General features: G+C 46.0%; 2 protein-coding genes across 2 annotated transcripts; one reads left to right on the forward strand and one right to left on the reverse strand.

Annotated features, from left to right (window-relative positions):
- The first annotated feature begins 20441 nt into the window (after positions 1–20441).
- Positions 20442–23298, forward strand: LOC109772396 (probable methyltransferase PMT21). The gene is made up of 4 exons (XM_040403960.3): positions 20442–20769; positions 20915–22472; positions 22558–22635; positions 22712–23298. The coding sequence occupies exons 2-4, from the start codon at positions 20941–20943 to the stop codon at positions 22926–22928; spliced, it is 1827 nt and encodes a 608-aa protein (XP_040259894.1). The 5' UTR covers positions 20442–20769; positions 20915–20940; the 3' UTR covers positions 22929–23298.
- Positions 23299–23387: 89 nt separating this feature from the next.
- Positions 23388–35606, reverse strand: LOC109772395 (uncharacterized). Its single transcript, XM_020331081.4, has 23 exons — positions 35023–35606; positions 34883–34933; positions 34684–34784; positions 34444–34534; positions 33015–33149; positions 32655–32921; positions 32477–32555; positions 31945–32039; positions 31779–31862; positions 31617–31691; positions 31492–31539; positions 30985–31080; positions 30671–30900; positions 26563–29948; positions 26371–26444; positions 26174–26254; positions 25601–25672; positions 25417–25522; positions 25276–25339; positions 24583–24711; positions 24329–24446; positions 24073–24149; positions 23388–24008 (listed from the first exon to the last, which is right to left on the reverse strand). Exons 1-23 carry the CDS (start codon positions 35557–35559, stop codon positions 23645–23647), a joined length of 6360 nt encoding a protein of 2119 aa, XP_020186670.1. The 5' UTR covers positions 35560–35606; the 3' UTR covers positions 23388–23644.
- Positions 35607–72089: the final 36483 nt, after the last annotated feature.

Genomic DNA, 72089 nt, shown 5'->3' on the forward strand with positions numbered 1-72089 from the left:
AACGTTAAGCGTGCATAGAGTTGTATCGGTGGTCGATAGAACTTGAGGTATTTGTTCTACCTTTAGCTCCTTGTTGGGTTCGACACTCTTACTTATCGAAAGAGGCTACAATTGATCCCCTATACTTGTGGGTTATCAGAGCACTTTTGCCCTCCGGCGGAGCGATTTCGCCAGGGGAACTTCCCTCCCGGAGGGGGAAATCATCGTCATCATCATCACCAACAACTCTCCCATCTTGGGGAGGGCTATCTCCATCAACTTCTTCAATAGCACCATCTCATCTCAAACCCTATTTCATCTCTTGTGTTCAATCTTGTTACCAGAACTATAGATTGGTGCTTGTGGGTGACTAGTAGTGTTGATTACATCTTGTAGTTGATTACTATATGGTTTATTTGGTGGAAGATTATATGTTAAGATCCAATATGCTATTTAATACCCCTCTGATCATGAGCATGATTATCATTTATGAGTAGTTACTTTTGTTCTTGAGGTCACGGGAGAAATCATGTTGCAAGTAATCATGTGAACTTGATATGTGTTCGATATTTTGATACTATGTATGTTGTGATTCCCTTAGTGGTGTCATGTGAACGTCGACTACATGACACTTCACCATATTTGGGCCTAAGGGAATGCATTGTGGAGTAGCAATTAGATGATGGGTTGCGAGAGTGACAGAAGCTTAAACCCCAGTTTATGCGCTATTCCGTAAGGGACCGATTGGATCCAAAAGTTTAATGCTATGGTTAGAATTTATTCTTAATACTTTTCTCGTAGTTGCGGATGCTTGCGGGAGGGTTAATCATAAGTAGGAGGTTTGTTCAAGTAAGAACAACACCTAAGCACCGGTCCACCCACATATCAAACTATCAAAGTAGCGAACACAAATCGAACCAACATGGTGAAAGTGACTAGATGAAGTTCCCGTGTACCCTCAAGAACGCTTTGCTTATTATAAGAGACCGTTTTGGCCTGTACTTTGCCTCAAAAGGATTGGGCTACCTTGCTGCACTTTTGTTACTACTATTGTTACTTGCTCGTTACAAATTATCTTGCTATCAAACTACTCTGCTACTTACAATTTCAGCACTTGCTGACATTACCTTGCTGAAAACCACTTGTCATTTCCTTCTGCTCCTCGTTGGGTTCGACACTCTTACTTATCGAGAAGAGCTACAATTGATCCCCTATACTTGTGGGTCATCATTGGACAGAGAGCACCTTCCCTTGAGGCCTGATTTTTAGGATAACAGTGTTGTGATGGATGCTTCACATCCAACTTCTGTAGAGGCTCAAGAGAAGAGAGAGAAGGCACAGGCTGAAAAAGCTTCAAAGATCCCAGACCCTTGTGCAGTCAATCTCAAAACCAAGCAGGACCAGCTCAGCTATCTGCTTGAGGCCACTGTGAGAATAGAGAAAGGACTAGCTACCCTAACTCGAAATCAAGAGAGCCTTGAGAGGATCTTTGAGGCAAAGCTACATGACTTGGATGTCAAAGTGACTGAGATTCAGACTTCAGTGAGAAGATACAAGAAGAGCTTGAGGACAGGAGTGACAGGACAACCACAGATGCTTATCAGAGGGTGCCTAGAAGACAGAGGTCTACAACAGTGCCACTAACAGACACTAGGGCTACAACCTCAGCTCCTGCAGCCACAGCCTCAGTTGCCCCTCCAGTGGCAATCCCTCCATCTTCGCAGACGTCAACCGAAGTCTTCGCAGATGTTGTTATCTCCATGCCATCTTTGCACTCCGGAGCTCTCGGAGATCATGCTTAGAGTGTCGTATAGCACTATGCATTTTCGAGCTTTTTGGTAACTTGTTGCCAAAGGGGGAGAAAGTGTATGGATCATAGGCTTCGAGAGAGTGTGTGTGTTTTGCTTTCTTTTTGCCTCTCTTGCTACTTTATTTGCTTGCTTGTTTGGTTGATACTCTACTTATGTGTGTGTGTGATACTTGTATGGTCATGTGCTTGATCATATCATACTTAATGTTTGTGTTTGAAGGATGATATTCTATCTCTCATGTATGATCGTTCACACTTTGTCTTGGTAATGAGTGCATATTTCACATTCTATCATTTTGAGCGCTCCACCAAGATGTATATGACATGGAAGAGTGACCCATCATCCTAATCGATTGTGCATTTGCATTCAAAAGCAAATTTTAAATAATGCACAAATTTAGGGCGAGCTCTTTCTTATCACATACTTTTCAAAGCGACGATGTATTTCATTCTTATTATCATTTGTCGAAGCTTTGATCTATATGTTGTCATCAATTACCAAAAAGGGGGAGATTGAAAGTGCAACTAATCCCTGGGTGGTTTTGGAAATTCTTAGCAACATATAGCTCATTGAACTAATATTCTTTTAAGATAATCATTTTTGAAAGTTCAATGATTGGCATGGCATGGACTAAGAGATGTGGACCCCTCAAAATGCTAAGGACACATATTGGCAAAAGCTCAAGACTCTACATTTTCATTTTAGTGATCCAAGATCACATTGAGTCCATAGGAAAAGCCAATACTATTAAAAGGGGATGAGGTGTTGCTTAATGGCTTGCTTGCTCAAAATGCTTAGTGATATGCTCCAAAAGCCCTCAACCACTTTCTCATTTCCACATATGTCCTGAACCTAAAGTCAAACTCGGCCCTACCGATTTGATCTATCCGGCGCCACCGAGTTCACTTGACATAGCCATAGCCAGAAACCCTAATCAGTTCGATCTCACCGATAGGGATCTCGGTCTCACCGAGATGGGATTGCAAACTCTTTGTTTCCCTTCGTAACATTTTGGTCTAACTGAGATGAGCGATCGGTCCCACCGAGTTGGCAATGCAAACTCTCTGTTTCCTCTTCGTAATGTTTCAGTCTCACCAAGATGAGCGATCGGTCCCACCGAGTTTGCCTGACCAAGTCTCTGTTTGCTTATTACTGAAATCAGCCTCACCGAGTTCATGTGATCGGTCTCACCGAGATGAAGTTTTGCCCTAACCCTAGCACATCGGTCCCACCGAGTTGATCATGTCGGTCCCATCAAAAAGCCTAACGTTCACATTTTGAACCAGGTCGGTCTCACCGAGTTTCATTATTCGGACCCACCGAGTTTGGTAAATTGTGTGTAACCGTTAGATTTTGTGTGGAGGCTATAAACACCCCTCCACCCCCTTCTCCATTCAGGAGAGAGCTATCAGAACGTGCCTACACTTCCACTACTCATTTTCTGAGAGAGAACCACCTACTCATGTGTTGAGACCAAGACATTCCAATCCAACCACAAGAATCTTGATCTCTAGCCTTCCCCAAGTTGCTTTCCACTCAAATCATCTTTCCACCATATCCAAATCTGTGAGAGAGAGTTGAGTGTTGGGGAGACTATCATTTGAAGCACAAGAGCAAGGAGTTCATCATCAACACATCATCTATTACCTTTTGGAGAGTGGTGTCTCCTAGAATGGTTAGGTGTCACTTGGGAGCATCCGTCAAGATTGTGGAGTTGAACCAAGGAGTTTGTAAGGGCAAGGAGATCGCCTACTTCATGAAGATCTACCCAAGTGAGGCAAGTCCTTCGTGGGCGATGGCCATGGTGGGATAGACAAGGTTGCTTCTTCGTGGACCCTTCGTGGGTGGAGCCCTCCGTGGACTCGCGCAACCGTTACCCTTCATGGGTTGAAGTATCCATCAACGTGGATGTACGATAGCACCACCTATTGGAACCACGCCAAAAATCTTCGTGTCTACATTGCGTTTGCTCCCTCCAAACTCCTCCCCTTTACCTTCATATGCAATGATTTATATTCTGCTGCTATACTCTTAGAATTGCATGTGTAGGTTGATTGCTTGACTTGTGTTAAGTTGCTAAAATCTGCCAAGATATAAAATTGGGAAAAGGCTAGATTTTTATTTGGTCAAGTAGTCTAATCACCCCCCCTCCAGACATACTTTCGATCCTACAGACGTCTTGATCTATCTCTATAGATCTTTATGCCCAATATATAAGCTTCTTCGCCTAAGTCTTTCATTGAATACACACTCTTTAAATAGTCTTTTATTGTGCTAAGAACTTTGTATCATTTCCAATCAACAATATGTCATCGACATATAAAGATTAGAAATGCTATAGATCTCCCACCAAACTTCTTGTATACACAAGCTTCTTCAACATTTTTAATGAAGCCAAACTCTTTAACCACTTCATCAAAATGTTGATTCCAGCTCCTTGATTCTTGCTTCAAACCATAGATAGACCTTTGAAGCTTGCACACCTTTCTGGCATCTTTAGGATCGACAAAACCTTCTGGATGCATCATATATACATCCTCTTTGAGATATCCATTTAGGAAAGCAGTTTTGACATCCATTTGCCATATCTCGTAGTCAAAATATGCGGCAATAGCCATCATAATCCACACAAACTTTAGCATAGCTATTGGTGAGAAAGTTTCATCATAATCAACTCCTTCAACCTGTGAAAACCCTTTCGCAACTAGCCTTGCTTTATAGATAGTAGGATTACCATCCGCGTCAGTTTTTCTCTTGAAGATCCATTTACATTGTATGAGTTTCACACCCTCTAGCGGATCAACCAAGTTCCAAACTTGATTCTCGTACATGGACTCCATTTCGGATTGCATGGCCTTAAGCCATTCTTTAGAGCTGGGCGCCGCCATCGCTTCTCTGTAGTGCTTAGGTTCATCTTCCTCTAAGATGAATATTTCATTGTGAAACCATTCAGGAGGTTCTATAACTCTTCCTGGCCTACACGGTTCAATTAAAGGCTTAACTTGAGTTTCTACAGCTAGTGTAGTAACTTCCGAATCAATTGTGCGCACAACTTTCGGTTCATAGTCTCGCTTACTTTTGCTAGAGATTCAGTAATTTCGTCAAGCTATACTATCCTCCCACTTACTTCTTTAGCGAGAAACTCCTTCTCGAGAAAGTGTCCATTCTTTGCAACAAACACTTTGTCTTCAGACTTTTGGTAGAATGAATACCCGGCTGTCTCTTTGGGATAACCTACAAAGTAACATTTGTCTGCTTTGGGATCGAGCTTATTTGGTTGTAAATGCTTAACATAGGCTTCACAACCCCAAATCTTGAGGTGCGACAAATTGGGTTTCTTCCCATTCCATAACTCATATGGTGTCGTCTCAACATACTTAGACGGTGCTATGTTTAGTGTATCTGTTGTTGTATCAAGTGCATATCCCCAAAATGATAAAGGTAGATCGGTACATGACATCATTAACCTTACCATGTCTAACAGGGTTCGGTTACACCTCTCAGATACTCCATTTCTTTGTGGAGTTCCGGGAGGAGTAAGTTGTGAAACAATTCCATGATCACTTAGATGTTTGCTAGACTCATGACTTAGATATTCTCCACCACGATCTGATCATAGAAACTTTATCTTTTTGCCAAGATGATTCTCTACTTCGTTCTAAAATTCTTAGAACTTTTAAAATGTTTCAGACTTATGTTTCATCAAGTTAATATAGCCATATCTACTTAAATCATCAGTGAATGTTATGAAGTATAAATATCCGTCGCGCGCCAGTATGCTCATTGGACCACATACATCACTATGTATTATTTCCAATAATTCATGCGCCCGTTCAAGATGACCAGTGAACAGTGTTTTAGCCATTTCCCCCATCATACAAGCTTCACATGTGTCAAACGATTCAAAATCAAATGATGTTAACACTCCATCTTTATGAAGGTTATTCATATGTTTCTTCCCAATGTGACCAAGACGGCAGTGCCACATGTAAGTGGTATTATCAGTCTTCTTAAGACGTTTAGCATTATTGTTGTAGATATCTTTTCACGTTCAAGATCCAATAAGAATAAGCCACCAACCTTGGGTGCAAATCCATAAAACATATTCTTATAATATATTTAACAACCATTGTTCTTAGATTTATAAGAATAATCGTCATTTATCCAACATGATCCAGAGATAATGTTCTTACATAACTTCGGAACAAAATAAAAATTACTTAGTTCCAAGATAAATCCCAAGGGTAAACATAAAAACATGACACCGACGGCTTCAACAACAATCCCATCACCATTCCTGACATGCATCACGACTTTGTTTCTACTCAGCTTGCGAATCTTCCGTAGTCCCAGCGTCGTGTTGCAAACATGAGCAACAGATCCGGTATCAAATACCCATGACTTGGAATTTTCACCAAGTAGAATATCGATAACTTGTATAACTTCTATACCTTTACTAGAAGACATGTTCTTTTTATCCGTCAAATACTTCAGGCAATTTCTCTTTGCAGTAGAAACATATACTCTCACAAGATGCTCCACCCTTGTTCCTCTTGGTGTTGCGTTTCTTCTTGAAACTTTTTGTTTTGTTCACTAGCAACTTTTGCTCGTTCTGCATCTCGAATTCATTGGTTTTGATCATCGCTTCATAAAGTGAAGTAAGGATCAAATCATTTTCCCGTGTGGAAAATCAATACCCATTGTAGTAATACTATCATAATAGTCTACAAGCCACCCACCTTGCTCACCAACTTTAGATATTTTGCATTCTTCCATTGCTTCAGTCATCTCATAAACTTCAGATGTTTCTTTGTGATACAAAACTTCCAGTGACTCGACCATTTTGATGGTACTGGATTGTTCAAAACGTTTCTGTAGCACTAAATCCATGCAAGATAGCATAATACTCTTGACAACACTGAAATCATTCTTGTGAGATATAAACATGTTTGACATCCTGGGACGCTCCTGGCACCGGAGGATCACCAAGTTGTTGATCCAGCACATATTCTTTCTTAGCACTTCTGAGAACACATCTCAGAGTGTTGATCCAATCCTCATAGTTTCCACCATTTGTAGCTACATTTTCTTTCCCAGACAGAGGTGCTAAACTGAAATTATTGTGAGCCATTGATCTACAACAATAAACACAATATTCACTTAGACAATGTTCATAATTAATTTGCACTAGTGTTTATGACGAAGGCTATACCACATCATATGCAACCTACAAAACCAAGTTAGATGGCCTCTAATCGGTTTGGCAAATTTTAATTACGTGGCTTCTAGGGTTTCCGAATAACACTAGCTATCTACGTCCACCATCAAGGCAATAATTCTTGTTGCTAGATTAACTTTCAGGGTGTGTGAGGGAAGAGACTTAATTAAAGATCTCTAGCCCCACACTAAACTTTGTCAATATGCATGACCCCCTAGAAGATCGAACATCTTCATTGCCCTCTCGTGCTTGCGATAGTTCACTATTATTCTTGGCTATGATGAAGCCCAAGAACTATTAGTAGATCGTCGACAGCCAGAGCTGATCGATTGTCAGAACTTTGTACAAAGCTACATCATGTCGTCAATGAACTAAACCTAAGCAACACTTGAGGGAAGCATAGCAAGAACATCAAACCGTCAAATCCACATGTGATCTAGATCGAAACCTGCATCTACTCATAGAATCACTCTTGATGCCACTATTGGGAAACATAGTAGAAAAACAAAAAAATCGTCCTACGTTCACCCAGGAACACTATGAAGATGCGATGAACGGTTTGGATCAGATCGTTACTGACTCCGAGTTGCAGTGGAAGAAGACGAGTCGGTGTAGATGGTACTTGGAGTCCCTTGAACCGTACATGAACGATCTTGCGAACCGTGCATGAACAGTCCCTCGAATGGAAGACCGAAAGCATGGCCTCTCTACGAGTTGCAGGCGTACGGTCTCCATGATCCGGCAACGATTCCCCATCCAGAGCTAATCATCGCCGGAGAATTGGAGGGAGGAGATTATAACCACACCAGGCTTCTAATTATAAGGATTAGAGAACCTAGGTCAAGATCTAATTGATCAACTAGGAACAACTAGAACTAGAACTAGAGAACTAGAGGACGCTCCAAAACTTGTGTAGAGAAAAGGTGCAAAAGCCTCTAGTATATATAGATTGAGGGGGAAGGAGGGGGCGCCACACAAGGGGAAGGACTCCCCTCCCCTTGCACTTGTCCAATTCGGCCTCCCAAAGTGGGGAAAGGGGGTGCCTCCCCTATTGGGCCCCTATGGCCGAATTCTCCTTCCACCTTTTGGGCTTTTAAGGCCCGTTGATATTTAATTAAATACAAAAGCCTCCTAAATATTATTAGAGCCTTTTATTATTAATTTAACATCTCCGGAAACATTTTCCACCTATATCTATACCTACTAATAAAGCAAGGTGCGTTTCTCCAATTTTTTCATCCGTTCACCGTCGAAAAGATTTTTTTTCTATCCGAGGTGGTACTAAACTTTTGTGCGTTCATCCGCTAGAAAAGAAAAAAGGTTTGTCTAGAATTCTGTAATTGGGCCACGCGCGCTCCGGCCCAATGAAGCCAGCCCACTTATTATTGCCCACACAGTTGGGAAGACCTTATTTGTCGCATGGAGCGATAAATAGTTGAAGCTGCCCACAGGGCGCTGATACGTCTCCAACGTATCTATAATTTTTGATTGCTCCATGCTATATTATCTACTGTTTTGGACATTATTGGGCTTTATTATTCACTTTTATATTATTTTTGGGACTACCTATTAATCGGAGGCCCAGCCCAGAATTGCTGTTTTTTGCCTATTTCAGAGTTTCACAGAAAAGGAATATCAAACGGAGTCCAAACGGAATGAAACCTTCGGGAACGTGATTTTTAGGAAGAATATGATCCAGGAGACTTGGACCCTATGTCAAGAAACAAAGGAGGAGGCCACGAGGTAGGGGGCGCGCCCTCCACCCTCGTGGGCCCCCTATTGCTCCACCGACGTACTCCTTCCTCCTATATATACCTACGTACCCCCAGACGATCAGATACGGAGCCAAAAACCTAATTCCACCGCCGCAACCTTCTGTACCCACGAGATCCCATCTTGGGGCCTGTTCCAGAGCTCCGCCGGAGGGGGCATCCATCACGGAGGGCTTCTACATCAACACCATAGCCTCTCCGATGAAGTGTGAGTAGTTTACTTCAGACCTTCGGGTCCATAGTTAGTAGCTAGATGGCTTCTTCTCTCTTTTTGGATCTCAATACAATGTTCTCCCCCTCTCTCGTGGAGATCTATTCGATGTAATCTTCTTTTGCGGTGTGTTTGTTGAGACCAATGAATTGTGGGTTTATGATCAAGTTAATCTATGAACAATATTTGAATCGTCTGAATTCTTTTATGTATGATTGGTTATCTTTGCAAGTCTCTTCAAATTATCAGTTTGGTTTGGCCTACTAGATTGATCTTTCTTGCAATGGGAGAAGTGCTTAGCTTTGGGTTCAATCTTGCGGTGTCCTTTCCCAGTGACAGTAGGGGCAGCAAGGCACGTATTGTATTGTTGCCATCGAGGATAACAAGATGGGGGTTTTATCATATTGCATGAATTTATCCCTCTACATCATGTCATCTTGCTTAAGGCGTTACTCTGTTTTCATGAACTTAATACTCTAGATGCATGCTGGATAGCGGTCGATGAGTGGAGTAATAGTAGTAGATGCAGGCAGGAGTCGGTCTACTTGTCTCGGACGTGATGCCTATATACATGATCATACCTAGATATTCTCATAACTATGCTCAATTCTGTCAATTGCTCAACAGTAATTCGTTCACCCACCGTAAAATACTTATGCTCTTGAGAGAAGCCACTAGTGAAACCTATGGCCCCCGGGTATATCTTCATCATATTAATCTTCCAACACTTATTTATTTCTTTTGCTTTTACTTTGCTTTTATTTTACTTTGCATCTTTATCACAAAAATACCAAAAATATTATCCTATCATATCTATCAGATCTCACTCTCGTAAGTGACCGTGAAGGGATTGACAACCCCTTATCACGTTGGTTGCGAGGATTTATTTGTTTTGTGTAGGTGCGAGGGACTCGCGCGTAGCCTCCTACTGGATTGATACCTTGGTTCTCAAAAACTGAGGGAAATACTTACGCTACTTTGCTGCATCACCCTTTCCTCTTCAAGGGAAAACCAACGCAGTGCTCAAGAGGTAGCAAGAAGGATTTCTAGCGCCGTTGCCGGGGAGGCTTACGCAAGGTCAAGTCAAGATTTGGACTCCCATCAATGAGCCATTTCTGGCGTCGTTGCCGTGGAGGTCTACGCAAAAGTCAACATACCAAGTACCCATCACAATCCCTTATCTCCCGCATCACATTATTTTCCATTTGCCTCTCGTTTTCCTCTCCCCCACTTCACCCTTGCCGTTTTATTCGCCCTCTCTTTTCCGTTCGCCTTCTTCTTTTTTGCCCCTCGCTCTCTCTGTCGTTATGTCTGAAATTGGGGAAATTATTGCCGATATGGACAATAATAATATCATTGAAAATTCTGATGCTCCTGCTGAAGAACCCCCTACCTTGCATACAAAAAGATTTCGAATTGGTAGTGGTAATATTATTGGAAAAGGAGTTATTCAAGATTTCTTTACTTGTGCCGGTGCTTTGCCTTCTATGGGCGGTTCTATTCTTCATAGAACTAGTAGTCTTGTGGACGCTATTGCCATGCTTATAGTTGAACTTGAAAGGCAATTTATGCACATGCATCCTTGCATAAAAAGAATTTTCCTAGAATTCTCTAATATTGAGCATTCTTCTGTTAAGCGTGCCGCCACTATCTTTTTGGCTCATGAGTTTAGATTCATAATAAAAGAGGCCAAAGAAATCTTTGCGCATTATAGGGTAGATGCTAGTCATCCTCCTATTGAAGCTATCCTTTTTAATCAAGAAGACATGATGCGTTTACAATCTTTGGATCATATTGATTATAATGAAAATCTTAGGAAAAAGGTTCCAACTGATATTCTAGTTGATAGAATTTCCGAGCTTAATGATGATTTTGCTATTCAGAATAATGGATTAGGTTTTCCTCTTGAACAAAGGCTTGTGACCTTTTGCCAAAAGAATGCTTGTAATGATGAATTGGTTGTGCAATACAAAGGGCCTAGGGAGGAACCCATACCTCCCGAGATTGATCTTGGGGACTTTTGTCCCATTAAATTTAGCTCTTTTGATTATTTTTGCTTGCCTCAAAGAAAACTTGCTGCTGAACGTAGAGAATATGAGAAAAGTTTTCATGACTTGCCATACCACTATTATGGCAATACCTAGATCTATCCTTGCTTTTATGCCTAGCTAGGGGCGTTAAGCGATAGCGCTTGTTGGGAGGCAACCCAATTTTATTTTTAGTTTTTTTCTTTTTGCTTCTGTTTAGGAATAAATATTTGTTCTAGCCTCTGGTTAGATGTGTTTTTATGTTTTAATTAGTGTTTGTGCCAAGTTAAACCTATAGGATCTTCTTGCAATGGGAGAAGTGCTTAGCTTTGGGTTCAATCTTGCGGTGTCCTTTCCCAGTGACAGTAGGGGCAGCAAGGCACGTATTGTATTGTTGCCATCGAGGATAACAAGATGGGGTTTTTATCATATTGCATGAGTTTATCCCTCTACATCAAAGCGTTACTCTGTTCTTTTGAACTTAATACTCTAGATGCATGCTGGATAGCGGTCGATGAGTGGAGTAATAGTAGTAGATGCAGGCAGGAGTCGGTCTACTTGTCTCGGACGTGATGCCTATATACATGATCATACCTAGATATTCTCATAACTATGCTCAGTTCTGTCAATTGCTCAATAGTAATTTGTTCACCCACCGTAATACTTATGCTCTTGAGAGAAGCCACTAGTGAAACCTATGGCCCCCGGGTCTATCTTCATCATATTAATCTTCCAACACTTATTTATTTCCTTTGCTTTTACTTTGCTTTCATTTTACTTTGCATCTTTATCACAAAAATATTATCCTATCATATCTATCAGATCTCACTCTCGTAAGTGACCGTGAAGGGATTGACAACCCCTTATCGCGTTGGTTGCGAGGATTTATTTGTTTTGTGTAGGTGCGAGGGACTCGCGCGTAGCCTCCTACTGGATTGATACCTTGGTTCTCAAAAACTGAGGGAAATACTTACGCTACTTTGTTGCATCACCCTTTCCTCTTCAAGGGAAAACCAACGCAGTGCTCAAGAGGTAGCAGGCGCCTAAGACTAGGTCGGCCCGTTTCCCCCTTTTTTGATGTTCTATTTCTATTTTTCTTTTTCTGTTTTTTCTCTTTCTCATTTATATTTCCTTTTCCTTTTTTCATTCTTTATTTTTATTTTTCTGTCAAGTTAAAATTTACAAAAATATTCAGAATTTCAATTTTTGTTCAAATATTCAAAAAATGGTTAGAATTCAAAAAATTTGTTCCTGATTTGAAAAATGTCCGAAACTTTTTTAAAATTCTTGTTTCAAAAGTTTCTCATTTTTTCTTTTTTTGTGTTTCCAAAATTCTTCAAGATTTCTTTATAAAATTTACATTTTATAAATGTTCCATATTATAAAATATTCTAGTTTTAGTGAAATGTTCACAAATCAAAAATAATATTTTCCTCTAAGAAAATATTTTCTAAAATTATTTTGAATGTTCCCCTTTTAAAAAATAAAAAATTGAAAAATATTTGTGTTTTTATAGAATTTTCATGTTTTCAGAATATTGTTTGTGAATTTCAAAAACTATTAATGTTTCTAATTTTGTTGGTGTTTTGCCAAATATGGGAATTTTCAAAAAATAATTGTTCACTTTTTTTGAAAATTGTTCGGGATTTGAAAAATTGTTCAGGTTTCCAAAAATATTCACCAATTCATATTTTTTGAATGTTCAAAAAATTATATTTCTAACCTAACGATGTACTATTCTCTTAAATATTTGCGCTGACCATTGCTTAGCGGTGCATGTTCGTTCTATGCTGGTTGGCTATAAATGAAAGAAATTGTGGGCACGTGGCAATAAAAGAGAATATGTTGTTTGGCTTTAATTAGAGCAAAATTATGGGCACTTGAGCACTAAAATAATCAAAGAGAATAACCCCCCAAAAGAAGGGACATTCATGCCTGATTATGCTAATGAAACAGGATTTATGCATTGCAATTAATAATCCACCTAGTTACGCCATTGTAAGATAGAGTGGTCGAAGCAACCGTGTCCCCAAGGTTGCCGCACAACCACCAAATGAGAAGGCAGGCACAACCCCAAGATGGAGGCAGACTCGGAGGAAGAAAACCATGAGTTGGGTGCTCGCCACCACGCCGACCAACCCCACCACTATCAAGATTTCCTGTGTCAAACATGTCCAGCGAGAAGACCATAACTCCTTGCTCTGTCGCCTACCATTATGGAGACCCTTTTTTTGGATGACACGTCAATTATCTTTTTCGTTACAACGCACGGGCATATGTGCTACTATTATTTATCGGCAAAACCAGGTATTGCCAGATAAACTCTGAAACCCTTCGTGTGACCTCAAAACGCTTTCGGGTCCTCTCGGAACTATTTTGAATATTAACGAAACTATTTCACGAATATTTCCTTGTTATTCCCATCCTACTAACAGTCAGCAAATCATGATTACCTTAAGCTTATGACCCTTTAGGTTCGGTAAAACATAGACATGAACAAAACTCATTTGTTAAATGACCGATAGCGGAACCGTGGACGTCCATATCGATCTCTGTGAGTACACAAATGACATTAGAGTGAACCTTTGGTTATCATGTGATATACCTTTGCTTTGCGATACTTTACAAAACCTGAGGTGAGATATATCGGTATCCTCTTGAGTCATACACATGCTCACTATACCGTTCTCCTCGTTACCGGTTTTGTTCTTCTTTCCCATTGACATGTTCCGGCATCCCTGTGACATAGTCACCTATGTCTGGCCAGACGATGCTGGATGTCGTCACATCGAGAGGGCCCTAAGAATATCTCTCCATCGTCGGAGGAGCAAATTCCACTCTCGAGCTATCTAGTCCCTTGTCAAACTTTCCGATGAACCTGTAAGTTGGCGTTATGCTCACCATGTTATAGATGATGTTTGAGCAACCCCAAAAGTCCATCGTACGGTAAGAAGTGACTACGATACTCTCATGGTCTAAGGAACTAAAACGCACGTTAAGACTCCGTGTTATAACAATTGACTTCTGACAATATTATCGCAAAGTATAACACATAAGTTTGGGTTGATCCAATATGATCGTTCTTCTAACGTCATACTATCAATGTTGTTTTAGGACTATTGTTATACTTAAAGATAACCTAAGATCCAGAAAACATGATCACCAACAATACTTGAGCTAGTCTTAGAGGCAAGACTAGGAACCTAAGTTTACCGTTTATCATTCCACACATGCATATGAGTTTTCCACTGAATCGCATAATCCAGGATCATAGTACTTATAGCATAGAATATAAACTCTTAATTTATGAATATGGAAATATAATAATACAATATTATTGCCTCTAGGACATATTTCCAACAGGAGCCCCCAAGCTCCGCCGCACGAGTGATAAACTCACCGACTGAGCAGCACACACGCACGCCCGTCCACCCCACCACCGCCAACATCGCCATCACCATCCTCCTTGTCGTTCGAGTCCTCACCCACGAGAGCCCAAAAGCATATCCCCTCCAGCGGCACAGCCGTGTCGGGGCGTGAGCAGAGCACCGACGTCGCCCGGGGAACCCGTGTCCCCGAGCCCATGGTCGTCCCCGTCACCAAGCGAGTCGCCCTGCCGTATAAGAGCCATTAAAGCCATCTTCATTTATTTAGACGTGCACTTATTTTGCCTTGGGATGTGTTATGTTACCATAAACATCTCTCTTGTCATTAACTACTTGGCACATAAGAAAATTTGCCTTGAAGTGTGTTATGTTACTAGCTAAATTACTCTCATTATGGCTAGTCTGATGCACGAGAACGTGTGTGTTGTGATATTTGTTTTTGGATCTTAGAGCATCTACAGTCGGGCACCCAAAACCTGCTTCAAACGCCCGGGCGGACGGCCCGGTCGGTGACCGGTCAAAAAAATCACCCTAGACGGGCACCTCAAACGGGCCTCAAACGCCCGGGCTGACCGGCGGCCCTCATATCCAGCCCAAATGTAGGGCGGATATGGGGGCGGCCGGGCTCGTCCGCCACGTTGGACACGACAACCCTAGCCCACCGCAAATTGCACCAATTCCAACCCCTCGACCTACCAGATCCATTTGCTCTCTCCTCTCTTCTTCCTCCTCCGCGACGGACATCTCGCGCTTCGCTGCCACCCTTGCTCCACAGTCGTTCCGAGCCTATGCGCCGCTAGCACCGGCACAGCAGTCCCCTCTCCCATGCTCGCCGCCAGTGACGTCGTCGCCGGCTTGGACGCCACCGCGGTACGTCTGGCAACTATCGGGCTGCCCCTTGCGCTCTATGTGTTCAACACATTGTTCGGCCCGGTTTTTTGTGATTTATTTGTAGGGAAAATGATGGGTTCCGATGCTTCATCGGACGAGGAGTATGGACCGACAGAGCTTGATCAAATGATTCAAGATGAGTTCTTCGATTCATTGGATTCAGACGAAGAAGTTGACATGATCATGCTCATGAGCACGCAAGAGGAAATGGACCTGCGGGTAGAGCATATTCTCAACTTCAAGGGCTCAATCAAAGGGAGAAGAGTGATCAATCGAGATAGGGTCTCTAGAGCACGGCTACTGCACAGAGACTACATTGCTCCGAACCCAACTTTCCTGAATGATCCATGGTTTCGTCGTCGGAAACCATTGTTTTTTAGGATTGTGGAGGGAGTGGAGGCACACGATGACTACTCAATATCACAAGGGATTGTTGCGGCCGACTTTATTTCTGTGCTAAGCAGAAATGCACAGCTGCTCTAAGGATGTTTGCACTTGGTACTGCCACAGATGTCGTTGGTGATATGGTTTGGATGAGGGAGAGCACATGCCTGGAGACTACTGTCAAGTTTTCCCGCATCGTGGTGCAGGTGTTGTTGGGGAACGTTGCATGGAAAACAAAAAAATCTACGCACACGCAAGATCTATCCATGGAGACGCATAGCTACGAGAGGGGAGAGCATCTAGATACCCCTGTAGATCGCTAAGCGGAAGCGTTTATCAACGCGGTTGATGTAGTCATACACCTTCACGATCTGTCCCGATCAAGTACCGAACGTACGGCACCTGCGCGTTCAGCACACGTTTAGCTCGATGACGTCCTCGCCTTCTTGATCCAGCAAGAGGGACGAAGTAGTAGATGAGTTCCGGCAGCACGACAGCATGGTGACGGTGGTGGTGAAGAACAATCTCCGTAGGGCTTCACCAAGCACAACGGAAACTATGACGGAGGATAAACTAGAGGGGGCGGGGTTGTCGGCACACGGCTTGTTGAATATTGATGTATTCCGGGTGCTAGCCCTGCCCCTCTATTTATATGTTGAGCCCTAGGGTCGTTTCTTGGAGAAAGAGCCTCCTCAAAGTTGGTTTGGCACGCAAGGCAAGAGTCCTTCTCCGACTCCAAGACCAGACGCGTCTGCCCCAGACGCCAGGGTCCCTAGCGTCTGGCCCCTGGCCTTTGCAAAACTTCCTTTTGCACCTTCCTAAAGCCCCGTGGACTTTACCCCTTGGCCCAAATAAAGTGTTCTCGCACCAGAACATTTCGGGAAACATTCGAAACCCCTTCCAGTGAATTTCGGAACCCTTTAGGAAACCAAACACTACTATCTCATATATCAATCTTTACCTCCGGACCATTCCAGAGCTCCTCGTCATGTCCGTGATCTCATCCGGGACTCCGAACAACATTCAGTCACCAACATACATAACTCATACAATATTATATCGTCAACGAATGTTAAGCGTGCGGACCCTACGGGTTCGAGAATGATGTAGACATGACCGAGACGCTTCTCCGTCAATAACCAATAGCGGGACCTAGATGCCCATATTGGTTCCTACATATTCTACAAAGATCTTTATCGGTCGAACCTTTATGACAACATACGTAGTTCCCTTTGTCTATTGGTATGTTACTTGCCCGAGATTCGATCGTCGGTATCTTCATACCTAGTTCAATCCCGTTACCGGTAAGTCTCTTTACCCGTTCTGTAATATATCATCTTGTAACTAAGTCCTTAGTCACTTTGCTTGCAAGCTTCTTGTGATGTTGTATTACCAAAGGGCCCAGAGATACCTCTCCGTCATACGGAGTGACAAATCCCAGTCTCAATCCATGCCAACTCAACAGACACCTTCGGAGATACCTGTAGAGCACCTTTATGATCACCCATTTACGTTGTGACGTTTGATGGCACATAAGGCATTCCTCCGGAGTCCAGGAGTTGCATGATCTCATGGTCGAAGAAACATGTATTAGACATTAAGAAAGCAGTAGCAATAAACTGAACGATCATATGCTATGCCAACGGTTGGGTCTTGTCCATCACATCATTCTCCTAATGATGTGATCCCGTTATTAAATGACAACTCATGTCTATGGCTAGGAAACCTTAACCATCTTTGATCAACGAGCTAGTCTAGTAGAGGCTCACTAGGGACACAGTATTTGTTTATGTATCCACACATGTATTTAAGTTTTCGGTCAATACAATTCTAGCATGAATAATAAACCTTTATCATGGTTAAGGAAATATAATAATAACCATTTTATTATTGCCTCTAGGGCATATTTCCATCAGGTGTTTGGAGTAGAGTATCTGAGAGAACTAAATATGCAAAACACAAAAAAGTTGTTGGCTATTGGAGAGGCCAGAGGGTTTCCAAGAATGCTCGGATCAATTGATCACATGCATTGGTAATGGAAGAACTACCAAAAGGTTTGCGGGAAATGTATCAAGGTCACACCAAAGAGGCCACCATCATACTGGAAGCAGTGGCATCACATGACTTATGGATTTGGCATGCTTTCTTTGAAATGTCGGGTTCTCACAACAACATCAACATGCTTTAACGATCTCCTGTGTTCATGAGGCTTTGTAATGGGTAAAATCATCGCCGTGAAAATACATTGTCAATGGCCGTGGCTACAACATGAGTACTATCTTGCCGATGACATCTACATCAGTGGTGGCGTTTGTGAAGACTATATCTGAACCACGCGGCAACAAACAAAGCCACTTTGCACAATGCAGGAAGCAACTAGGAAGGATGTGGAGAGGGCATTCAGAGTGCTTCAAACTCGTTGGGGAATTGTTCGTGGAGCTACAATGATGTGGGAATCAGAAACTTTGTGGCAGCTGATGACATGTTGTGTTACTTTTCACAATATAATTATTGAGGATGAGGGTGATGGTGTTGCCCAAACAAATGATTTTGAAGTACCTGGGAAACAAGTTCAAATCTTGAAAGATCAAGATGGAAATCAGCTTATGAATCTTCTGCAGATGCATCCGAATCTTCGAGATCATCAGGTGCACACGCTGCAACTCGGTGATCTTGTGAAACATATGTGGACTAACAATGAAAACCAAAAAGCTAATGTTTGAGTTGTGCACTTAAAATAAATTTTATTTAAGAACTATGCATTTTTGCTACCAACATTTGTTATTTATGTGTGACATTGGCGTGTATGATGGACGTGCATGGATTGTCATGTACTCCCTCTGGTCCTTTTTAGTCTGCATATAAGTTTTGTCCAAAGTCAAAGTATCTCTGATTTGACCAAACTTATAAAAAAAGCATCAACATTCACAATATCAAATCAATATTTTAGATTCATTATGAAATGTAGTTTCATAGTATATATATTTGGTATTGTAGATGTTGATATCTTTTAATATACATTTGGTCAAATTTTGTAAAGTTTGACTTGACACAAATCTAATACACGGAGTAAAAAGGACCGGAGGGAGTATTGGGGAGTCCGAATTTAAGATATGTGGATGCCAGACATGAAATACAAAGGGTCGTCCGGATGCATCCGTGGGAGTGCTCTGGCGTGTCCGCAGATGTATAGGAGCCGGATTTTCAAGTTCGGTGGTAGATGCTTTTAGCTAGCTGTGCATGAAATGGACAAAATCTACTGTCCGTACAGAAAAATGATGTAACAGGGCAGCGTGCACGCTCGTGTCGGTCGCCGTTGGATCGACGAGAGATATATGATCCGACCGGGCCAACTGGAGCGAACGCGACAGGCCACCAAAGCACGCATGCATGTCACTTGCATGTACACACACGATCTACTACGTAATCGATAGTAGGGTTCCCGTGATACACACATTTGCATAATGGATTACGCTGCTGTAGATAAATAATTCATTTAGTTTGGTCGCTAGCTTCCGCTAAATCTCGGGGCGGCGTACATGCACGTGAGGGCGCACATGCACGGTCGCGCGGTGGCGGTGGCGGAGCGCGCATGGTCGATCGCTCCATCGAACCGCATTTATGGCTAGCTAGCGAGGTAGAGCAGGGAGAAAGGAGCGACAGTGGAACCGTATGTGATGATGCATCCATATGGGGATCGATCAGTGCCACCGACAGATTGATTGATCCGTTGCCACCCAGGCTGGCAGTGGCAGATTAAGCCAAATCGTCGTCTCTACGCGTGACCATCGAGTGATACTCTGTCTACTGTCTGCGAGTGAGGGGCTACTGGCAGCTATATCTAGCTTGGTTTCACTGGCCTTGCGAGTGGTACCTAGCTAGCTTCTACATATGCTCGGTTGACTCACTGTGCCGCGCGGCTGCCGGCCAACAAAGCCGACGCATCTCTGGTGTGGTCACGGGCGGGCGGGCGGTCCAGTATTTGTATTTCTATTCGGTGCATGCCAAAACTCATGCAGCAAAACTACAGTTGCTACTTTCGCTCCGGTACGTGGGGCTTCATCCCCTAGGATGGCAAAATCCTAGTAGCTCGTATTTTGCTGTAGTATGCATATGCGTAATTGAACACGATTAACAACAGCTGACAGATATTTACTTGCATGCGATTGCAATTTTCGCCGTCCACAGCTTCCACGGCCTGGGTGTGGACGAGTGGGGCAGTCGTCGTGGGTGGTGGCGCACCCACCACTCGCAGACTCGCTCACTCACTCCCTCACTCCACCGAGCTGACTGATTAAATGCGATCCGCCAAACCCATCTTGTAATGCAACGCTAACAGCCGAGACAAAGCCAACAATGTGATGTACGACCGGCCACATCGAATTAAAGAATGAAATTCACGCGCGTAGATGTGCAGCTACTACTACATTTTAGCCATACGTACGTCCGTGCATGGGGCCGGGATCCACTCGTTCGGTTGACGTTGAACACGCAAGGAAATCAGTCAATCTTTGCAATCAAGACGAAACAGTCGGTCTAAACAAGCATGTGACTTGTTTTCACCGGATGTACCTACATGACAGTAAATCATTTGTAATTCTGCTTGCTTTAGGTTGGCCGAGTCGGGGCGTTTCCAATGAACCCATGATAATAATGCACTCAGTTGTTTTTGACGGAGGAAGACGACGATGGTGATGGGAGTGGGCGCGCGCCTAACCGTCGTCAATGGGGTCTTTAAAACTCCCCGAGTGTCCGACCTACACAAACAGAGGGCGGCCAGGCCACCGCTAGAGATACTCCCATAATTGTCTGCCCAATCAACCTGCCAATTCTCGTTTGTTACGATCTGGTCGTTTTGTTTAGGCGTGATAATCCTTCTGGTTTTATATTCATTCAGCTTCAGATCTAATCTAGTAATGGAGTAGTAGTAACGTAAATCTCCTCGGCGCGCCGAGAGCCGATCAGCCGACACGCATCTGCCTTCCTTCCCCGCTAGCTATATATCGACCGACCGATCGATCATCTTCAAGACCTCGCAACCTCTGCTCCCTGGTTCCGTCTGGTTCCAAACTTCCAATTCAACCCAAAAGGTACGTCTTTTGGTTTCCTTGGTTGATAATTTCGTTGCGTATCTGGTCCGGAAATCGCGTGCGTATTCTCGTACGGGGTTTGTTACCGATTCTGATGCCCTGCCCTCAACAAACTTTAAAAAATCTGACCCAATCCCATCCGCAGGGCAGGGCAGGGCAGAGGGCACGGCGATGAAGTACAGCAAGGAGGCCAAGCCCGAGAGGGCGGGCGGCGGCGGCGCTGGGGCGAGGGCCGTGCCGGTGGCGCTCATGCTGCTCCTCCTCTGCGGCTTCTCCTTCTACCTCGGCGGCATCTACAGCACCGGCCGCACCTTCACCTTCTCCTCCACCACAACCAGCATCATCCCCATCGTCTCCACGGCCAAGCAGGAGGGCTCTGCGATCGCCCTCGCCATTGCCAGGAACGGCAACGGCGACGACGAGGTGGAGTTCTCCGAGTGCCCCGCTGACTACCAGGACTACACCCCCTGCACCGACCCCAAGCGGTGGAGGAGGTACGGCAACTACCGGCTCAGCTTCATGGAGCGGCACTGCCCGCCGCCGCCGGAGCGCGCCGTCTGCCTGGTGCCGCCGCCGCGGGGCTACAAGCCGCCCATCCGCTGGCCCAAGAGCAAGCACCAGTGCTGGTACCGCAACGTGCCCTACGACTGGATCAACAGCCAGAAGTCCAACCAGCACTGGCTCCGCAAGGACGGCGACCGCTTCACCTTCCCCGGCGGCGGCACCATGTTCCCCAACGGCGTCGGCGCGTACGTCGACCTCATGGCCGACCTGATCCCCGGCATGAAGGACGGCAGCGTCCGCACCGCGCTCGACACGGGGTGCGGCGTGGCCAGCTGGGGCGGCGACCTGCTGGCCCGGAACATCCTGACCGTGTCGCTGGCGCCCAGGGACAACCACGAGGCGCAGGTGCAGTTCGCGCTGGAGCGCGGCATCCCGGCCATCCTCGGCATCATCTCCACGCAGCGCCTGCCCATCCCCTCGGCCTCCATGGACATGGCGCACTGCTCCAGGTGCCTCATCCCGTGGACGGAGTTCGGCGGGCTCTACCTCATGGAGATCCAGCGGGTGCTCCGGCCGGGCGGCTTCTGGGTGCTCTCCGGCCCGCCCATCAACTACGAGAACCGGTGGCACGGCTGGAACACCACGGTGGAGGCGCAGAAGGCCGATTTCGACCGGCTCAAGAAGATGCTCGCCAGCATGTGCTTCCGGCTGTACAACAAGAAGGGCGACATCGCCGTGTGGCAGAAGTCCCTCGACGCCGGCTGCTACGACAAGCTGACGCCGGTGACCACCCCGGCCAAGTGCGACGACAGCGTCGACGCCGACGCGGCGTGGTACGTGCCCATGCGCTCCTGCGTGACCGCGCCCAGCCCCAAGTCCCGCGGCAAGGCGCTGCCCAAGTGGCCCCAGAGGCTGGGCGTCGCGCCGGAGCGCGTCTCAGTCGTCCCCGGCGGCAGCGGCAGCGCCATGAAGCACGACGACGGCAAGTGGAAGGCGGCGGTAAAGCACTACAAGGCGCTGCTGCCCGCGCTGGGGAGCGACAAGGTGCGGAACGTCATGGACATGAGCACCGTGTACGGAGGGTTCGCGGCGAGCCTCGTCAAGGACCCTGTGTGGGTCATGAACGTCGTCTCCTCCTACGGGCCCAACTCCCTCGGCGTCGTCTACGACAGAGGACTCATCGGCACCAACCACGACTGGTACGCATTACCTCTTCTTCCAACTGCATCCTGCTCGACTCTCTGTTCCACATTGCCAGAATGGAATTAACCTGCTGGTTCCTAGGTGCGAGGCCTTCTCCACGTACCCACGGACGTACGATCTGCTGCACGCCGACGGCCTCTTCGCCGCAGAATCACACAGGTATGTAATGTGCTGCTGCCCACATATTCAGCAAGGAAGATCTCAAGTTGCTAACCGATTGTCCCTGGCATTGCAGATGCGAGATGAAGTTTGTGCTTGTTGAGATGGACCGCATCCTTCGTCCGACCGGCTACGCCATCATCCGGGACAACCCCTACTTCCTCGACTCCGTGGCCTCCATCGCGAAGGGCATGAGATGGACCTGCGACAGGCATGACACCGAGAACAAGGAGAATGAGAAGGAGAAGCTCCTCATCTGCCACAAGCAGCTCTGGTCGGCAAAGAAGGCATAGTCACGAACCAGCAGCCCCAGTGACAGGAATTGACCATGATCCCAGTGGAAAGGCGAGGGTGATTCATAGTCGACACTTTGATAGAACAAGGAGGGGTTCATAGTCATCAAAATAAATTAAACAAGCAATATATATAGTTTATCTTGTCATATTCATATAGGAGGATCCAATAGTTAGCTATTGATCACACAACAGTTGATTCTTTTTCTTTGGGGAAAGATAAGGGGAGGTAAAGTTTGATGAGTCACCTGTAAGTTGTTATCCGAATACTGTATGCATGTCCTATAGCTAGTCGGCACTGCGATTGTAATCGAGCAATCAAGCGGGGTGGCTATAATTATTATTTATTCAAATATTTATGGAGCACGAAGTGATAGTGATGCAGTACTATTCCTTGCCCCAGAGCAGCGATGAGTTAGTTGTGTGTTGCTGTCAGCCTGGTGCGGTGCAGCCAATGTGTACCTCACCCCCAATCTCTTTGTTTTCTAGTTACACCAGTGTTTGTAACACTGACGCTGCAGCTTTGAACTAGTACTACATGATACAAGACGCAGAATCAAGAGATGCATTGCATAATTGACCAAAGGACTAATGAGTAGAGTAGAGTAGAGTAGTGACCACTGACCACCATGACTACTGGAGAGTAGATGCATTGCATAACTGACCAAATGACTACTGAATAGAGTGGTGGCCACCATGGGTGGAGTGGCTTGCCTTCATTGCTTCCGCTCCCATTTACCTTCACGTCTACCATCCCGCTCTCTCCGCTCCATGACTTGCCTTGACGACTTGCTGCTGCCGCCAGCTCGTGTCCCATGCCTCGAGCCTGAACCCGGCCCGTCCAACTCCGGATCTCCCATGCTGCTGGTATCGCCGCCGGAATCCCTGCTTCCCTCCGCGTTCTCCTCGTAGCCGCCATCGCTGCCACGGTCACGAGATTGCAGTATCGTAGGGAACGACGATGGCCTTGATGCACCACCCATCACGACCGTTGGTTGACCCTCATGGCCTTGGCCGCGGCTTCCCTCCTGCTGTGCGCCTCTACCATTATCCCTTTCGCGGTATCTCTCCCTCACCCGGCTGCGCAATGTTGCCAATTACAAAGATGTTGCGAGAGATGCGAATCGGCAGAATCAATCAATACCTGCTGGGGTTGGCTGAGAACTCCCGCCTTGATGACCGCCCCAACTCAACCTGCTCCAGCTCACGTTGAAGCTCTCTCTGCACAAGTCAATCAGCACAGCATATGATGCAGCAAGAAAAACCAACGAAATGGTTTGCTAAGTCTGGAGCTACAGCTATTCTCTTTGGCTGGATGCGTCATGGATTGATGGCAAACAAAACATGCCACGATACCAATAACCAATTTCAATTCGAAAGGGTAAAATTACAACATATACCTGAGTTTGTTTCTCCCTTTCCATATCGAGGTTATATTGCAGTTCCCTTGACTTCACACGCTCGAGATCCAGCTGTCGCTGCCTTTCGATGTCACGCTCCATCTCAAGAGTTCTTTCCCTGCAAAGATAATACAACGAGAAAATAAGAACAAGCACATATAATGATGCAGAGGCCGGGGATTTGAACCTCCTTTCCTAAAGAAGAAGAAAATGTCGTCTCTGACATATCAAATGAAAAGGCAACAGCTCCAAACCTATCAAGCTCTTGCATAAGCTCCATTTCCTTGCAACTCGTCTCTTCCAAGTACTTTTCACGAGTATGTCTGATAAGCAATTTCTTCTGTCGGCGTGCTATAATTTCCTCTCTGAGCTTGGACCGTTCTCTATCAAGTAAAATACATGTTAGCTGCATAACAAGTAACGCTGACAATAAGTTCCAATGATTCTATCCATCAAAAAAAAAGTTTCAATGCTTCAAAATTAAAATTAAACTGGTGCAAGAAAATGATACTATTCATGGATAGACAAAGCTTTCTTATGAAGCTTCATACTAAAACTTATCACTCTCAAGGCCCAGAAAAGGAATAGGATTTAGAAATTTAGTACTCCTTATTATGCAGCACTTCATGCCTCCATCAAAACCAATGACTTGCTTCATGTAAATCTTAATGGTCTCTGAGGTACATCTTTAACCATTATTTTTGTTGGGAATATATGTAAGGCAAGATAAGAGTACTAAAATTGCTGTACTTATCATGATGAGTCTAATCTTCACAGTGCAAATTTAAACTTTAAAAAAGGTTGCATTGTCAAAGGTTAAAAAAATACACCCGCACCCACACACTTCCCACGGTGATAAGAATGTTTTGCCCAGGGAAAGTAACTGTCAGGAGCTTGAGGAATAAAGTACACTTGGACCAGGTGTAAAATGTGATATGTCAACTTACAGGGACCGTATATCTTCACGGATCTGCTGAAGCTGTTTATTAACTTCACTACTGTCCTTGTAATCTGTATATGTAATTACATTACTGCACATTAAGGGAACAATATTCATAATAATAGTCCTTAATAGTCACTAATCTTACATGATAACAGGCCTGGAGCCACAGTATCCTGGGGACGTCCGACAAATTTCCAAACTGCTTTCTCGTTTTTAATAAGCTCCAATTCAATCTCAGCTTCTTCAAGTTCCTTGGTGTTGTAATTATTTAAGTGTCAGAATAAGATATTGAAAACATGGCGGCCAGAAACCCTGGTTGTATCTCTAACCTGACATTCCTGATCAGATCTGATTGAGAAGAACTCAAAGTAGGACTCAACAGAACTCAAAGAGGACAACACCTATCAAAAAGGATTCACAAAAGCAGGTTACCAGCATGGACTGGAGTTTGAAATTAACACCCTATGCGCACCGCAACTTAGGGTATCAGGAGTATATATTTGAACAAAAATACAAGCATGCCAGTGCTGCCTATTCCAGTCTTGCTTGCAAGCATTTTGGTTTTCTGGAAGATGAACATGAATTCCAAAACTTTCAAACTAACAGTAATTGTTGTTATTGCATACTATTACAAAAAATTCTTCCGTCAAGAATTCTAAAGGTCAAGGTAATTTCCTCCAAGCCTCCAAGAATGACTAGAAGTTTGCTATTTCAAGAAGTATTAAGCACTTATATTGTTAGGTACAAAAGTGCACGCACACTCATCAATGTGAATCTCTGTTGAGTTTAGAACTGAAACTGTGATGGATGGCATAGACTTAAGTAATAAAGCAGAAACAGAAGTAACAATGCTACAGATACAAAATATGCATTTCAGAATGAATCATAAGAAAGATTATGACCTGAAGAATTGATTCACGGATATCCTTATAATCAGTGTTCACTGGTTTTGTAGTAGATCCTGCGAGAAGTTCTTTTACAACCTAAAGAGACACAGAGTCAGTACTTGGTAGCCAGAACATGCACAAAATAATATTGAATCCGTTAGCTGTGATCCTAGGATAGAAGACGGTTGAAGGAAGGAGAGAGAGAGAGAGACCATTTTAGCATCAGATTCAGTTCTTAGCTGACATAGAGCTCGACAGAGATCTTTCTCGACATCACCAAAACCTCCTAATAATACATCAGAAAATAGTAAATAAAGTACTTGAATAATCAGTTGTTAAGGTTGAACCCCACATAAGGGCACAAGTACAACATAAATGTGGGTAATCGAGAAGCATTAATTTACCAGTTAGTGATGTTTGCATGTTTTCCAATTTCCTCCAAACAGATTCAGGAATCAAAGCAATATCTTCAGAAGAAGAATAAAGACATGCCTTTGAAAGCAACAGTAAGGACATTCGTGTCAAATAGCCCTCTTCAATTACACATGAAAGTTGCCCCACACCTTTCAGGATACTGTCACTTGATGCAAGAAATGACCGCAGATGATTTTTATCAATAAATGGAACATATTCAGTGAGCAAAGCCATCGCATGATTCCTTAATAGCATAGAAGAGTCATAGAGAGCCAATGCTGCTATTCTGTTCCATGTATGAGTAACCAAATGGGACGTCATTGTTGAACCAGATCCGACTTCAGCAGTACCCGCCAAGTGAATAATCCTCCCAAGTTGCTGCAATGCAACAGAGCGTTGTTCTGGTTCAGCGTGACTCAACATTGTACAGAAAAGATTAATCAACGAGGTTTCACTATTCTTGAGGTCTTCAATTCCACCCGAAACCAATAACGATAACCACTTCTCTGTCTGCAGTCTCCAAGATATCCTAGGTGCATGAGAGCAGAAGTGCTCGATTGCTGAACAAGTGGCACTAAGAACATTACCCCAAGCAAGAACATTAGGTAGTTTAATCATATAGTCAAGCATAGAGGATGCCACCTGCCAGCACTGCTTTTCCTGATTTCCTAAAATGGTTTCTGCCAGACCTTCAAGAGCACTCTCCCAGTGTTTTTGTACAAGCTCCACCTCTTGCCTAGTGCTACTAGAAATTGCGTTTCCTTGAGTAACAGCTTTTAAGCATTTCGCATACAGCAAACACTTTGCCATCAATGAAGACAGCCTAGAGGCCAACTGATGGTGCCATTTCCAGCTACTCTCAATTGACAGAGTAAGATGTGAAATGACCTTCTCCAGGGCATCACAAAATTCTATAATACAACCAGCAGGTGGCCCCTTCGACTTTTCCGCATTGTCTGTGGATTTAACTAGTAGCTGCTCTGTATCTTGTGAATTCTTCTCAAGTTGCATCATGGCATCCCCACTTATGGAATTTGCAGCCTCCCTAGACTGTTCTCTCACAGAAAGGATGATGATACCAAGTAATTCAATATTCTGAACTAGTATAGTTACACAACCATCAATAAGTGTATGAAAGCCTTCAAGATAACTACACAGCAGTGATGGTGGATCAGAACTGATAGAGTCTACCCATACTAGCAAGGAGTCCAATATTTCAATCCTCCTCTTAAAGGACAGATCAGGAAGCAGAGACCCCAGAATGAAGATCAGCAATGGGACCTGAATCTTATCACTGGTTGCATCCTTTGTATGTTTACCACACCGGATAATTTCAAACAACTCTTCAAAACAAATCAACTCAAAATCACTGCAGTCAGTTATATGACCCATCACTTTTTCATCATCAGTTCCCTTCCTTAAGAAATAAGATATCAATGGCTTCAGCAGACACAATACAGAGTCAAGGAAGGCCACATCAGCATAAGAAGCTCTACAAAGTGACACAAGAATGTGCACTACCCTTGGCATTTCAGGAACAATAGCCTCCAAGTGCTCAGAAACAACCGACTCGAGTAGATAGAAAACAACAGCCTTGGCATTAGCAGCAATATTACCTCTCAAAGAACTTACTCCGTTTGCAAGTACAAGATGCTCCTTGATGCCTTCAAGGTAAGGCCACATGCACATCTCAGAAAACCAACAAAGAACATCTTGTACTGCACTTTTCGGGAGACATTTTAACTGCAAACCAACAGCTTCCAAAATGGTCTCTCCAAATCCGTGAAATAGTCTGCTCATGCTTGGAAAAAAGAAATGTAGTTCAGGAAGTAAAATCTGAAACAGTTTGTTCGTGCTTGGTTTATCTGACGACATAGATTCCTTCTTAAGAAGCAAGTGATTATTGCAAGCAGATTGTTCAGTGTCAGCAGACTTGATCTTCTGAGTTGCAACTCCATCCATTAGACTAAGTTCATCAGTGAAAATTGACAGCAAAGTTGTAAGCTGTGAGAAATCAGAGGCAAGAAACAGTCTCTCATTTAAATATTCCTTGGCATAACGCGACACTGCCATCCATCCAAGAAATCGAGGAAGTGGGCTAGAAAACCTGGAAAATTCTGATATCTTATGCACCCATGCTGATGGAGGAACTAAGCTTCTAAAACGAAAACCATCTTTTTTAATGCTGACAAGTTCTCTAGTATTGTCGCTACCAGATGAAGCCAGAACCAGCTTCTGGAGAAGTGCCCAACGTCTTTGTAAACCATGTAATTTTACATTATCCAATTTCTTATCCCCTGCATTAACAGAGCTGTAAAGACATGCAAGCTGTCGGTTGAGGTTTTCAGCAGAATTCAATATGATATCGATCACATTATCTGGTGGACAAAATAGGTCAGTTGCTGAGTGCAACAAGAACAACAAGCTATCAAGAAGAATTTCATTAGCTAAATGCCCTTTCCTTCCAAATTGCTTCATAATAAAGTGCCAAAGCAGAGCTTGGTTCTTTCTGACCAAAGTTACAGCATCCACAAGGTCTGTAACTTCTGGTGAAATTTCTATAGGTTGCTTGTCATCCTCAGCATCATTTGGATAGACTTCACCGTCGGGTATCTTTGCATGGTATTCACAGTCAAATTTTGCAGCTTGCAGGAGTAAATCTAGGACAGCTCTATCCCGTTTATTCTCCAAACTGTGCACTGTCGCTAGATCTAAATCTTTCACACGCAAATCGTTCAACTCAAAGGAGGCATTCCGTTGTATCAACTCCGAATGAGTACGTTCAATTCGATCCAGAGGCTCTGAATTAAGCCGTAAATTCAAGAGAAAAAATGGATTAACATAGCATTCTGCAGCTAATAGCAAAGCATCAATTCCGGCATTATGCCCCTCAATTGTTGGTTCCTGTTGCATACACAGATTCAGTGCTAAGCGACGAAATTCTAGAGCTCTTAATTCACAGTTCTCTTGGTTCAACAGTTGTAGATAATCAGCCCGTGCATCATTGTAATCATCAGCAACAGTATCTTCCAACTGGAAAAGGCCAGCTGGTAATTTTACATTGGTTTTCCTGCCCACAGGGATGTTCTGGTCAAAATTTGTACGTACTTTATCATGGTCTTCTCGCAGAGTATTTGTCAACTCAGATTGCTTCAATTCTTCAGGAGCAAATAAAGAATTGTACTGTTCAAAACTTTCTATTCTCATAGCTATTTCAGATGTGTCTCGCCCGTCAACAACTTCAGGGTTGCAAGAATGTGGTGCTGGACAATCTGAAACCGCCAAAGCTGCTTGATCAACCTCGGGCAATGAACTTTTGCAGAGATCAACGTCAGGTGGGAGTGGCATATGAGGATCCAAGATAGAAAGAAGTATACTGCAAGTTAAAGTTAGATTTAGTATATTTTACTAGCATACAAAGCAATTTTATAATAGGCCTAATGATGAATTTGCTCAATACATTTTCATGTGCCCGATCTAAATATTTGACAAGATAATGTTGTTGCACAAATTGGTCCCTCAACTTCCACTCATGGCTCGTTTTGTCCCCTCAATTTTTGGAAAGAGCAAATTAGTCACCGACTTCCAGAAATAGTTCAATTTTCGCTAAAGAAATATTTGTTTCAACCGACGCCACAAGCTGGGTTGGTAAAGCTTGTGCCCATGGATCTCATTTTTTTGGTCGCGAGATCTTATGGGTTTCACCTCTAGCCTACCCCAACTTGTTTGGGACTAAAGGCTTTGTTGTTGTTTTGTTGTTGACGCCACAAGCTGGGTTGGTGGGACATGTACACACTAAGCTGGCCAACTCGAGTGTCAATTCAGTTCATTGCCTCTTTTAAACAACTTCAAGAGTTTAAAGGGCAACTTGGCAGCAGTTCAGTTAAACCAAAGTAAGTGAAGTGTAAACGACAAGTTTATGCATTAGCCAAATATATATTGTTGCTATAAAATAGGAATATGAATGTGTGAGTTGTGACCAAGGGGTTAACTATTAGATAATTATAAGAGTATTTGCTTCTCATCAATCAGCATAGATTATTACTCACTGTACTCGTAACCTTATGTTGCACCTGCATGTACATATAGCTTACCAACCTTGGGGCAACAGCACCTCGCCGCCATTCAAGTTCCAAAGAAGGGAGTACAGCAGGATTCTTTGCAGCTGTACGAATAATGTTCAAGGCCATATCGCAAACTTTTGCCTGTTTCTCCAGATACATAGCAGACACACCACCAAATGATATTCTGTCTTTCATTGCACTTATAGCATGATCAACAAAAGGATCTAGCATCTCCAGAATGAAAAGTATTTTATGCTTGACTTCCTGAAAGTAGGCAGTTATAAGATGCATGTTCAAGAAGTATTACAACAATCACTGAGAAATATCACGAAATGAAAGATGGATTACTTTGTATTCTGCGAGAACATCATCCATATTCCCTGATACGGCCAATAAAATATACTTCAGCGCCGCACGAGAACGGGAAAGAGATTGCCCAACTCCCTGACCAGCGTCACACATAAATCAAATCGTCTGATTGCCACGTGCATATGGAAAACAGTAAGCAATTTAACCAACCAAACATTATGCTGATTCAGGATGATGCAAAAGTAAAGTACCATGGTCATGATGGAGACTGTAACACTACAAACTCTGCTCGAACAACTGGGTGTTTCATCTTAAATACAGCACAGCAAGACATACTAGCTCAAAACAACAGTACGCCCCTTCAAAAGTAGTACCCAAAAGGAGATAAAACTTAAACTGAAGCATTATTTTGTTTATTTGTTATGTATAGGCACAAAAGTAGGCCCTAAAGAAAGGATACAAAATATGCCAGATTACATCACTAAAAGATAATTTTCTAGATTCCCAGCATTGCTCATGTAGACTAGGTTTCCAACACACACATACCTGGATAACACCCAGGAGATCCTCCAGAAGTTCAACTGCAAGATCTACCTGTTTCATGAGTATATAATGTCATAAATAGGAACAAATTATAAAATCCATAACTGTGGACAAAATCATAAAGAGACCTTTGCTGTGATCATGGGCACCCAAGGTGATAATGGTCCCCTGCACAAATCAAGCAGAACACATGCTGCTTTTGCCTAGTAGTGAACATAAGAAACATGTCAACAATCTACTGAAGAAAATAAATACTTCTACAATAGAGAGTTCAGAGTTGCAGAACGAACATGTGATGGCAGGTATGATGAAAGATAACCAGCACAACCTCTGAGAAGAGGATGAAAAACTGATGATACCGACATTGACACAATCTGCAGCCACAAATACCTTGAGAAATGGTAAGTGATGCCACTAATGCATGAAGAAGAGAACAGATCATACAAATCGAGGTACCTGGGAAAGAGCATTGTGAACATCTGGATGGTTCCATTGGCTAAAACAATCATCAATCTGTTCGGTAGGGCCAGCACTAAATGGAGGACGAAGTGCTATGAAAAACACACAAGAGCAACATCATATTATCAGATTCTACAAAGGCATACATGCCGTATACTGACACCCTTGCAGGTAGATCTGCCCCCATTTTTTTACTTTTAGAAGGGGTGCGGTTGGTTTATATTTAAACCTAAGGACATCAGTAACCAAGAATCCATAGGATAAAATCCTGGAAAATGCAAACGAACTAACATTTGATTGGACTCAATCCATAGTCTTTAGCCACAAGGCACGGGTGTCGCACTAAATGCGCTAGCCAATGGCCAAGTAGGCCTTGCATCTTTTTAGTATGGGATATTAACATGCGGGAAGGTGTAGATTGTTTGGTAGCCAAAGTTGTTACTCAATCATACTTCTGCTAATTCTCATTTAAGAGTAGTCAGAGAAGCTAAAAAGCATTAAGTATGTAAGGTCATCTCCCAGTCAATACCTGGAAGAAGTGCTTGAACAAGCGGTAAGACAGACCACATGTCTGAAGTAGTTTCAGCAAGCTTGCAACCTAGTTGGGGCTGCAAGCACAATCAAGAAAATAAAACCAGCCTTTTAGAACAAAAGGTAACACATGGAAATTGGCAGATATAAGAATGACACAATATGACAAAGATAACCTGTGATGCAGCTGCATACAGTACATGAAGAATGCCTTCTTCAACAGCAGCAACATCCAAAATATTTAGAAAAGAGCCATCGAAGTGATTTTCTGATAAACTAAATTCTTCTCCAAACAAACTAGAGTAGTTTGTATAAGGCACTAGGCTGGAAGCATCACTTTTAGGAATTTCATCAGAGACTTCACTCGAAAGCATTCCACCATTAGGTATTGGCTCATCAACGAATGGCTCAGGCTCCAAAAGTTTTTGGAGCACCCTTGATGCCTTAGTTCAAAAGAGGCAAATGTTCAGAAAATACTCCGAGAGGAAAAAGTACATGACCAAAGAAGACAAAAAAAATATGGTCAAAGAACATACTCGATGGCAAACAATTGAGAGAGTTTTGTCTTTGTGTGCTTTCCTTAAGAGTAGTATAGCTGTTTCAGATCGAAATGCCAGCATACATGAAGCAGGCTGAACAGAAGATGGACTCCGTGCTCTCCTAGGTTGTGCCTGTACAAAAATAAAGAATTCAGAACACCAAAATCGACCAAAATGAGTGCATATGCGCTGTATGTTTCTATGCTCCCCAAGGGAGATACATCCGACTTGAATGTGGTTGCTAATCATTTACTGCTTAACCACCTTAACTTCCCTTATTCGTATGTGACAAATTCCTTTGAAGGGCACAGAGATGCTCTCCATGGAATAAAAACCTAGAGATGAGTATCATGCATGATACTTGAAAAAGATTTTTGTAAAATACAAGTCATGAATTGGTAGTTTTAATAACAGGACGGAGCGCTAAAATAAGTTACCATCTTTTAATTTTCATATTATCAAACTCAATATCAATTGTTGCAGAGCAATAGGTCTTCTACTGTTGTAGTTTTAATTGGAAGGATACCAGAAAATAGGTCCTTGGTGTTAAAGCTGAATGGCAGAGCACACAGTAGGACCACAGGCACATAGTCCAGATGTAAAATGGTACTAGCTTGCTAGCCCTAAATAAGACCACATGTTCGAACAAAGAACATTTGAATATGACTTCCGTTTTAAATACTTTAAACCATCAGGAAAACAGATACAACCAGAAATCACTCAGTTTCTTTTTCTACACATAAATTGGCAGTCACACAGAATAGGCTGGCTGTTTAGCAGTTCAGGTCATAAACCAGCGAGAAATATTCGTGTTCTCATGCATTTGCAAGCAACCAACAAACTGGGCAGATGTCAGTGCTCAGTGTTTCACTACAGGGGCATGGCCAACAAGGAATTTGTGCAATGTGATGACATAAATTAATGGAAGATCCTGGATAACATCAACCTAACACACTCCTACAGAACTCCAACAGCCGTTTTGTGAACTAGAAGTTGCTGACGAGACATGGTTATATCTCATGTTATAGTTTAGCAGTTGCCAGAATGCAACCATAAAACCATCTACCTCAACTACGTTAAATAAACACTCCTGCAAATATTCTCTAGTTCCTATCAGTCAAGGTAGTTCCAATCTCGGGTGGTCTTTTCAGAACTCACAGAGGGGGGTGTATACAGTTAGTTAGTCAGCACTCAGTGCTATGGATAGTTAATATTCATTTAGAAAGAGATGTGCAGAAGATAAATGACTTGTTCCTATACTCATTTTACATAACTGGAAAGCTATGTATGACATAGAGTGGAGGTGCAGTACCATGTAATTAAGCTTTCAGCATTCATAGTTCTTACTGTAGCACACTACGATAGCACATAGCCAAAACTATATAAAAGGATAAAACAGAAGTGTGCGGAAAGAATATTTACATGCCTCAAAGTTTGAGGAAACAGTTGGAATAGAAGCCAGGCTAGTCTTTAGGGTATCTGAATCAACGGAAGAAATCGACGTTTTTGTAGCATCCCTGTAAATTTGGGGGAATGTGTCAATCAGATGGCATTGCTCACACACAGGTGGGTGCACGAGGGCGTGAACAGTAGTGCACATGCACATAATGTATGCAAACTAGAGATGAAGACTGGCAAGTAAGCATGTATGAGAAATGGGCCACACCTTTCGTTTATAAGGTTGAGGATTGGATAAAATGGGCCAGCAAGCAGAGCCAAAAACCAAACACTGCTCTCTGGGGTGTCTGTGATGCTATTAAGGTCAGCCTGCAGTGTGATGAGCAGCCAGCCAGCCGGTTAAAGGGGACACATGGGGGAAACTGCAAAATTAATAGCATATAGCCTAGGAGCAAGACTAATTTTACCTCAATCTGGGGCAGAAACGGTGGTAGCCTTCTTGCAATGTCTTTGAGTAACTAGATTTAATTTGCAATACAATTCATTCATCAGGAGACAAACATGAGAAATAGAGCAAGTAGAACACACATATATATGGCAGAGCTACCTGGAGATGCATATTGTGCGAAGAATGAGATTGTTTCTGCGAAGAGGATATTTGTGGTAACAAGTGGTTGACAAGAGGTTGGAATTCAGGTTCCAGGCCAGGTACAGGGATTCCGGTGAGCTGGATGAAGTAGATGGCAATGGGGCTTCCGCGCAGACAAGAGATGCGGACGTAGCGGCAGGGGGTGTGGTTGGCCGGGTACACCATGTCGCGCTTGGGAGCTTCGCCGCGCGGGCGAACCTTGACGAAGGCCTCGGGCTTGTAGCGCAGCCCGCCGGTGACCTCCCATTCAAGGACGGACTTGTTGTAGATGCGGATGTGGGAGACGAGGCACGGCTCGTTGAGCTCGAGGAGGATCCACTCCTTGGTGTTGGTGGCGGTGGACCAGTGGGAGCGGAGGTCGGGCTCCAGCACGTTGGCGGCCTTCTGCCCCGACGACTCGCGGGAACACGCCTTCACCCGGAAACCCAGAGCCACGCCACCGTCGCTCCACTCCTCCCCCCTACCCTCCCTCTCCCTCTCCGGCGCCGCCTCCATGGCTTCCCTAGTTCCCTGTCCGTGGCCGCGATTGGCTACTCTACTCTGTAGCAACACACACCGAGGGGGGAGGTTGAAGACGACGGGATGGGGGTATTCGCTGGGCCAAGAGCCCGAGATCGATCGGGCCTTTGACGGCCCATTAAGCGCTACCAAAACTTGTGTGACATTGTTTAGAGCAACTCCAATAGCTACTTTAATTCTCAAAAATGTCCAATAGGTACTGTAAAATACTTTCAGTAAAAATCATCTCACTGAATGACCGTATAATTTAGGGGAAGTTGTCTAACGCCTATTTTTCTCGGTCTCGCAAGTCAGTGGCACGGCGTTGCGAGGCGTGGCGACGGTGGCTGAATCAGTGAGGTGGGGTACAGGAGGTGCGGCGGCAGCATGACATGGCGGCGTGGCGGCGCAACCTGGCGGCCGGCCTGTTGGAAATATGCCCTAGAAGCAATAATAAAGTGGTGATTATTATATTTCCTTGTTCATGATAATCATCTATTATCCATGCTATAATTGTATTGACCAGAAACTCAAATGCATATGTGGATAATAGACAACAACATGTCCCTAGTAAGCCTCTACCGGACTAGCTCGTTGATCAAAGATGACTATGGTTTCCTAGTCATAGACATGAGTTGTCATTTGATAACGGGATCACATCATTAGTAGAATGATGTGATGGACAAGACCCAAACTATGAACGTAGCATATGATCGTATCAAGTTTATTGCTATCATTTTCTACATGTCAAGTATATGTTCCTATGACCATGAGATCATGCAACTCACTGACACCAAAGGAATACCTTGTGTGTACCAAACGTCGCAACGTAACTGGGTGACTATAAAGGTGCTCTACAGGTATCTCCGAGGGTGTCTGTTGAGTTGGCATGGATCAAGACTGGGATTTGTCACTCCGTATGACGGAGAGGTATCTCTGGACCCTCTCGGTAATACAGCATCACAATGAGCTTGCAAACAATGTGACTAATGGGTTAGCCACGGGATCTTGTATTACGGAATGAGTAAAGAGACTTGCCGATAACGAGATTGAACTAGGTATGGTGATACCGACGATCGAATCTCGGGCAAGTAACATACCGATAGACAAAGGGAACTACATACGAGATTAGTTGAATCCTTGACATCGAGGTTCGACCGATAAAGATCTTCGTAGAATATGTAGAAACCAATATGGGCATTGTAACACCCCGAGAATCATGCTACAGTAACTCTCTGTGATTAAGCTAATCATGTTGCTAAACAGGGCTTGATCACATTTGAATCACATTTCTTTTCAAACTCCTATTTCAAACTTCAATTAAATTTAAAGTGGAAAATAAAAGTTTTCAAAAATTTAAACAAAAATGTTCGGGCCATGCCAGAAATTGCACTGATAATTATTGTGGAGAAAACACATTTTTATAAAATGCCTAAGTACTTTTAAATGAAATAAAACAGCAAAGAAAATAAACAAATAAAAAGAAAATACAAAAGAGCACAGAACAAACAAACAAAAAAAAGAAGAAGGAGAAGGCCCCCCCCCACTGGACCCCTGGCCCAACTGGGCCGACCCCCGGCCCAGCCGGCCTAGCCCACCTCTCCCACTCGCCCTCCCCTTCCCTGTTCCCCCGACCGGGGTCGGAACAGGGGCCGGTCCCCGCCGCACCCCCTCGCCGGCGACGGGGAGGATAAGGACGCCAGCGCCCCCCCGCCTCCTCGGGCCCCTCTCCCACTCGCCCCCGCTCACCTCTCGGCCTCTGCGCCTCTCTCTTCCCCCCCCCAGATCCACGCCGCTCCTTCCTTCCCCATGCCCGACGCGGTCGCCGCCGTTCTCCGTCGTTCCCGCGGCCACCGTGCCCCAATCGCCACTTCGCCGTGTCGTACGCCGTCGCCGCCCTCGACTACATCACCTCCGCCTCTCCGTTGAAGCTTGGAGCCACTGCAACGACCTCCCCGAGCTCGTCTTCCCCGCACGGCCGCCGTCGATCGCCGCCCCGTTTCGCCGCCTCGAGCCTCCCCCGAGCTCACTCTCGCACACCTGCAGGCTCAATGTGAGCCTCTCCCCCTCCTCCCCTGTCCTTTCGCTCTCGCGCGCCCCCTAGCTGCTTCCCCCCCGCGCGCCCGAACGCAGCGCCGCGGAGCTCGCCGCCGGCAAGGCTCCGGTGACCTTTTGGTCACGGGCTCAAGCCCGTTGCACTCCCCACCGCGCGTAGATGCTCCCCAGCCCCTCCGTTTGCTCGATAGCACGCCGTAGCCCCGTCTCCGTCGGGCACCCGTGCGCGCCGCCGCCTCCGCCGCTCGCCGGCGCCGATTCCGGCCAGGTCCGGCGAAGCTACGGCCACCACTGGATGCGGCGCTGCGAGCTCCTTCGAATGAGCCTAGCCCCGCTCCTCCTCGAGCCCCGTAGCGCGATTCCGGCCAACTCCGGCGAGGGGCCGCCGCTGTTTTGGTCGCCGGAGTCGCTCCGGCGCCGGCCGCCGACGTGGCTGGCCTGGGGCCACCCCAGTGCCACTGCCAGTGGGCCCCGCAGGCCCCGTTGACTGGGTCAACCCAGTCAACGTGCTGACTGGGCAGGCCCAGCCACTGACATGCGGGCCCCGCCGCATAATTAACAAAAAAAAATGTTTTTATAAATAAAACTAATTAATTAACCTGATCAGTCACTGACAGGTGGGCCTAGTAGTTTTACTAACTAAATTTAGATTAGTTTGAACTCTGATTAACCCACTGTCTATGACAGGTGGGTCCCCCTGGTCAGTTTGACCTGGTCAGCCGCTCTGTTGACCTGCTGACGTCAGCATTGCCTCATGCTGACGTCATAATTCATTTTTGCTTAATTCAAATAATTCCAGAAATTCAAATAAACTTTGAAAATTCATATCTTTTAAACCGTAACTCGGATGAAAATGTTTTCTATATGAAAGTTGCTCAGAACGACGAGACGAATCCGAATACGCAGTCCGTTCGTCCACCACACCTCCCTAACCTATCGAACTAGCAACTTTCCCCCTCCGGTCCGTCTGTCCGAAAACGCGAAACATCGGGAATACCTCCCGGATGTTCCCCCCCTTCGCCGGTACCACCTACTGTCGCGTTAGGACACACCTAGCACCGCTCATTGTCATGTCACGCATCGTCATGTTTATGTTTGCATTGTATTTACTGTTTCTTCCCCCTCTTCTCTCCGGTAGACTACGAGACCGACCCTGCCGCTGCCCAGTTCGACTACGGAGTCGACGACCCCTCCTACTTGCCAGAGCAACCAGGCAAGCCCCCCCCTTGATCACCAGATATCGCCTATTCTTCTCTATACTGCTTGCATTAGAGTAGTGTAGCATGTTACTGCTTTTCGATATCCTATCCTGATGCATAGCCTATCATTGCTACTACTGTTGATACCTTTACCTGCAATCCTACATGCTTAGTATAGGATGCTAGATTTCCATCAGTGGCCCTACATTCTTGTCCGTCTACTGTGCTATACTATCGGGCCGTGATCACCTGGGCGGTGATCACGGGTATATACTATATACACTATATACATGACACATGTGATGACTAAAGTCGGGTCGGCTCGTAGGAGTACCCGCAAGTGGATCTTTGTGGCGGAGCGACAGGGCAGGTTGAGACCGCCTAGGTGAGAGGTGGGCCTGGCCCTGATCGGCGTTCGCGGATACTTAACACGCTTAACGAGTTCTTGGTATTTGATCTGAGTCTGGCCATTTGGTCTATACGCACTAACCATCTACGCGGGAGTAGTTATGGGTATCCCGGCGTCGTGGTATCAGCCGAAGCCTTCGTGACGTCTGTGACTGAGTGGCGCGCGCCGGATTGGACTGGAACGCCACTAGGCTAGGTCTGCTTCCGGCCGCGTACGCAACGTGCAGGTGTGCATAGGGCGATGGGCCCAGACCCCTGCGCGCATAGGGTTAGACCGGCGTGCTGACCTCTCTGTTGTGCTTAGGTGGGGCTGCGACGCGTTGATCTTACGAGGCCGGGCATGACCCAGAAAAGTGTGTCCGGCCAAATGGGATCGAGCGTGTTGGGTTATGTGGTGCACCCCTGCAGGGAAGTTTATCTATTCGAATAGCCGTGTCCCTCGGTAAAAGGACGACCCGGAGTTGTACCTTGACCTTATGACAACTAGAACTGGATACTGAATAAAATACACCCTTCCAAGTGCCAGATACAACCCGGTGATCGCTCTCTAACAGGGCGACGAGGAGGGGATCGCCGGGTAGGATTATGCTATGCGATGCTACTTGGAGGACTTCAATCTACTCTCTTCTACATGCTGCGAGATGGAGATGGCCAGAAGCGTAGTCTTCGGCAGGACTAGCTATCCCCCTTTTATTCTGGCATTCTGCAGTTCAGTCCACTGATATGCCCCGTTACACATATACCCATGCATATGTAGTATAGCTCCTTGCTTGCGAGTACTTTGGATGAGTACTCACGGTTGCTTCTCTCCCCCTTTTCCCCCTTTCCTTTCTATCTGGTTGTCGCAACCAGATACTGGAGCCCAGGAGCCAGACGCCACCGTCGACGACGACACCTACGACGCTGGAGGTGCCTACTACTACGTGCAGGCCGCTGACGACGACCAAGAGTAGTTAGGAGGATCCCAGGCAGGAGGCCTGCGCCTCGTTCGATCTGTATCCCAGTTTGTGCTAGCCTTCTTAAGGCAAACTTGTTTAACTTATGTCTGTACTCAGATATTGTTGCTTCCGCTGACTCGTCTGTGATCGAGCACTTGTATTCGGGCCCTCGAGGCCCCTGGCTTGTATTATGATGCTTGTATGACTTATTTATGTTTTAGAGTTGTGTTGTGATATCTTCCCGTGAGTCCCTGATCTTGGTCGTACACATTTGCGTGCATGATTAGTGTACGGTCAAATCGGGGGCGTCACAAGTTGGTATCAGAGCCGACTGCCTGTAGGAATCCCCCTTTCCACACTCCTTGGCCGAAGTCGAGTCTAGACATTACAAAACTTTTACTAACATGGCTGTGTGTCTTACGGGCCCACGTCGCCATTGGGTGGTACTAGGATCTTTTACTCCTCGACCTTTACTCTGGGACTCTGAACTCTCTTCTACTCGGGTTAAACGAATTTACTAACTCTAACACTAGGATCCCGTGACCACATTCACCCCAAAGTTGGATAAGCCATAGTTGTTTCTTAGAATAGTATTTTGAACAATTCGCACACTGTCATTTGACTCCTTTGAAACGTCTTTGCTTTCAGATGGAACCCACGAGGCAGGTCGTTCGCCACACGACGGCCATTGGTGCCTCGGGATCACCTGCGGTGCTAGCTGAGATGATGACCTATCTGGGTTATCGCTGGCACCCTGAGTACACCGTCTACGAGGAGTACCAGGACTTTAACCAAGAGCAGTACCGTGCCATCGTCCACCTCTACTCTCGGGAGTATGACTCCACTACTGTGCTGCACACCGCACATGGAGTTGGTGTGACCATCGATATGGCTGTCCACGATGCTGCCTATGCTGCTCTGACACGTCTTCGTGGAGAGTATCGAGAGTTGGACACCTCCCCTTTCAGGCACATTGCTATCGCCTCTGATGTTGGTGCGGAGGGATACTATACTGCTGCCTACTCCACTGTCACCCGAGAGCCCTTCTACCATCAGAACCTGGTTCTGCATGCTGATGGGCTGGATCGAGCTAACCGAGCTCTTCGCCACGATGTACACCACCCGTCAGCACCTTTACCGTGCTCTGACGCTGCTGCACCCCTTTGTCCGATCTGGACAGGTACCGCGTACTGCGATCTACCCAGCCAGGACCGTGATGCCCCACGGTGTCGGTTGGCCAGAGGTGGGAGGCTACTCTCCCGCACTTGGTCCTCTTCTGCCACCTGAGCGTCGGGCTCTACACCTGAGTATCCGCGGCCCCCAGTCTGCTGACGTGGAGGGCTATCAGTTGCCTCACTACCAGCTGTCGGGCTACGATTACCTCCACAGTACCTCTTGGGACTGATGTAGTCTTGCTTAGTTAGTATTAGTTGCAGTCGCCGCGAGCCTGTGTGCCGCCTATGATGTTTTAGTCTATGTACTGAACTCTATGTACTGAACTCTATGCATGACCCCTTTTGTAAGTTATGCCGACTACTACGTAGTAGCTATCGTGCTCCTTTCGTTATGCATGTTTCATCATGAATGATTCTTGTCTTGCAAATATTTCTCAATGCTGAACTACCCCTGTTATATATTAGCAGGATGGTTAGACCAGGTGGTCGTGGTCGTGGTGGCGATGCCCCACCACCACCTGAGTACATGGCTGGTATGATCCAACAGTTTGAACTGAACCGCCAGTTCATGGAAAATATGATGGCTCAGTTTCCTCGCCCCAATATGAACCAGCAGCCAGCCCAAGTGACTCTTCAAGATTTCATACGCCTCAACCCAACCATCTACCGCAGCTCAACTCAGCCTCTGGATGCTGATGACTGGCTCCGTGACATCACCTATGAGATGGAGTCTGCCGATGTAGCCCCTGCCAGCTATGTCAACTTTGCTTCCTTCTTTCTGAAGGGACCCGCAGCTCAATGGTGGGACAGCCACAGGCGTACTCTGCCAGCTGGAACAATCATCACATGGCCAGACTTCCAAGCAGCTTTCCGTGCCCGCTTCATTCCTCAAGGAGTCATGGACCGGAAGAAGCGTGAGTTCCGCAACCTCACCCAAGGCAACAAAACTGTCGAAGCTTATCAGCGGGAATTTCTGGACTTGTCCCGCTATGCTGAAGAAGACATTGCAACTGATGCACGCAGACAGGAGAAGTTCCGTGATGGCCTTCAAGCTGACATCAAGCTCGCACTTCTAGTGCATGACTTTGCTGATTTCGCCACCTTGGTGAATAAGGCCATCAATGTCGAGACTGGTCTGCAGGAATACCAGAGCTCTCAGAGGCGCAACCGTGACACGGGCTCATCTTCGGGCTCGCCCTCACAGAAGCGTAAGATATGGATCCCGAACAGCATGTATCGTCCAAATGCACCTGCTCCAAGGAAATCTTATGCTGCACCGCGTCTGCCTCCTCCACCATCTAGGCAGTCAAAGCTACCAGCTCCCCCACCTGGGGCTCCTGTTCCCACTCCCGATAATGGTCTGTGCTTCAAGTGTGGTCAACCGGGTCACTTTGCCAGGAACTGCTATCAGAACCAGAATCAACTGGCCCTTCCAGCAGCTGGCCGTGGTAACAACCAGCCCCGCAACAACAATGCTAAGTCTTATGGTCGTGCTCATGCCAACCACGTTGATCTCAGCGAAGCTCAAGACCAGCCTGCTACTGTGATGGGTACACTCCTCGTAAATTCAGTACCAGCATCCGTTTTATTTGATACAGGAGCATCCCATTCATTCATATCAGCAGAATTTGCATTCCTGCATGGCATTAATTACGAAGAGATAAACACTCCACTAGTGGTACACACCCCTGCGGGCCAATGTCAAACCTCTATGGTTAGTCACGACGTTACTGTTGAAATTGAAGGACTGGAATTTCTTGTCTCTCCCATCGTACTGAAGTCCTGTAGCATTGAACTCATTCTGGGAATGAATTGGTTAAAAGCGCATACTGCTTCAATCGTTTGCACCACTAAGACCGTCCATCTGCTACACCCTTCAGATGAGATAGTTACTTACCAAGCCCATCTGGTGCAAAATGCCGAGGCAAGGCTCTATGCATTGAATGCATTGAACGCTGCACCACTCGAGGGCATTGAAAACATTCCCGTCGTGCGTGAATTCCTCGACGTCTTCCCTGAAGAACTTCCAGGGATTCCCCCTGCTAGAGCTGTCGAATTCATCATCGACTTGAAACCAGGCACCACTCCTATAGCCAAGCGACCCTACAAAATGCCGCCGCATGAACTCCTTGAGCTTAAGGAGGAAATCGACAAATCTCTTCGCAAAGGATTCATTCGCCCAAGTTGCTCTCCTTGGGGAGCACCTTCTCTCTTTGTCAAGAAGAAGGATGGGACAAACCGGTTAGTTCAAGACTACCGTCCTATAAACCAAGCTACCATTCAGAATAAATACCCTCTTCCTCGGATCAATGATCTGTATGATCAACTGGCGGGTTCGTCAGTGTTCTCTAAGCTCGACTTGAGGTTGGGCTACCACCAGATCCGTGTTCGCGAAGAGGATATCCCAAAGACCGCCTTCGTGACTCGCTATGGTTCATACGAGTACACCGTCATGTCTTTCGGTTTAACCAATGCTCCAGCCACCTTCTCTCGTCTGATGAACTATATATTCATGGATTACCTCGACAAGTTCGTCGTGGTTTATCTGGATGATATCCTGGTATTTTCCAAGAGCGAAGAAGAACATGCTGAACATCTTCGACTTGTGCTGGAAAAGCTACGAGAACATCAACTATATGCCAAGTTCTCCAAATGTGAATTCTGGCTACCGGAAGTAACCTATCTTGGGCATGTCATCTCTAAGGATGGTATTGCCGTCAACCCCGAGCGAGTTCAGGCTATTCTTGATTGGACTCCTCCCAAGAACGTTAAGCAAGTCAGAAGTTTTCTCGGTCTCGCCAGCTATTGCCGTCGATTCGTCGAGAACTTCTCTAAGATCGCCAGGCCTCTGACTAACCTGTTGCATAAGGGTGTCAAGTTCCAATGGACAGACAAATGTCAGGAAAGTTTCCAGGCACTCAAAGACAAGTTGACTTCTGCTCCAGTTCTAGCTCCACCTGATACTAAGAAGGACTTTGTCATTTACTGCGACGCTTCCCGTCAAGGATTAGGCTGTGTGCTAATGCAAGACCGCAAAGTGATTGCTTATGCCTCTCGGCAATTGCGCCCTCACGAAGAGAACTACCCAGTTCACGACCTCGAACTTGCTGCTGTCATTCATGCGCTGAAGCAGTGGCGACATTACCTTCTCGGTAATCGTTGCGAGATCTTCACTGACCACCAAAGTCTGAAGTATCTGTTTACTCAGCCAGATCTGAACCTCCGTCAGCAGAGATGGATGGAGCTTGTTGCAGACTTTGACTTGGGTATTTCCTATACGCCAGGCAAGGCTAATGTAATGGCTGATGCCTTGAGCCGCAAGTCTTACTGCAACCACCTCCAGGTTCACAAAGTTCAGCCCTCGCTTGTTGAAGAATTCAGGAAGCTGAACCTCCATATTGTTCCTCCGGGTGCACTCGCTCCCCATCCTAAGGAGTTTGGCAAGGTGAACCTCCATGTTGTTACCCAGGGTTCCCTCAATACCCTAGTTGCTAAACCAGATCTCGAGGACAGCATCAAAAGGCTACAGAAGTATGACTCTGAAGCCCACAAGATTAAGCGCTACCTCGCAGAAGGAAAGCCCTCATTCTTCACCATTGCTGAAGATGGCACCCTATACTTCAAGGGCCGCCTAGTGGTGCCATGTGCAGAGAAAAACCTGGATATGACACAGGAAGTTATGAAAGAAGCTCATGATACGCCTCTATGTATCCATCCTGGTAGTACAAAGATGTACCAAGACATCCGTCAGAGATTCTGGTGGTCTAATATGAAGCAAGCCATTGCTCATTATGTTGCTGAGTGTGACGTTTCACGTCGTATCAAAGCAGAACATCAAAGGCCTGCTGGAACTCTGCAACCTATCTCTATTCCTGAATGGAAATGGGACCATGTTGAGATGGACTTCGTCACTGGATTTCCCAAATCACAGAAAGGTAATGATGCTATTCTTGTCGTCATTGACCGGCTTTCCAAAGTTGCACATTTTCTGGCAGTCAAAGAAACGATCACTGCTAGCCAGTTGGCAACGCTCTATATGTCCAGGATTGTTTCACTCCATGGTATTCCATTGGTTATCAGCTCAGACCGTGGCAGCTTATTCACTTTAAGATTCTGGGCAAGTTTCCAAGAAGCTATGGGAACTCATCTGTCATTCAGTACTGCGTTTCATCCTCAATCGCAAGGACAAGTTGAACGCGTCAACCAAGTCCTCGAAGATATGCTTCGAGCTTGTGTTATTTCCTTCGGCAAGAAATGGGAGGAATATCTCCCGTATGCTGAGTTCTCTTATAATAATAGCTATCAAGCTAGTCTGAAGATGGCCCCCTTCGAAGTGTTATATGGACGAAAGTGCCGAACCCCTCTGAACTGGTCAGAAACTGGGGAACGTCCACTCTTCGGTCCGGATATTATCCAAGATGCCGAAGAACAAGTCCGCATTATTCGTGAGAATCTCAAGACTGCTCAGTCACGTCAGAAGAGTCAGTATGACCGTCATCATAAAGACATGGTCTATCAACCTGGCGAAAAGGCTTATCTTCGAGTCACACCTATGAAGGGTGCTCACCGCTTCGGGATCAAGGGCAAACTAGCTCCTCGCTATATTGGCCCATTCACTGTTCTCGAAAGGCGTGGAAAAGTGGCATACCAACTGGAGCTACCGCCGAACCTTTCTCAGGTTCATGATGTGTTCCATGTGTCACAGCTCCGGCGTTGCTTCAAGGACCCAATCCGAGCTGTGGATCATGAAGTGCTCGAATTGCAGCAAGACCTCTCCTATAAGGAGCATCCGGTCCGCATTCTCGACCAAGCTGAACGCCGCACACGTCAGAAGGCGATCAAGTTTCTCAAAGTCCAGTGGTCGCACCATTCTGAAGATGAGGCCACTTGGGAACGAGAGGATCGTCTGCGCGAAGAATACCCCGCACTGTTTCCTTCTACCTCCTAAATCTCGGGACGAGATTTCTTGTAGTGGAGGAGTTTTGTAACACCCCGAGAATCATGCTACAGTAACTCTCTGTGATTAAGCTAATCATGTTGCTAAACAGGGCTTGATCACATTTGAATCACATTTCTTTTCAAACTCCTATTTCAAACTTCAATTAAATTTAAAGTGGAAAATAAAAGTTTTCAAAAATTTAAACAAAAATGTTCGGGCCATGCCAGAAATTGCACTGATAATTATTGTGGAGAAAACACATTTTTATAAAATGCCTAAGTACTTTTAAATGAAATAAAACAGCAAAGAAAATAAACAAATAAAAAGAAAATACAAAAGAACACACAACAAACAAACAAAAAAAAGAAGAAGGAGAAGGCCCCCCCCACTGGACCCCTGGCCCAACTGGGCCGACCCTCGGCCCAGCCGGCCTAGCCCACCTCTCCCACTCGCCCTCCCCTTCCCTGTTCCCCCGACCGGGGTCGGAACAGGGGCCGGTCCCCGCCGCACCCCCTCGCCGGCGACGGGGAGGATAAGGACGCCAGCGCCCCCCGCCTCCTCGGGCCCCTCTCCCACTCGCCCCCCGCTCACCTCTCGGCCTCTGCGCCTCTCTCTTCCCCCCCCCCCCCCCAGATCCACGCCGCTCCTTCCTTCCCCACGCCCGACGCGGTCGCCGCCGTTCTCCGTCGTTCCCGCGGCCACCGTGCCCCAATCGCCACTTCGCCGTGTCGTACGCCGTCGCCGCCCTCGACTACATCACCTCCGCCTCTCCGTTGAAGCTTGGAGCCACTGCAACGACCTCCCCGAGCTCGTCTTCCCCGCACGGCCGCCGTCGATCGCCGCCCCGTTTCGCCGCCTCGAGCCTCCCCCGAGCTCACTCTCGCACACCTGCAGGCTCAATGTGAGCCTCTCCTCCTCCTCCCCTGTCCTTTCGCTCTCGCGCGCCCCCTAGCTGCTTCCCCCCCGCGCGCCCGAACGCAGCGCCGCGGAGCTCGCCGCCGGCAAGGCTCCGGTGACCTTTTGGTCACGGGCATAAGCCCGTTGCACTCCCCACCGCGCGTAGATGCTCCCCAGCCCCTCCGTTTGCTCGATAGCACACCGTAGCCCCGTCTCCGTCGGGCACCCGTGCGCGCCGCCGCCTCCGCCGCTCGCCGGCGCCGATTCCGGCCAAGTCCGGCGAAGCTACGGCCACCACTGGATGCGGCGCTGCGAGCTCCTTCGAATGAGCCTAGCCCCGCTCCTCCCCGAGCACCGTAGTGCGATTCCGGCCAACTCCGGCGAGGGGCCGCCGCTGTTTTGGTCGCCGGAGTCGCTCCGGCGCCGGCCGCCGACGTGGCTGGCCTGGGGCCACCCCAGTGCCACTGCCAGTGGGCCCCGCAGGCCCCGTTGACTGGGTCAACCCAGTCAACGTGCTGACTGGGCAGGCCCAGCCACTGACATGCGGGCCCCGTCGCATAATTAACAAAAAAAATGTTTTTATAAATAAAACTAATTAATTAACCTGATCAGTCACTGACAGGTGGGCCCAGTAGTTTTACTAACTAAATTTAGATTAGTTTGAACTCTGTTTAACCCACTGTCTATGACAGGTGGGTCCCCCTGGTCAGTTTGACCTGGTCAGCCGCTCTGTTGACCTGCTGACGTCAGCATTGCCTCATGCTGACGTCATAATTCATTTTTGCTTAATTCAAATAATTCCATAAATTCAAATAAACTTTGAAAATTCATATCTTTTAAACCGTAACTCGGATGAAAATGTTTTCTATATGAAAGTTGCTCAGAACGACGAGACGAATCCGAATACGCAGTCCGTTCGTCCACCACACCTCCCTAACCTATCGAACTAGCAACTTTCCCCCTCCGGTCCGTCTGTCCGAAAACGCGAAACATTGGGAATACCTCCCGGATGTTCCCCCCCTTCGCCGGTACCACCTACTGTCGCGTTAGGACACACCTAGCACCGCTCATTGTCATGTCACGCATCGTCATGTTTATGTTTGCATTGTATTTACTGTTTCTTCCCCCTCTTCTCTCCGGTAGACTACGAGACCGACCCTGCCGCTGCCCAGTTCGACTACGGAGTCGACGACCCCTCCTACTTGCCAGAGCAACCAGGCAAGCCCCCCCCTTGATCACCAGATATCGCCTATTCTTCTCTATACTGCTTGCATTAGAGTAGTGTAGCATGTTACTGCTTTTCGATATCCTATCCTGATGCATAGCCTATCCTTGCTACTACTGTTGATACCTTTACCTGCAATCCTACATGCTTTGTATAGGATGCTAGATTTCCATCAGTGGCCCTACATTCTTGTCCGTCTGCTGTGCTATACTATCGGGCCGTGATCACCTGGGCGGTGATCACGGGTATATACTATATACACTATATACATGACACATGTGATGACTAAAGTCGGGTCGGCTCGTAGGAGTACCCGCAAGTGGATCTTTGTGGCGGAGCGACAGGGCAAGTTGAGACCGCCTAGGTGAGAGGTGGGCCTGGCCCTGATCGGCGTTCGCGGATACTTAACACGCTTAACGAGTTCTTGGTATTTGATCTGAGTCTGGCCATTTGGTCTATACGCACTAACCATCTACGCGGGAGTAGTTATGGGTATCCCGGCGTCGTGGTATCAGCCGAAGCCTTCGTGACGTCAGTGACTGAGTGGCGCGCGCCGGATTGGACTGGAACGCCACTAGGCTAGGTCTGCTTCCGGCCGCGTACGCAACGTGCAGGTGTGCATAGGGCGATGGGCCCACACCCCTGCGCGCATAGGGTTAGATCGGCGTGCTGACCTCTCTGTTGTGCATAGGTGGGGCTGCGACGCGTTGATCTTACAAGGCCGGGCATGACCCAGAAAAGTGTGTCCGGCCAAATGGGATCGAGCGTGTTGGGTTATGTGGTGCACCCCTGCAGGGAAGTTTATCTATTCGAATAGCCGTGTCCCTCGGTAAAAGGACGACCCGGAGTTGTACCTTGACCTTATGACAACTAGAACTGAATACTGAATAAAATACACCCTTCCAAGTGCCAGATACAACCCGGTGATCACTCTCTAACAGGGCGACGAGGAGGGGATCGCCGGGTAGGATTATGCTATGCGATGCTACTTGGAGGACTTCAATCTACTCTCTTCTACATGCTGCAAGATGGAGATGGCCAGAAGCGTAGTCTTCGGCGGGACTAGCTATCCCCCTTTTATTCTGGCATTCTGCAGTTCAGTCCACTGATATGCCCCGTTACACATATACCCATGCATATGTAGTATAGCTCCTTGCTTGCGAGTACTTTGGATGAGTACTCACGGTTGCTTCTCTCCCCCTTTTCCCCCTTTCCTTTCTATCTGGTTGTCGCAACCAGATACTGGAGCCCAGGAGCCAGACGCCACCGTCGACGACGACACCTACGACGCTGGAGGTGCCTACTACTACGTGCAGGCCGCTGACGACGACCAGGAGTAGTTAGGAGGATCCCAGGCAGGAGGCCTGCGCCTCGTTCGATCTGTATCCCAGTTTCTGCTAGCCTTCTTAAGGCAAACTTGTTTAACTTATGTCTGTACTCAGATATTGTTGCTTCCGCTGACTCGTCTGTGATCGAGCACTTGTATTCGGGCCCTCGAGGCCCCTGGCTTGTATTATGATGCTTGTATGACTTATTTATGTTTTAGAGTTGTGTTGTGATATCTTCCCGTGAGTCCCTAATCTTGGTCGTACACATTTGCGTGCATGATTAGTGTACGGTCAAATCGGGGGCGTCACAGGCATCTAGGTCCCGCTATTGGTTATTGACCGTACATGTGTCTCGGTCATGTCTGCATAGTTCTCGGACCCATAGGGTCTACACACTTAACGTTTGGTGATGATATAAGTATAGTTGAGTTGTCTTGGTGGTAATCTAAGGTTGTTTGGAGTTCCGGATGAGATCCCGTACATGATGAGGAACTCCGGAATGGTCCGGAGGTGAAGATTGATATATAGGACGAAGGGTATCGGAGTCCAAAAGTGTTCCAGGGGCACCGATTTATGGCCAGGATGACCGAAAGGGGTTTCGGGGGCCCCGGCAAGTGTTGAGGGGCCTCATGGGCCAAGGGGAGGGGGCATGCCAGCCCACTAAGGGTTTGTGTGCACCCCCTCACCCCATCCCACGTAACCAGAGGAGGTGGGGGCGCCCCCTAGGGCTGCCACCCCCTTTGCCTTGGGGCCAAGCCTCCTAGGGGGAGGCGGCCAAACCCATCTAGGATTTCCCCATTGTGGCTGTCGGCCCCTGATAACCCACAAGTATAGGGGGTCGTTTGTAGCCTTCTTCGATAAATAAGAGTGTCGAACCCAACGAGAAGCTAAAGGTAGAACAAATATTCCCTCAAGTTCTATCGACCACCGATACAACTCTACGCACACTTGATGTTTGCTTTACCTAAAACAAGTATGAAACTATTTTGCAAGAATAAAACGACGGATAAATTGCAAGGTAATAAAAGTGGATAGCTTTTGTCAACAAGGAAGTCATTTGTCCCTAGGCAATCGATAACTAGACCGGTAATCATTCTTGCAATTTTATATGAGGGAGTGGTACGTCTCCAACGTATCTATAATTTTTGATTGTTCCATGCTATTTTATTATCAATCTTGGATGTTTTATAATCATTCTATAGTCATTTTATATCATTTTTGGGTACTAACCTATTGACATAGTGCCAAGTGCCAGTTGTTGTTTTTTCCATGTTTTTTACATCGCAGGAAATCAATATCAGACGAAGTCCAAATGCCACGAAACTCCAGGATGATTTTTTATGGGCCAAAAGGAAGAAGTTGGGCCCTAGTTGCACCTGGGGGAGTCCCGAGGAGGGGACAACCCACCAGGGCGCGCCCTGGTGGGTTGTGCCCACCTCGGGTGCCCCCCGGACCACCTCTTTGCTCTATAAATACCCCAAAAATCCCAGAACCCTAGGGGAGTCGACGAAATATTCATCCAGACGCCGCAGAGTCTAGAACCACCAGATCCATTCTAGACACCATCTTGGATGGGGTTCACCACCTCCATTGGTGCCTCTCCGATGATGCGTGAGTAGTTCTTTGTAGACCTTCGGGTCCGTAGTTAGTAGAGATGGCTTTCTCTCTCTCGCTGAATTCTCAATACAATGGTCTCTTGGAGATCCATATGATGTAACTCTTTTTGCGGTGTGCTTGTTGGGATCTGATGAACTTCGAGTTTATGATCAGTTATATCTTTTTATATCCATGAAAGTTATTTGAGTTTCTTTGATCTCTTATAGCCTCGTATTTCTTCTCCGATATTTGGGTTTTGTTTGGCCAACTTGATCTATTTATCTTGCAATGGGAAGAGGTGCTTGGTAGTGGGTTCGATCTTGCGGTGCTTGATCCCAGTGATAGAAAGGGAACCGACACGTATGTATCGTTGCTACTAAGGATAAAAAGACGGGATCTATATCTATGCAATAGATAAACGGATCTTGTCTACATCATGTCATCGTTCTTATTGCATTACTCCGTTTTTCCATGAACTTAATACACTAGATGCATGCTGGATAGCGGTCGATGTGTGGAGTAATAGTAGTAGATGCAGGCAGGAGTCGGTCTGCTAATCTTGGACGTGATGCCTATGTAATGATCATTGCCTGGATATCGTCATAATTATTTGAAGTTCTATCAATTGCCCAACAGTAATTTGTTTACCCGCCATTTCTACCTTTCTCGAGAAAGCCGCTAGTGAAACCTACGGCCCCCGGGTCTTCTTTCTCATATATTTGCTTGCGTCTACTTTTCCTTTGCATTTTTATTCAGATCTATTAAACCAAAAATACAAAAATACTTTGCTGCACTTTATTTTATTTGCGATCTATTATTTCAATCTATTACCAATTTCTGGCATCGTTACCCGAAAGGGATTGACAACCCCTTTAACACGTCGGGTTGCGAGGTATTGTGATTTGTGTGCAGGTGCTGTTTACGTTGTGTTGCTTGGTTCTCCTACTGGTTCGATAACCTTGGTTTCTTCACTGAGGGAAATACCTACAGTCGTTGTGCTACATCATCCCTTCCTCTTTGGGGAAATACCGACGTAGTCCTAGCAGACAGGAGCTTTTCTAGCGCTATAGTCAGAGAGCGATCAAAAGGAATTTCTGACGCCGTTGCCGGGGAGGATCTTCAACATAACCAGGTTCCTCTCCCCCACTTCACAAAATTTGCCGTTTTATTCACCCCTCTTTTTCCGTTCACCGTTTTCTTGTCGGATCTGTTTTGAGTGCAATTTTGTTGTGTAGTCATCATGACTCAAGAGAACACCAAGTTATGTGATTTCTCAAATACCAACAACAATGATTTTATTGGCACTCCGCTTGCTCCTCCCGTCACTAGTGCGGAGACTTGTGATATTAATACTGCTTTGATGAATCTTGTTATGAGAGACCAATTTTCCGGTACTCTTAATGAGGATGCCGCGTCCCATCTTAAAACCTTCGTGGAATTATGCGATATGCAAAAGAAAAAAGATGTGGACATTGATGTGGTCAAGATGAAATTATTTCCGTTTTCTTTGCATGATTCCGCAAAAAATTGGTTCTCTTCTTTGCCTCGCAATAGTATTGATTCTTGGAATAAGTGCAAAGATGCTTTTATCACTAAGTATTTTCCTCCTGCAAAAATTATTTCCCTTAGAACCCAGATCATGAATTTCAAGCAACCTGAACATGAGCATGTTGCACAATCTTGGGAAAGGATGAAAATGATGCTAAGGAATTGCCCAACTCATGGGTTAAATCTTTGGATGATCATACAAAAAATTTATGCGGGGTTGAATTTTGTTTCTCGTAATCTTCTAGATTCTGCCGCGGGTGGAACTTTTATGGAAATTACTTTGGGTGAAGCCACCAAATTGCTTGATAATATCATGGCAAATTATTCACAATGGCATACCGAAAGGGCTCCTACTAGTAAAAAAGTTAATTCGGTTGAAGAAATTTCTTCTTTGAGTGATAAAGTTGATGCTCTTATGAAATTGGTTGCTAGTAAAAGTGCTCCTATTGATTTTAATGATATGCATTTGTCTACTTTTATTGAGCAAAATAGTGATGCCATTGATGTGAATTTTATCTCTAGAAATAATTTCAACAACAATGCTTATAGAGGTAATTTTAATCCTAGGCCTTTTCCTAGTAATTCCTCTAATAATTATGGTAATTCCTATGGAAATCAATCTTAAATAGGAATACCTCCGATCTTGAGAATAATATTAAAGAATTTATCAACACGCAAAAAGTTTTTAACACTTCCATAGAAGAAAAGTTGAATAAGATTGATGATTTGTCTAGAAGTGTTGATAGAATTGCTCATGATGTGGAAAATCTCAAGATGATTTTTTTTGCCTAAGGTAGATGAATCAATCAAAGCTCTTTATGTTTCTATGGATGAAAGTAAGAAAAGAACCGCTATGCTTAGAGCTAAAAGAGAATTTTTAGAAAAAGCGTTTTCTAGTGATTTCTTTCGCAAAAGTGATGAAGATCTTAAAATGATTGGTGTTTATTCTATTGATTCCTTGTTTAGTAAAGTTAAGATTGATGAAAAAGGGACTGGAGAAGAGTCAACTTTAGGTAGAAGGCGTCCTAATATTTCGGAGGGTGAAAATCTTGTTGAAAAAATTGATGAAAGTGGGTTTGGAGAGGTCAAAACTTTAGCCAGTGATGTGCCCACTCTTTTGGATTACAAAGACTTTAGTTACAATAGTTGCTCTTTGATTGATTGTATTTCTTCGTTGCAATCCATGCTAAATTCACCCCATGCTTATGAACAAAACAAAGCTTTTACTAAACATATTATTGATGCTATGATGAAAGCTTTGGAAGAAAAATTGGAATTGGAAGTTTCAATTCCTTGAAAATTGCATGATGAGTGGGAACCTACTATCAAAGTCAAGATTAAAAATTATGAGTGTTTTGCTTTGTGTGACTTGGGTGCTAGTGTTTCTACAATTCCGAAATCTTTACGTGATGTGCTTGGTATTACTAATCTTGAAAAATGTTTTTTGAATTTGCACTTGGCGGATTCTACTATTAAAAAGCCTATGGGAAGAATTAATGATGTTCTTATTCTTGCAAATAGGCATTATGTGCACATAGATTTTATTGTTCTTGATATTGATTGCAATCCGTCTTGTCCAATTATTCTTGGTAGACCATTTTTACGCACTATCGGTGTCGTGATTGATATGAAAGAAGGCAATATTAAGTTCCAATTTCCTTTGAGGAAATGTATGGAACACTTTCCTAGAACAAAAATCAAGCCACCTTATGAATAAATCATGAGGGCATCTTATGGATCTCAAACCAAAGATGACAAAACTTAGATCCTTGCCTTACGCCTAGCTAAGGGCGTAAAACTATAGCGCTTGTTGGGAGGCAACCCAATGAATAAAATTTATTTTTGCTTTTTACTTTCTGTTATTGAGTGTTAGCAAAATTATGCTACTGTTATTATTGTGTTTTTGTGTTTTAATTAGTGTTTGTGCCAAGTAAATCCTTTAGGATCTTCTTGGGTGATAGTTGTTTGATCTTGCTGAAAAACTTTGCGCTCACGAAAATAATTTTCATAAATCAAAGAAAAGAGCTTTTGCTTTGATTCTTTTTGCAGAAGATTAATATACAAATTACCCTTGTCTTCCTAATTTGGTAGAATTTTTTGAGTTCCGTAAGTATTCGCAAATGTCAGATTACTACAGACTGGTCTGTTTTGATATATTCTGTTTTCTTTGTGTTGTGTGCTTATTCTGATGGCTCTATGGTTTTCTTTGATGATTTTTCCCATAGAAAAGTTGGAATAGAGTAGATATAATACAAAAACAAAATATTAATTGGTTTGATACAACACTTATATTAGTGATTTATTTTTCTTACACTAACGGATCTCACGAAGGTTTTGTTGTGTTTTGTGTGATTGAAGTTTTCAAGTTTTGGGTTATCTTACGATGGATGAAAGAAGGATAGAAGAGCCTAAGCTTGGGGATGCCCCGGCATCCCAAGCAATTATCCAAGAATGAGCAACCAACTAAGCTTGGGGATGCCCCCGAGTGGCATCCCCTCTTTCTTCTAACGACCATCGGTATTTTACTCGAGACTATATTTTTATTCGTCACATGATATGTGTTTTGCTTGGAGCGTCTTGTATGATATGTGTCTTTGCTTGTTTTATTTTGTGTTTTAAGTCATCAACCCTTGCTGGACACACCTATTTGAGAGAGCCAAAATTATATCATGACTTGTTAGAATTGCTCTTTGTGCTTCACTTAAATCTTTTATGAGCTAGGACTTGCTCTAGTGCTTCACTTATATCTTTTTGAGCACGGTGTGCTTTGTTATTTTTTAAGAAATGCACTCTTGCATCACTTAGATTTATTTGAGAGTTAGTAAAATTTTAAAGAAATTCTCTCTTGCTTCACTTAAATTATTTTGAGAGAAAGAAAAAGAATTATGCTCACGATCTTCACTTATATTTGTTTGAGTTTATGAAAAGCAACACATGAAAATTAGTCCCAAAGTGATAGATATCCAAGAAGGATAAAGAAAAAGAAAAGAAAATTTTCATGAAGATCATTGGACAAAATAAACTTGATTCTTAGTAATAGTTTTGAGATATGATGATGTGATATGTGAGTTATGTTGATGAGTAATTGTGCTCTAGTACGAATATTGGTGTTAAGGTTTGCGATTCCCTATGCAAGTACGAAAGTCAATAGTCATGCAATGAAAATTATATCCTACTTGTGGTGCATTATTCGGTGTTACTTATGCTTAATGCTTGCTTATGAGATTATTCGTTTCTTGGTTGGTCGCTTCTCAATCTTTTTGCTAGCCTTCATTTTGCACTAAGTATGACCTCTACTTGTGCATCTAAAATCCTTTACACCAGTTTTGCCACATGAGTCCACTATATCTACCTATATGCGGTATTCTTTTGTCGTTCTAAGCAAATTTGCATGTGTCATATCTAATTTTCAAAATAAACTTCTCTTTTTGTGTGTTTGTTTTGCTCGCGGAACGGCAACGGGTGGCTAATATTTTCCATGCTGGATGTGTATTCTCACGATGTGTGTTTATTCACTTGTCATTGCACCAGAGTAAGGCAAAGGTTTTAGGGATGCCCAGTCCCAAAATGCAAAAATGAATTTACTTTATGTTGTCAAATAATAAATTCCTTGGAAAGTGTAGGTATGGAAGGCACCCGTGGATACGACTAGCCATGGAAAGTGAAAGAATGGTGGAAAAAAGAATAAAATTTATTTTCTGTTTGGGAACCGCCTATGGCATATCTAGCATGGAAAGTGTTCAGAACTCTGAGTCGTTTTCGTTGGTGGGATGGATACACCTCCCAAAATGTTTTTATCTCTAATTTTTCGCTTTGAGCTCTGGAACCTCTACAAATCCCTACTTCCCTCTACGAAGGGCCTTTCTTTTTACTTTATGAATTTTTTATTTTTGAATTTGAGTCTCCATCTTCTCTCATAAAAAGCACCAACTAGGAGGCAATATGATCGTACTTAAGTATTAGGTGTAGCTAATATTCGAGTGTGTTTCATGAATGGATCAATGTTTGAGCATGATGGGCTAGGGATAACTTATTTTAGCGTTGATATTTTGAAAGACATGGTTGCTTGTTGATATGCTTGAGTATCTAAATTATTATGTAAAAACTAGACTATTGCTTTGAATCACATAAAAGTCCAATTGTCCATGCTATAAAGAAAAGAATATGATATGACATGATAAACAACACTCCACATCAAAAATTCTGTTTTTATCACTTACCTACTCGAGGACGAGCAGGAGTTAAGCTTGGGAATGCTGATACGTCTCCAACGTATCTATAATTTTTAATTGTTCCATGCTGTTTTATTATCAATCTTGGATGTTTTATAATCATTCTATAGTCATTTTATATCATTTTTTGGTACTAACCTATTGACATAGTGCCAAGTGCCAATTGCTGTTTTTTCCATGTTTTTTACATTGCAGGAAATCAATATCAGATGAAGTCCAAATGCCACGAAACTCCACGATGATTTTTTATGGGCCAAAAGGAAGAAGTTGGGCCCTGGTTGCACTTGGGGGGAGTCCCGAGGAGGGGATAACCCACCAGGGCGCGCCAGGAGGCCCAGGCGCCCTGGTGGGTTGTGCCCACCTCAGGTGCCCCCCGGACCGCCTCTTTGCTCTATAAATACCCCAAAAATCCCAGAACCCTAGAGGAGTCGATGAAATATTCATCCAGCCGCCGCAGAGTCCAGAACCACCAGATCCAATCCAGACACCGTCTCAGATGGGGTTCACCACCTCCATTGGTGCCTCTCCGATGATGCGTGAGTAGTTCTTTGTAGACCTTCGGGTCCGTAGTTAGTAGCTAGATGGCTTTCTCTCTCTCGCTGAATTCTCAATACAATGGTCTCTTGGAGATCTGTATGATGTAACTCTTTTTGCGGTGTGTTTGTTGGGATCTGGTGAACTTTGAGTTTATGATCAGTTATATCTTTTTATATCCATGAAAGTTATTTGAGTTTTTTTGATCTCTTATATGCATGATCTCTTATAGCCTCGTATTTCTTCTCCGATATTTGGGTTTTGTTTGGCCAACTTGATCTATTTATCTTGCAATGGGAAGAGGTGCCCGGTGGTGGGTTCGATCTTACAGTGCTTGATCCCAGTGACAGAAAGGGAACCGACACATATGTATCATTGCTACTAAGGATAAGAAGACGGGATCTATATATACGCAATAGATAAACAGATCTTGTCTACATCATGTCATCGTTCTTATTGCATTACTCCGTTTTTCCGTGAACTTAATACACTAGATGCATGCTGGATAGCGGTCGATGTGTGGAGTAATAGTAGTAGATGCAGGCAGGAGTCGGTCTACTAATCTTGGACGTGATGCCTGTGTAATGATCATTGCCTGGATATCGTCATAATTATTTGAAGTTCTATCAATTGCCCAACAGTAATTTGTTTACCCACCGTTTGCTATCTTTCTCGAGAGAAGCCACTAGTGAAACCTACGGCCCCCGGGTGTTCTTTCTCATATATTTGCTTTCGATTTTTATTCAGATCTATTAAACCAAAATTACAAAAATACTTTGTTGCGCTTTATTTTATTTGCGATCTATTATTTCAATCTATTACCAATTTTTGGCATTGTTACCCGAAAGGGATTCACGGCCCCTTTAACACGTCGGGTTGCGAGGTGTTGTGATTTGTGTGCAGGTGCTGTTTACATTGTGTTGCTTGGTTCTCCTACTGGTTCGATAACCTTGGTTTCTTCACTGAGGGAAATACCTACCGTCGCTGTGCTGCATCATCCCTTCCTCTTTGGGGAAATACCGACGTAGTCCTAGCAGACAGGAGCTTTTCTGGCGCTATAGTCAGAGAGCGATCAGGGAGAGGCATGAGCTAACATACTTTCTCTACTTAGATCAGATGCACTTATGATTGGACCCCTAGCAAGTATCCGCAACTACTAAAGATCATTAAGGTCGTGAAACCCAACCATAGCATTAAGTATCAAATCCTCTTTACTCCCATACGCAACAACCCCCAAACTCGGGTTTATGCTTCTGTCACTCACGCAACCCACCATAAGCGAATCATGAACGTATTGCAACACCCTACAGCGGGGATCCCTCCGTTTGCGCGACACAGAGCGCACCGTAGGACAGCACCATAAATAAAATATACAATCATACCAACTGTTGAGGATATAACCATTAGAGTCACCCGCCCAGGAGGGGCCGGGTTACGTTATAATGATCATCACGTGAAGCCCAGTACCAGGCTGGACATGGCAGATCAGTAATGGGCTTAGGATCCGGAGGCGGCTTAAGGCCCGTAGTGATAAACCGCCGTTATGGCAAGACTTGTAATGTAAGGCAAGAGCAGTTAAGAGTCCGAGCCGAATACTGTTATAAGCCGGCCGGGACTCTGAGAGCCGCTGGGCGTCAACCTCTCTATATAAAGGGACGACCCTGCGGCGGTTCAGGACGAGAGAGAACAGATCGATAGCCAGGCATAGCGATTAAGCTCCCTGGTCATCGAAACTCTAAGTAATACCATCTCAACTGGACGTAGGCTTTTACCTTGACCGTAAGGGGCTGAACCAGTATAATCCTCGTGTTCCTTGTCCCGTTTAACCCCTTTAAGCTTCCTAGCTGCGATGGCTCCACGACTAAGTCCTTGCATGAGGACATCTGCCGTGACAATTCCATGACAGTTGGCGCCCACCGTGGGGCCAGCGCACGGTGGATTTGAGTTCTTGAAGGGCAGCTTCGAAGGGCTCAAGGGATACGCTGTGGGCCGGATGACCAAGGGTCACCGCGGCAAGCTCTACATCAACGATGCAAACTGGGGCCCCGACGCCGGCTCAATCGAGTACGGGTACCGGGTCCCCTTCGGCGGAATCCATGTCTTCATTGGCAATATTGGTGAGCCGGGCCCTGAGCCGGACCTCTGCGCCGATCTCATCGAGACGGCTCAGCGTGCACGACCCGCCCGGGCTCTGCCTGCCTTGAAGCGTGCTTTTGTGGGATGCGTCCATGGAGGACCCTCTGAAGGATCTAGATCTGGCGATGAGACGGCCGCCCGCTCTGACGGTGAGTCGTCCACGAATGAGTCTCGTTGTATCAACTTCAAGATGGCAGGCTCAGGGGGTGTTCCGATGGCGACAGTATTCCGGACCCCTTTGAGCCGCCGAGCCGGGTTGGAATCTTCATGGCCGGCGCACAACCTGTTCAAAACTCCGCCACTGGGGCAGGAGGCCCTGTGCACTCGCCGGCTCAGGTGCTGATGGATCTCACAGACAAGATGACGGCCCTGTTAACCGCCACGGTCGCCCCAGCAGATCAAGCTCAGCATGATGCGGAGGTGGCACAGTTAAAGCTGGATCTAGCAAAGGCCAAGGAGGATCTGGCGGCGGAAGGGATCAGGATGGCTGCAGAGAGGGCGGCTCTCGACGCCCAGACTCAGCTGATTCAGGCGCAGTCTTTTCGGCTCACAATGGATCAGAACGCGTCCAACGAGATCATGAGGAGGAGGCATCAAAAGGCTCAATCTCGACTCCCTCCGGTTTACGATCCTCGAAACCTCTTCAACACGCCTGGTGCAGGGCCTAGTAACCCGCTAGAGATCACGGCGCCCGGGGCTGGAACGCCAATTCCGCCCCAAGTGATGGGGCCTCCCCGGGTGAACACTGCCTCGCCTCAGTACGTGCCAATACCACCGGGTCATTATGCCAACCCGTTGGAAAACATGGTCGCCGCGGCGGCGCGACTGGCGGCTCTCCCAATCGATGGCGACTCTCCAACGGCGGTCGAAACCCGTCGGGTCAGAGAACTTCTTCAGACGGCTCTGGCGCAACAGGAGGCATATTCTTATAGCCGGGATAGGATTCATTCAACCCCTCGTCCAGGCCGGAGCCCGAGTTATAGGAGGCACATGGTCTCAGCGACCGGCTCAAGCAATGTCCGACGCCGTGACTTGCCTCCTGGCCACGGCCCGGTTCATAATGGAGCCTTTAACGCGGTAGACCAAGACAGAGCACGGCAAGAGGCGGAGCAGGTGCCTCAGTTGACGGCTTATCAGCCACTCCCGGCTTATCCGACGGCCTCTATCGACGCGGGTATACCTACGAGGACTGGAGGTGTTCCTTGTCTGGTGCCGGCTCTCCGTAATGAACGTCTGCCCAAGGATTTCAAAGGGCCTAGGAAGGTACCTAATTACACGGTTGATTTACAACCCGGAGCATGGATCGAGAGTTACGAGATGGCTATGGAGTTGCTGGAGGTCAGTGAAGCGGCAATGGCGAAGTACTTCACCATGATGTTAGATGAGACTGCCCGCACTTGGTTGAAAGGACTGCCGCCTAACTCTATCGGGTCTGGGCTGAGCTAAAAGCCCGGTTCATCCAAAACTTCAAAGATACATGTAGGCAATCTATGTCAATTGTGGATCTGACTAACTGCAAGCAGCAGGAGGGTGAGTCTACAACCCATTGGGTTCGCCGGGTCAAAGAGATAATACATTCATCTGATAAGATGGATGCCGGCTCTGCAGTCTTAATGTTAGAGCAGAATTGTCGTTTTGCGCCCCTGAAGATGAAGCTCGGGCGGCTCAAGCGCGATTGCAATGATATGGGTACGCTGATGGCGGCTCTGGTCAAGTACGCCGACTCTGATAGTACCAAGGATCCCGCGTCGGATGATGAAAGGACAGGAAAGGGAAAACGGAATGGCAATGGCAAGGGCCCCCAGCATAACCCGGCGAACCAGGGAGGTAACAAGCATAAGGCTGATGGCAGTATGGAGTTTGTGGCCAACGCCAATTCACAGGGTAACAACCACCGGCGTAAGGGGAGACCACCTCCCCGTGCCGGCGGGTCAGGCCCGACGCTTGAGCAGTTGTTGAATGAGCCTTGTCCAAGGCATGGCTCTGGGGAAAAGCCGGCCACTCATCTATGGAAAGACTACGCAATCATGAAGGCCTTTAAAAATTCCAATGCTTTCAATGGAAACAGTGGCCCGGGTGGCGGCTCAGGCGCCGGCAGCTTTCATGGCCCGGGCGGCGGTTCAAATTCCAATTCTCAGAATGTTGAAGGGGGCTTTAATCAGCAGTCCGGCCAGGGTCATCATCATCAGCAGCAGGGGGATACCAGACCAATCCAAAGCAGCTCAATGGCGGGCAGTATCATGTGTTTACTACCAGTCTGTGCAAGCGAGAGCAGAAGCTCCATAAAAGGGCTGTGCATGCTGTTGAGCCGGCGGTTCCACGCTATTTAAGATGGTCTGAGCAGCCTATTGTGTGGAGTAGGGAAGATCATCCTCCCCGGGTTGATAATCCGGGTCACCTGGCCTTGGTGGTGGCTCCGCAGGTTGGGGGATATAAATTCACTAAAGTGCTCATGGACGGAGGTAGCAGCATCAACATCCTCTATTATGAGACCTTCCGTCGTATGGGTTTAACTGATAAAAACCTCAGCCAGTCCAATACTGTTTTCCATGGCGTGGTGCCCGGTAAGTCGGCATATCCAGTCGGTAAGATCGAGCTGGAAGTGGCCTTTGGAGATGAGTACAATTATAGGGCGGAAAAACTAACCTTTGAGGTGGTTAAGATAAGGAGTCCGTACCATGCTTTATTTGGGCGGCCGGCTTACGCCAAGTTCATGGCACGACCGTGTTACGTGTATTTACAACTCAAGATGTCGGGTCACAATGGGACCATTACGGTTCATGGCAGCCGAAAGATAGCCTTGGAGTGTGAGGAAGGTGACGCGGCTTACGCTGAATCTGTTTGTGCAACAGAGGAGTTGAAGTTTTACAAGGACAACGTTGACCCGGCAGATATGACGTCTTTGAAAAAGCCAACCACGGAGCATGAGCCGGTAATGAAATTTAAGTCAGCTGATGAGACTAAACTTGTTGACTTTGTTCCAGGTGACTCATCTCAGCAGTTCAGCATCAGTGCCAATCTGGATCCGAAATAGGAAGGCGCGCTCATCGAGTTCATCCGTGAGAACAGGGACATTTTTGCATGGAAACCTTCTGACATGCCAGGTGTACCTAGAGAACTCGCTGAGCACACTCTCAATATTGATCCAAAATTTAAGCCGGTCAGGCAATTCCTTCGGCGGTTTAATGAGGAGAGGCGGAAAGCCATTGGTGAGGAGGTAGCCCGGCTCTTGGCGGCCGGGTTTATTGTTGAAGTTTTTCATCCATAGTGGTTAGCTAACCCGGTGCTCGTGCTCAAGAAGAATGGCACCTGGCGGATGTGTGTGGACTACACGGATTTAAACAAAGCTTGTCCGGCTGATCCTTTTGCTCTCCCCCGTATTGATCAAATTATTGATGCTACGGCGGGTTGTGAGCGCTTAAGTTTTTTGGACGCTTATTCTGGATATCATCAGATTAAAATGGCAGTTAAGGACCAGGAGAAGACGGCGTTCATCACTCCCTTTGGAGCCTTCTGTTACGTGTCTATGCCTTTTGGGCTCAAGAGTGCACAGGCGACTTACCAGCGTTGCGTGCAGAATTGTCTTCATAACCAGATTGGGCGCAACGTTCATGCCTATGTGGATGATATCGTGGTTAAATCCAGGGAGAAGGAGACCTTGGTAGATGATCTTAGAGAAACCTTTGATAATCTCCGGGTTTACAAGATGATGCTTAACCCAGCCAAGTGTGTTTTTGGTGTTCCTGCAGGCAAGCTCTTGGGTTTTCTAGTTTCTCACAGAGGCATTGAAGCTAACCCGGAAAAGATCAAAGCAATCAGCTCTCTGGCTAAGCCGGCGTGCATAAACGACGTCCAGCGTCTGGCGGGTCGCATTGCTGCTTTGAGCCGGTTTATAAGCCGCTTGGGTGAAAAGGCCATGCCACTGTACCAGATGATGAAGAAAACAGATGACTTTATCTGGAACGATGCTGCTAATGCTGCTTTTGAGGATTTGAAGAGACAGCTGGCTGAGCCCCCAGTCCTTGCTGCTCCTGTTGACAAGGAGCCCTTATTGCTGTATGTAGCCGCTAACACACGAGCCGTCAGTGTGGCTGTGGTGGTGGAGCGTAAGGAAGAGGGTAAGGAGTATCCGATTCAACGGCCGGTTTACTACGTCAGCGAAGTTCTCATTGAGTCCAAACAACGGTATCCACATTGGCAGAAGCTTGTTTATGGGGTATTCATGGCAAGCCGGAAGCTTAAGCATTATTCCAGGGTCACCCTATCACTGTGGTTAGTTCTGCTCCCCTAGGAGATATCATCCAAAACAAAGAAGCCACAGGCAGAGTGGCTAAGTGGGCTATCGAACTTGGGCCTCATGGTCTGAAATACGTGCCACGCACTGCTATCAAATCTCAAGCATTGGTGGATTTCATCAACGATTGGACAGAGCTGCAGGTGCCTGAAGAGAAACCGGATAATACATACTGGACTATTCACTTCGACGGGTCTAGGCAATTGGAGGGCTCGGGGGCTGGAGTTGTATTAACTTCCCCTCGAGGTGACAAGTTTTGCTATGTGCTACGGTTGATGTTTCCCTGTACTAACAATGCGGCTGAGTACGAGGCCTTGCTCCATGTTCTTCGGATGGCTAAGGAGATGAGCTTGAGCCGGGTAAGGTGGTTTGGCGACTCAGATTTAGTGGCCCAACAAGTGTCAGGCAAGTGGGATTCCAAGGACCCTCTCATGGCGGCTTATCGCCGCGAAGTTGATGCCATTGCTGGACATTTTCAGGGTTACCAAGTAGAGCACATCGATCGCAGGAAGAACGAGGCGGTTGATGCATTAAGCCGGCTAGGCTCTCAGCGAAAGCCGGTGCCGCCTAATACTTTCTTGGACATTTTGCATAACCCTTCTGTTAAATTGCCTACAGAGGAAGACTTGGCTGTTCCTGACCCGGAGGCACAGTTGGTGGCGGCTCTCCGCGTTACCCCAGACTGGACAGTACCATACTTGGCTTACATGACCCGGGGAGAATTGCCTGAGGATGAAACTTTGGCCAGACAAATAACCCGGCGGTCTAAGTCAATGATAATTATCAATGGCGAGCTACATCGTCGCAGTGTCACTGGAACTTTCCAGCGTTGTGTTTCCCCTGAGGAAGGTCAAGAGATTTTATGTGAAATTCACGAGGGGGATTGTGGCCATCATGCCGGCTCAAAATCCCTTGTGGCCAAGGCTTTTCGTCATGGTTTTTATTGGCTGACGACTCATGCTGATGTAGAGGATTTGGTCAGTAAATGTGATGGTTGCCAGAGGTTCTCGCGACGGGCTCATGTGCCGGCTCAAGAATTGAGGATGATTCCAATTACTTGGCCATTTGCGGTCTGGGGGCTTGATATGGTTGGGCCTTTTAAAAGATCCAAGGATAAGAAGACCCACCTTCTGGTGGCGGTCGACAAGTTCACAAAGTGGGTTGAAGCAGAGCCAGTTAGTAAGTGTGACGCAGCCACAGCGGTTCAGTTTATGAAGAGGGTGATATTTTGCTTTGGTTTTCCACACAACATTATAACTGACAATGGTACCAATCTGTCTAAGGGCGCCATGGAGGAATTTTGTCAACGAGAGCATATCCGGCTTGATGTTTCATCAGTGGCTCACCCTCAGTCCAATGGTCAAGCTGAGAGAGCCAATCAGGAAATCTTGAAGGGCATCAAGCCCCGGCTTTTGGTCCCTTTGCAACGGACGCCGGGTTGTTGGGTGGAGGAGTTACCCTCCGTGTTATGGAGCATCAATACTACTCCTAATAGGTCTACGGGTTACACGCCTTTCTTCATGGTTTATGGAGCGGAGGCGGTCCTCCCTAGCGACATCCGTCATGACTCGCCTCGAGTGGCGGCTTATGTTGAGGCGGATAATGAGCGGGCGCGCCAAGATGCTCTTGACTTGTTGGATGAACAACGTGATGTGGCAGCGGCTCGCTCGGCGATTTACCAACAAGACCTGCGCCGCTATCACAGCCGCCGGGTTAAGTCCAGAGTCTTCCAGGAAGGTGATCTGGTGCTCCGGCTCATCCAAGATCAAACAGATGCACACAAGTTATCCCCGCCTTGGGAAGGGCCCTTTGTGGTCAGCAAGAACTTGCACAACGGGTCATACTACCTTATCTATGTTCGGGAGCACAAAGATTCACGTAAGTCGGAGGAAGAGACCCGTCGGCCGTGGAACATAGCTCAGCTTCGGCCTTATTACACTTGAGCCACCGGCTCTCATAATGTACATATTTCTATAGCCATGTATATATTATGATAAATAATAAAGCAGGACCTCTGTCCTTTTCTCCTCCAAAGGTAAATGTGTTATTTCCATTACAACATTACATGGTCACTTGGAGGTGGATCCGGCTTATGATCGCATTCGAATCTAGCCATTAACAATATGGTCACTTGGGGGCTTCCTGTTCAAACATAGGTCGTATTTGAACCAAAGAGAACATAGCTGTCGATACCACTTGATTGGCAAATTGCCGAGCTCATTGGGGAGTTTTTTGATCATATTTGAATCATAGCTCAACCCCCTTTTGGGAACCGATGTGGATCATATTCGAATCAGCGTCGTTAAACAACTCTTAAGGTCATTTGGGGGCTTCCTGTTCAAACATGGGTCGTATTCGAACCTAAGAGAACATAGCTGTCGGTACCCTCTTGATAGGCAACGCCAAAGCCACTGGGGGCTATATGATCGCATTCGAATCTTAGCTTAACCCCTTTGGGACGGTTCTCTGGTCGTATTCGAACCAGAAGCCCCTAAGTTTTGATCTTTTGGTTTGCAACAAGTTCTTTTGATCATATCAACAGCGTGCAAGGGCGGTTCTTACTCCGCCAGCTTAACTTTGATTAACAATGTTGATAACACACAATAAGCATTATCGATGCTGGTGAACCGGAGTTGAATCCTCAACCTCATTATTTGGGTTGCGTAAACCAGAAGTATACTTGAAGGCTTGCAGGTATGCTATTATGGTTACCTCGAGGATATAATTGAGAGCCGGTCTTTCAGACTTTGGTTCATATTCCGGGTTATATGTAAAATATATGGCTCTCAGTGCGGAAAGCCGCGTAGAGACTTGTGATTTGTTTTCTATGCAGGACAAGGAAAGACAGTTCTTTAAACTTAAGGAAAGTAAATGATCGAACATAACCCGGAGGAATATAAAAGAGCAGCTTCAACGGAGTTAAGCACTCTACACGTGCACGAGGGCACGACAAAAATTAAGTGTTTGTCCTACTCTATTACAGGACTCCCCGAGTCCAAAAGGTGAGGCATTGTTTTTAAGGTGTAACCATGAGCCGCCTAAGAAATCAAGGTGCTTGTTGGGTTGAAGCTCCCGGCTCATCCCTCTCCGCTCCTCCGGCTGTTTCCATGACCTGGAAGGTTGATGATTTCCAGTCAATGCCGCTCAAAGCTTCAAATTGAGCCTCATCATCAATTAACCTGGCCGGGTCAACTTCTGGGGCGAAGGTATGCTTACGAGTCGGAGGGATCAGGCTGACTGCTTCATAGCGTGGAGTTGGAATCCTCTGATTCTCCGCGTCATAGCCCGGCTGATACTTGGTAAGTTCTGTGTCATTCCCAATCAAGGTGGCCACCGGGCGCACGCTCTTCACACAGGCGGCGAAGTCTTTCTGGTCAAAGGGGGTACCGTCTTCCTTCAGGCTGGGGTATCCAAGAGCGATGTCGGCCGGGTCTAGCTCCGGTAGAAACGCCTTGGCCCGGCTCAGAGCAGCTATAGCTCCGGCTCTTGCAGAAGCCCGTCTCAGCTCTTGGAAGCGTTGAGGAAGTACGGCAAGCCGCCTGAGTACGTCTGCCAGGTGAGTGGGAACCTCATTGGACAGAGCCACAACGGCTAAAGCACGCTGTGACCCGGTGTAGAGTTGCTCCACCAAGGTGTAAACAGCCTTCAGCTTGGTCAGCATGTTCTGATTGAGATTGGAGCTTCTGGGACCTGTATAACAAAGTCAGGTGAGCTGATGGTAACGGTGGGATTTATGAGACATGAATAAGGTAAACTTATTTAAAGCTTACAGAATAACTTACCGAAGATTGCGGAGACCATCTGCGATACATGGCGTTTTAAGCCGGAGAGTTCGGCGGTTCTTTCAGTAAGAGCAGCCTCCGCTTGTTCGGCCCGGCTGAGCAAGGCAGTCTTCTCATCGGCCCAGGCTTTTCTTTCTGTTTCAATTTTTTCTTCACTTTTTCTTGTGCAGAGACACTGAACTCAAATTTGGCATTTGCCTTCTGGGTCTCATTTTCCTGAGTCTTCAGGCGGGTCTTCAGATCAGAGATTTCCGACTCAAGTTTCTTACAGGCAGCCTGTACAAGTTCCGGGTTACAGTTTGAGTGATTATCATGCAACATTAAAGTCCCAAGCACTTTGCAAGCAAAGACACTTGGCACTTGGGGGCTAATGTAGGCTGAGAAGCTTTATTTACAGTGCCGGTTCATGAAAATAAGTCCCAAGCACTTTGCAGGCAAAGGTGCTTGGCACTTGGGGGCTAATGGGCAAAGTTGCTCAAGTACTTGATTAAAACATAAGGTAAAAGACCGGTTCACCTAGGCTGTTTAACCCGGCCCTTGAAGTGTCACCAGGTAAGCCGGTATTAAGTCTACAACATATTCTATCATAAGTAATAGACTTGGGGGCTAGCATGGTAAGGATGACTATGGAGTAAACAAGGGAATTATACCTCAGATTTTTGCTGTATCTGCTTCACCATATCAATTTCCAGGTCCCGGCTATTGTGCACTTGACCAATATAACTAGCAACAATGTCTCCAATGCTCAAGTTAGCATAGTCAATGATATCCAGTCTGGCCCTGCGGCGCTCCAGCAGTTCTTCTTTAGCAGAGCATCTAGCCAGCACAGTGGGTCTTCCCGGCTCAACATATTCGGTCCGGGTAATCACCACATCCGGGTCATCGGCCGGTTGAGCTGAGCTGGGAATCTCCGGGTTGTCAGAACCCTCCATGGCTTGTTCTTTAGTTGGAGCGGTGGTTTCTGGAGCTGGTGCAGACGGCGGCTTAGAAGCAGAGGCGTTGGGTTCAGTCAAGACCGGTTCTTCGACCGGGTTACTTTTCTTTGCCCTCTTGCTGAGTTTTGCTTGTGCGCTGAAAGTCAAAAGGTTAGTGCAAAAACATGGGTAAGATAAGCACAAAATAAGCTGATCATCATTACCCGGGTGCGGTCTTGAAAGCCGGCAAGTTAGATTGCATGGAGTCCCCGGAGGAAGGTGAAGTTTCCTGATAATTTGAATCAGAAGAATTGAGTGGTTGGCGAGTGACACCCGCCAAAGGATGAAAAGGATATAAGTTGGAGATAACCTCGGTCCGGCGCTTCCTTGATGCTTCAGGTAAGCCGGAGGAGAGGTCTGCTTCCTTGTTGGTCCGGGTTTGCCTCCGGCTCTCATGAATCTGTCGCTTCAAAAGAAATTGAGGATCTTGATAAGCTAAAGGATGTGAAAATCTTACTTTCCGGGTTACTCTTCGGACTTTCAGCCTTGGCAAGGGCTCCGAGTCAGAGGAAAGTATAGTTACCTCTTCAATCACCGGGTTACTCGCTCCGGTATCATCCTGCTGATAATCAGTGTCAATAAGGTGGTTAAAAACAGGCAAAAGAACCAAAGAAGAGCCTAAAGAATCAAGGGCTACCTCTGACTCGGAGGTGTCATCCAACTGAAGCAGGTCTGAGGCGCTAGGCTTACTCCCCTTCTTGCGGGGAGCGGCTCTCCTGGCGGCTTTTTTGACCTTCCTGGCTTTTTTAGCAGCCTCATGGTCATACCTGACCTTCCAGAACTTATCATTGGCCTGAAAAATACAACAAAGGTTTCTTGAAGTTAGAGATGAAAATTGTTAAAATAGAAAGTAAGGTGCTCAGATCAGTAGCTTACCGCCGGAGCCGGGTTAGCTTTGCAGAAGGGACTTAAGCCTGTCCTCCCGCAGTATGCTAAGCTCTCGTTTAGAAGGGACTTGGTCATGTCATCAACGACATCCTCAGGTAAGTCGTTGGGGCTGTGCCGAAGAGGATCATCCTTCCGGCCCGTGTAATCACACATTAAGCCGGGGCAGCGGCTTAGAGGAATCACCCCCCAAGCAATCCAGACCCGGACCAGATCAACGCCGTTAAGGCCGTTTCCCAGAAGAGCTTTAATCTTGTTGATGGTGGGGATAAGTGGTTGACGTTCAGCTTGAGATAATTTGTCTGGCAGGGGGTGATTTGACTCCAGACGCAGGGCGCGAAAGCCGGGCAGGGGGTTCTCATCAGCCGGAGAAGTATCCTGGCAGTAGAACCATGTCTGGTTCCAGTCCTTTGGGTGGCTTGGCGGTTCAGCATAAGGAAAGAGGCAATCTCTCCGTCGTTGGATTGAAATTCCGCCAAGTTCCAAGCTAGGCCCGTTGGCACACTCGTTCTGGCAGTTCAGATAAAACAGCTCCCTAAAGAGCAGTAGGCTGGGCTCTTCTCCAAGGTACACCTCACAGAACACTTGGAAGTTACAAATGTTCGACACGGAATTGGGTCCAATGTCTTGAGGTCGCAGATCGAAAAAATGCAGAACATCTCTGAAGAATTTTGAGCCGGGAGGTGCGAAACCCCGGCTCATGTGATCAGCAAATATAATAACCTCTCCGTCTTTCGGTCGAGGTCTCTCTTCGGACGGGTCAGGGGCACGATAAGACATGACCTCCTTCTTAGGAAGGTAACCCGTTTTCACGAAGTCATCTAAGGTATTATCAGTAACGCTGGATCTCACCCAGTTGCACGTAATGGGCGCCTTGGGAGCCTTGGGTGGCATTGTGAAAGACGGAAGCCTATGACAAAAGAAAATTTCCGGTTCAAATTTAAGCCGAAGGGAAATTTCAGTTCAGTATTCAAGAAGGCGGCTTATGAAAGGGCCTAATGATATATGACTAATTGTGTCAGGTTATTTAAGCCGCCGTGGGTATTATAAGCAGTTTAAGTTATTTAGCTCTATTATGAGTAAGCCGGAAATTTCACAAAGCATGTTTCTTCTAAGCCGGCGGTATGAGCCGCCAGGGCTAACAGATGCAGTTTTTGTCTAAGTGTTGCATAAACAAGTTTCACAGGTTGCAGGGATTATTTTGGATCAAACGATCGTCCAGAAAGGAAAAATTTCTAGACCTAGAAAGCTGATATAGAGAAGTTCATAAGCTCAGTACGAGGTCTTTTTGCGGACAATAGGGATCTACTAGCATAAAAATGGGTGAGAAACTACTACCGCAGGGAGTCTGTACCATTTTGGATCAAAAAGAACCTCGGTGGCGGAACTGTGAAGAACTGAGATGAACTACGAAGAACACGAAGAAAGCTTGGAGCCCTAATGCGGATCTGACATCTGAGAAGAAGAAGACTTACGGTTGCAGATTCACTGCGGAGAGTCGCCGCCGTTCTCTGGACAAACTCAGGTTGATGCAGCTGCCGAGGCTGAGGAAGACGAGAGGCGCGGCGACGGCGGTGGAGCTCGGGCTCTGGAACGTCAGAGGAGGAAGACGATGGAGGAGAAGAGTGACGAAGGCTTATGGACCGGGCCTATTTATAAGGGACGGCTGGTAAATGGGCGCGAGAAACGAGGAGGCCGAAGACGTGATTATCTTGCCGCAGAAACGCCTCGATTTTCGGGATGGTCATTAAAGATAAGATCCGTTGGGATATGACAGAATAAAAAATGAATTTAATGGAAGATGACGTCATGGCGGGTTACCAGGAATCCAGAAGATGACGTCACGGCGGGTTATAACCTTCGCACAAGCAGAAGCCGGAAGATTTTCTCTTAAAGGGATTGAAGATTGACATGAACCGGTTCAAATCAATCTGGGGCCTAATGTTGAGGATATAACCATTAGAGTCACCCGCCCAGGAGGGGCCGGGTTACGTCATAACGATCATCACGTGAAGCCCAGTACCAGGCTGGACATGGCAGATCAGTAATGGGCTTAAGACCCGGAGGCGGCTTAAGGCCCGTAGTGATAAACCGCCGTTATGGCAAGACTTGTAATGTAAGGCAAGAGCAGTTAAGAGTCCGAGCCGGATACTGTTATAAGCCGGCCGGGACTCTGAGAGCCGCTGGGCGTCAACCTCTCTATATAAAGGGACGACCCGGCGGTGGTTCAGGACGAGAGAGAATAAATCGATAGCCAGGCATAGCGATTAAGCTCCCTGGTCATCGAAACTCTAAGTAATACCATCTCAACTGGACGTAGGCTTTTACCTTGACCGTAAGGGGCTGAACCAGTATAATCCTCGTGTTACTTGTCCCGTTTAA

This window comes from Aegilops tauschii, chromosome 1 (genome assembly GCF_002575655.3).
Source record: "Aegilops tauschii subsp. strangulata cultivar AL8/78 chromosome 1, Aet v6.0, whole genome shotgun sequence".
NCBI lineage: Eukaryota > Viridiplantae > Streptophyta > Magnoliopsida > Poales > Poaceae > Aegilops > Aegilops tauschii.

Coding starts and splice junctions, on each gene's coding strand:
- LOC109772396 (XM_040403960.3), top strand. CDS start 20,941: ATGAAGTACAGCAAGGAGGCCAAGCCCGAGAGGGCGGGCGGCGGCGGC. Junction 22,473..22,557: donor ATCGGCACCAACCACGACTG/GTACGCATTACC, acceptor GCTGGTTCCTAG/GTGCGAGGCCTTCTCCACGT. Junction 22,636..22,711: donor TTCGCCGCAGAATCACACAG/GTATGTAATGTG, acceptor CTGGCATTGCAG/ATGCGAGATGAAGTTTGTGC.
- LOC109772395 (XM_020331081.4), bottom strand. CDS start 35,559: ATGGAGGCGGCGCCGGAGAGGGAGAGGGAGGGTAGGGGGGAGGAGTGG. Junction 31,081..31,491: donor ATCTCCTGGGTGTTATCCAG/GTATGTGTGTGT, acceptor GACGCTGGTCAG/GGAGTTGGGCAATCTCTTTC. Junction 24,712..25,275: donor CGTGAAGATATACGGTCCCT/GTAAGTTGACAT, acceptor TTTACTTGATAG/AGAACGGTCCAAGCTCAGAG.